At 37.1% G+C, this 72089-nt stretch overlaps 1 protein-coding gene across 2 annotated transcripts; it reads left to right on the top strand.

Annotated features, from left to right (window-relative positions):
• Positions 1–29225: 29225 nt before the first annotated feature.
• On the top strand, positions 29226–61279 carry LOC113918781 (T-cell receptor-associated transmembrane adapter 1). Of its 2 annotated transcripts, XM_027587584.2 has the most exons (6): positions 29226–29440; positions 40546–40656; positions 47977–48013; positions 55203–55264; positions 57311–57399; positions 60442–61279. In XM_027587584.2, exons 1-6 carry the CDS (start codon positions 29434–29436, stop codon positions 60697–60699), a joined length of 564 nt encoding a protein of 187 aa, XP_027443385.1. In that variant the 5' UTR covers positions 29226–29433; the 3' UTR covers positions 60700–61279. The 2 variants fall into 2 exon arrangements, with proteins under 2 accessions (XP_027443385.1, XP_027443386.1); XM_027587585.2 differs by lacking the exon at positions 40546–40656.
• Positions 61280–72089: the final 10810 nt, after the last annotated feature.

Below are 72089 nucleotides of genomic sequence, written 5' to 3'. Positions count from 1 at the left end.
ATGGAAATGTTCTGTAATATCAGTACTGTTCAATACACAATACATAAATTCAAACAAAAGTGAGCCACCTTGAATGTCTTTCTCATTCATTCATTCATTCACTCATTCATTCACTGAGAGCCTAGTTTGGCTCAGGTAATGTGGATAGGCACTGGACACACAATGTCAGGGGAGACACTGCCCCTACCCATAAGGAACATGTGAGTTGATAACTCATCAGACAGATAGAATACTATCCAATGAATTGGTTACAGGGTGCTGAAAAAGGGCGCAGAGAGACACCTAACCGCGATGGGTGAAAGAGGCTGGAGATTTACAACTTGGAGCATGTTATATACTTTGATAATTTTTCACAGTAGATAAGGCCTCTTTCTCATTTTTAAAATGAGGGAACTCAGTTCCAAAAAAACTGTGACTTACCCTCATTCACATGAAACTTATCCAACCAGATAGCTTTTGTTGCAAAATTCACATATTTTCTATTGTTGTCCAAAAATGCCAATCAGCAGCTCTTCAAAGAAGCTTTTCAAAATCACCCAGCTTCTACGTTTTTCTATAAAAATAAAGAAGGGAGTTTTGAGTAAGATAAGGGTGAGGCAACTACTAACAGTACTCTATATTAAATTAAATCCACTAATGATTAGTTAATGGCATTAGTAAATAACAGTATTTAGATGACAAAGTGTTAATGGTTTGTCCTGGCCCATAACTCAACTCCACAGGGCCTGACATCTCCTAACTTTAGAAGAGGTAGAGAACTGAGTTTGGATTTCAAAGAAGTATGAAAGGGAAGTGAATGTCAATAACTATGCTAACTAATGTAGCATAGTTACATTTATAGTCGATTAAATTTTATGTTTGTGGTTATTCTATCAAAAAATAGCAAACATCATGAACTTGCTTAGTACTTCAATTTAAATAATTTCTATTCATAGAAAACTTCCTGAGAAGTCAAAGGTACCAAGTTTTTCATATGTCCTTGTGAGAACACTTCAGTAGAGTTTTTCTATATTTTCTCATGAAAGCACTTACTCTGACATTACATCTTAGTCTCTGGTGGCATTCCCTAAATCGTCTGTTCTTTTCTTTTTTCCAACTTTTCCATCTGTTGTTTAAACCTCATCCTACATTTGGAAACCATACATAACTTGTTCATCACATAACTCACTAAATGAGACTGAACACTTTGTCAAGATGATTTTTTTTAAGAAGTGAGGGAAATGTTCAATTTATCAATACATTACAGTTTTGCCAGGAAAGCATCCTTTCTCATCAAGCTAGGCTTGTGTGTTATTCATTACAAAATGCCAGAAATCATGTGAATGGACCGAATCCTTACCAAACAGCCATGATTGACTGTGGGTTGAACAGAAATCTAATACAGAATGGAAAATACCCTCATAAATATTTGCTGAATGAAAACTTTTAATCTCCATTTCACTTTTATCAGTTGTTTTTAGTAAAACCAATGCTGATATCCAATAATTATATACAATATTTATATTTATATATATTTTAAAATTTTTTAATTTTTTTCTTAATTGCAGTGCTTGTCTAAGTTCTTGATATTCAGGACATAAAATATAAGGACAAATTCACTTGGATTTCACATAACTGCTCTCCCTTCACACTTGTACTACTGAGAAGTGAGGTAGTGGGGCTCACTTCTTCAGCCATATAATGGAAGAGTTTTAAAAAACAGATATCTTTCTTCAGTGCATTCTTAGAAACAGGGAAATTAAGCAAGAATCTAAAGGTAAATCGAAACCACAGATAGTGAAAATCTTTGAATGGTAGAAATCACGTTTCTAAGAAAGGAAGGTGGGAGGAAAAGGGATAGAAAAAGAACAAACATGTTTATTTTTGGCACCCATAATGTTCAGAAAAGGAAGAGAAAAAGCAGATTAAGTTTGTGATGTTTCATCGTCTCTGGGGCCACAGAATCAGTACTATGCCAATCTAAGAATACCAGCCATCTTTATTATCTCTCATGGTTCACTATGCTGTGTGGGTTCAGCGAGGTGGTTCTCACTTGGAGTTGCTCATGCAATTGCAGCCAGATGTTGGCATCAAAGGCTGAACTAGGCTAGGTTCTCAAGAGGGCCTGCTTGCATTGCTGGCCATTGGCTGGGAGCTCAGATGGAGCTGTTAATTGTAACACTCATGTTCTTCTTCATGAGCTTGCACTTTTCTCAGCATGGCTGCTGGATTTAGAAATAAAGTTTCACAGGGTGCCTGGATGGCTCAGTCAGTTAAGTGTCTGACTCTTGATTTCAGCTCAGGTCATGATCTCAGGGTGGTGAGGTTGAGCCCTGCGTCGGGTTCTGTGCTTAGTGAGGAATCTGCTTGAGATTCTCTCTCCCTCTCCCACTTCTTAGTCCACATGATTCAACCAAAAATGATAAGGAGACATATTTATTTATGAACAAAGATAAAGTGTAACCAATTACCTTTCCTCCCATTTTCCTATCCCTGGTCCCATGGCAGAACGGTTTCACTGAAGGAACATTGTTTCCTTTGGGAGAACATGTAGCTTATGTGGTGTCCAGGAAGTGTTAATGGTTTGTCCTGGCCCATAACTCAACTCCACAGGGCCTGACATCTCCTAACTTTAGAAGAGGTAGAGAACTGAGTTTGGATTTCAAAGAAGTATGAAAGGGAAGTGAATGTCAATAATTGTGTTGGCTCTGATGTATGTCCAGGATTCAGGACTTTTACAGATTTCCCCTCTTCTACTATCTCCCTAGTTCCTATACACCAAAACTATGTCTTCACTGATCACTACTCTCAAAGCTGAGATCAGAGATTGCGCTCATCTCTCATTGCATTATTCCTTCTCAAGGCCCAGGCCGAAGACTCGGATCCAATTATTAAAGATAGATTCAGCTACTTCATTTAATGAAAGTAATAAGTTAGACAATGTGGAATTGAAACCAAAAATGGTAAACCAGATAAAGATGGCTAATTTAATTTATATTCATAAAATGCAATCCATCAAGAGGATAAAATAGTGATGAAAATTTATATATTGATTAACATAGCATAAAGATACATAATTAAAAAATGACTAGAAATAAAAAATAGGAGAAAACATATATTTCAAGTAGGAGGCACTCCTCCATCAGAGGTTGATATTTTAAATGATAGATAATAGTGATAGTGATAAGGATTTAAAATGATAAGATGATAAAAGATTTAAAAATAGTTAATCTGGTTGATTTAATAGCCACATTAACAGTATTTAGATGACATGCTCTTTGATGCCTCTTTGCTTCAAGTTATATTGTTCCATTAGTTTAGAAAGTCTTTTCCTGCCTTCTCCATCTACTCATTTTTAAGTCCTTCCTCAAATACTAGTTTCTCAGTGATAGCTTCTTGTCATGAGAATTAAGCATAGCATCTTACATATGACTTACAATATGCCTAGGCTTATTTCATTGTGCTTTCTGGTACAACTGATTATTTTCATGTCTGGTTTCTGATAGATTATAAAGGCAGCAGCAATCTCATCTATGCATCCCCAGTATTTAGGTTAATACATGTGGGTACTCAGAGAATAATTGTTGAAGGAAAGGATAGCAGTGAAGGTACAACCCTCTTTATCAGCATAAGGCAGGGACAGCAATAAGAACATTTCCCTCATCTGTGAAGGTTCATCTGTGAAGATGAGGAATACCTGGGGAGAAGCCAGTCCGCTCAGTGGCCCAAAGCAGACCCATTATATGGAGATAATTTAATTCCTCTTAAAATAGTATACGTGGGGTGCCTGGCTGGCTTAGTAGAACATGCAATTCCTGATTTCAGGGTTGTAAGTTTGAGCCCCAAGTTGGGTATAGAGATTACTTAAAAATAAAATCTTTTTTAAAAATAAAATAAAACAGTACACTTACCTTAAGTGCTCTATCATTTCCCATCTAGAAAAGAAATGGCATCAGAGGCCAAAGTTAAAAGCAACTGAGTGGAGAATGTAGGGGGTTCGAGATTGGAGTTGACAAGGAGTGGGTAAATACAGGCCCAGCACAAAACATAGTATTATTCCCCTACTGACTAAATACAGCATCCAGACAAGACCCTCTGGTGCATAGGCACAAACAGCCTCTGCCTCACATGCCAGTGTGGTTTGAGCTCCTCCCACATACACTCACTTTCACTCGCTTTCTGGGAGCTGTCCTGTGAAACTGAGATTCAGTTGGCCCAGTAGCACTGCTGCCCCTGAGAAAATGGAGCAGAGAGTGGTCTGTCTATGCATGTGCTAGGCTCACATTCTGTCCTTTCACCAGGGCACTGTGAAACTGGAATAGGGTTGGGGGAATGTCTCCTGAAGCCTTACTAGCCACAATTAGCACACTGGTTTTAAATTGAGAAATTGAGAAGCAATTTGTCACCGGGGGCAGGAAAGGAGATGCTTGTTTGCTTAAGCTGCTTCATGTCTAACTCAGCTCCCAGGTGTGAGCACCCCACTTACCTACAGACCTCCATATTCTATTATGGTGGTGACAGATGGGCATTCTCCTGAAGAATTCTAAAAGAAACTCCTATAAAACAAAAGGTAAATGAACAGGGGAGCATGAGAGCAAAAGGCAGATGCATATCAGTTTAAATTAATTGATTCGGGGCACCTCGGTGGCTCCGTGGGTTAAGTGTCTGCCTTCAGCTCAGGTCATAATCCCAGGGTCCTGGAATTAAGTCCCACATCGGGCTCGTTGCTCAGCGGGGAGCCTGCTTCTCCCTGTCCCTCTGCCTGCCACTTCCCCTGGTTGTCCTCTCTCTGTGTCAAATAAATAAATAAAATCTTTTTAAAAATTAAAAAAATAAATTAATTGATTCATCTAAGAAGTATTTGGATGGGGATGCCTGGGTGGCTCTGTCAGTTAAACGTCTGGGATCCTGGGATTGAGCCCCAAGTCAGGCTCCCTGCTCAGCGGGGAGCCTGCTTCTCCCTCTCCTCCCTGCTCCTGAGCTCCCTGTCACTATCTCTGTCTCTCTCTCAAATGAATAAATAAAAATCTTAAAAAAAGAGAGAGAGAAGTATTTGGAGGGCCTACTTGTGATGAATTTTTCCTAAGTTTCTCTGGGAAGGTTTTTCAGAAAAAAATCCTAATAGAACCACCCAATGCAATGGTAAGGAGTTGGTAGTTTGATGTAGTCAAAGGGAAGCAAGCTGGTGAAGAATCCGCCATAGCCAAATCATGTCCTTAGGAAGAGTTTATCCTTTGTCATTTTCCATTCTTGTGATTCTTATGTGGAAAAAGCTCTGAGAAATAATAGCATGAAGTAGTATTTTCAGAGGTGACATTTAAAAATCAATCCAGTATAAATTGATCCAATCCTGAAGCCCACATTATCTGGTTTTGACAGCTAAAAGGTAATTTAAAAAAATTGATAATTTAATCAGTCTCTCAGTGGATCATGTAAGAGGAAAATCTATTTTAAAGCAAAGCAAGTGTCTCTAAAAATGTTTCATCATCATCCTCTCCTCTGGGTGAAGAACATCTTCCACCCAAAAAGTATCTTCTCCCTCCAATTCTCTCTCTTTTCCACCTTCAACTCTCCCAAACTCCTCCCTTCCCCAACTCTTGATGCTTCCCCCAATAAACACAACCTTAGTTCTACTTAATATCCCTATATTAATACAATTAATATCATCAATTTCTTTAGAACCAATGAGTGCTCAGGAGGTAACTCAAAACACAAAATCCTTGGAATCCTTGAGAAAGAACTAAAATTGTGAATGCTCAGGAATTAATCATTTGCTCATTACTAAAATGTCTAGATTTTGAAACAAAAAAAGAAAGAAAGAAAGAAAGAGAAAGAAGAAAAGGAAAAGAAAAGAAACCTTGATGAGGAGTCATACCACGAAATGCACAACCAAACAAGAGAATAAAATTGCGTGATATATTCCCTTAAACTCAGTTTGGGGATTACTTTGGAAGGTGGGCCTCCTGTAAGAGAAAAAATATGATAAAGCATTGTGCTGTAGATAAGGCTGGGTTCAAATAAGTAGCTGAGAGATAAAGGTTAACTTGAGCCTTCATCATGGGGCTGGATGAAAATACAGACATTCATGATATGGTCACTTTATTGTTTTTATTCACTATATTTATACCAATAACATCTGAAGTCAGGTTAATTTATAATGTACTTGATGGTAAAATGATGGGTGAAATTTTCAGCAAGAGTTTTATTGAGCTTGTTATTGAATGGAACATATGTACATATGTGAGGAAAGTTGGAGTCAAATCTATAAGAAACAAAACTCTCTGAGTGGATGCTCACATGACCACCAAGCATCCTGAATGTAGAAGCGAGATACTTTGCCTCAAAGTCTGCCTTTCTACATCCTACAGAGAGATAAAAATTATAAATTTAGAAGACTTGCACATGACTTTTTTTTAGTATTTTTTCACAAAGATATACATTTTCTTAGCCAGGAAAAGTTGCTGGTCAGAGTTTTTAAACTGAGGGATGAATTGCTACTTTTTCTTCATTAATAAAATAAAAGGTCACCATGGCAAAGGGTAAAACTGGGAAAGGTACATGAATTTATTTCTCACTTTTAGGATAAACAATCACTCACAAATTTAGCTTATTCAGCAGATAATTTTTCAAAGCTGAACCTTCAATATATAACTTCAGTGCACTGTGACTATGTAGCAGCATAAGACAAAATGAATTTAAACCAGAAAACATTTAACAGTTGAGTAAGAGGGGCACCTGGGAGGCTCAGTCGTTAAGGGTCTGCCTTCGGCTCAGGTCATGATCCCAGGGTCCTGGGATCGAGCCCTGCATCGGGCTCCCTGCTTGGCAGGAAGCCTGCTTCTCTCCCTCTCCCACTCCCCCTGCTTGTATTCCCTCTCTCGCTGTCTCTCTCTGTCAAATAAATAAATAAAATCTTTTAAAAAAATGGTTGGGTAAGAGTTTTGATAATCGAGAAGATGGATTATTTAGGACTCTTACTTAATTTACAGGGTTGGAATAAAAAATGGTACTCTCATTAGTCACTTCTTTCTTGGCCAAAAAAAATCTTGACGGATTAAAAGAGAATGATCGATGGACCAAAAATGAGCAATTCTGTTAGCCCACCATATGACACTGGAAATTGACTCCTTAGGAAAAATGTACACATCCAAATTTCTGTTAACAGTTGCCTGAAATCCTTGGGTTTTAGAATCCCGGTCATTACACCATAGAGATTTTCCTGACTGTGTGGATAAGCACTGAGGTGAATACTGTCATGTATCAGTGCTAGGGCTCCCATGACAAAGTATCACAGGCTGGGTGGCTTAAACAACAGAAATTTATTTCATCACAGTTTGGAGCTAGAAGTCAAGGTGTTGACACAGTTGATTTCTTCTGAGGCCTCTCTCTCCTTAGTTTGCAGATAGTTGTCTTCTTCCTGCGTCTTTACATAGTGTCCCTTCTGTGTATGTCTGTGTCCTAATCTCTTCTCATAAGAACACAAGTCATATTGGATTAGGGCCCACTAGTATGACCTCATTATCCCTTACAATTAACTGAATTTATCAGCATATTAAAAAAAAAAGACAAGATGACCAAGTATGATTTATCTCCAGAATACAAAGATCATTCAGTATTAGGGAATTTGTTAGTTTAATTCACCATATTAATAAACCAAAGGGGAAAAATCATTTCAGTATCTCCATATATGTTGAGAGATCTTTGAAAAAAAAAGATGGACATGCCTTCTTTTAATAAAAACACTCAATAAAATAGTAAAAATGATTAAAAAGCATATACTTTGGTACTTAAAGTAATCATTTTATTTAATGGAGAAACTCTAGAGGCTTTCTCAATAAAGTTAGGAACAAGGCAAGGATGCTCGTTATTTCTATTACTATTTGGCATTATATTGGAGATTTTTAACTAGCAATACTATATTTCCTAATGTGGGTGGCTACAGGGGTAATGATTTTATAATCATTCTCTAAATTGTATATGTGTACTTTGTACACTTTATGAATATGCATTTTACAATAAAAAGGTAAAAAAAGTAACATAAGAAAACCATATATACATACATTTAAAAAGACTATTTGATGTAATTTATGTCCATTTGTACATTTAAGATTTGTGGCCAAAGAACATGAAGCCAGGCATTTTAAGCAAAATGAAAGGAAGCACTGTAGATGCAAGACATGCAGCATGATATGTAAAATGGCTCTGTGGCCTTTTTATTGCTGGTGATAAACATCTAAATCAATGGCCATTGATGTTTTGTCAAGAAGAAAAGCACAAATATTTTAAGATTTAAGTATGAAACTTTCATCAGCAAAGGACAGCCAATGAAAGTTAAATGCAGGTTTCAGCTCCAACATTTAAAGAGCTTGGAGGCCATCACTCCAAGCTACCAAGAAATCAACACCTTTTCTTGGAGCCATCAGAGAATGAGTTTGCAGCACAAAAGCCTTTCCTGACATTTGGAGAGACAATGAAATCCAGCGTCACAGTAAGATTTGCTTACCTAGACAGCACTGACGGCATAAACTGATAGAAATACCTAAATGGCAATTTTAATGGATTGCTGAAGGTTGAATATGGACTAATGTAAGAGTAACTCCTGGGGGTCAAAGTTTTAGGGGGCACTCCACACTTTTATGGACTTTATGTTCAGGAAACCCAATGAGTTCTCATGGTAAAGGTTTAAGAAAGATAGCCATTTTGGCTTTGGCAAGGAAAGTGGAAGAATAATTGTTGTGAAATTCACCTGCCTGGAGCACTCCTCCTAGCAAAGGCCTATTCTCATGGGGAAAAAAACAAAAAACACTGTTCAGCCTGTTTCAGAACTGTGGCAGAAGGACACTCTTCTCACTCCAGTCTCATCTAGCCCTCCTGCCTCACCTAAGGAAGGTGGTGGGGTTGGGGAGAGCAACACAAGAAGAATCACTCGTGAAAGTCATAAGCCAGAGATGCAGCTCACTGAAAGGCTGAGACTAAATTAGAAGATTACAGAATGCCCCCTCCACCAACACCTTACCACCACACTAATGGGGTTCCAGTGTAACTGCAGTAGATTACGGCTGAAAGACCTATGAGACACCAATTCTGTTTGAAGTGGAGTACTTACGCAAGCCCAGAATCAATGCGGGAGACAAAACATGAGGATACTAGAAAAACTTGATGCCTCCATCAGCTACAGAAAATATTAAAGAAAACCCAACTCCTAGCCAAATTAACATAAATCCTCACACTGGAGGCCTATTTAGCTGAGTTCCCTATTTCCCAATACAACATATCTGGCTTTCAAAAAGGCATGACAAAAGGTAAGGAAAAAACAGTCTAAAAAGACAAATCATCAGAACTAGACTTAAATATGACACAGATGTTGGAATGATCAGAACATCATAAAATAAATACGGTTATGTTAAAGGCTCTAATGGAAAATGTAGGCAACATCAAGAACACATGGATAATATAAGTAGAGAAATGGAAATTCTAAGAGTCACCAGGAAATGCTAGAAAGACTTGAGATGGCTGAATAAAGAACTGGTGTGTCTAAAGAGAGGTTACTAGAAAATCCCCAGGCTGAAATTTAAAGCAAATGAAAAATGAAGAAAATGGAACAGAACGTCAAAGAACCATAAGACAAAAAGAAAGAGAAAAGGGAATCAAATATGTGGAAAAAATGTCATGGAGAACTTTCCAAAATTCATGACAGACACCAAGCCACAAATTCAGAAAGCCCAGAGAACACAAAGCAGGATAAACATCAAAAAATACACCTAGCTATATCAGAGTCAGACTGCAGAAAACCAAAGACAACTTGAAAATCTTGAAAGGACCCCGGAGGAAAAAAGCAAACAAACACCTTACCCATGGAAGAACAAGTACTCTCCTTACCCAAGGAGAACAGGGATGACAGCAGACTTGTGAGTAAAGAGGAAAGTATAATGAAATATTGAAGGTGTTGAAAGAAAAAAAAATCCATCAACTTAGAATTCTATATGTGGTGAAATTACACTTGACAAGTGAAGGAGAAATGAAGACTTTCTCACACCAATAAAAATGGGATTAAATTCATCACCAGCACACTTACTGTGCAAGAACTGTTTACAGACTTTTTCCAGGAAGAAGGAACACCACATAGGTCAGAAACTTGGATTTATATCAAGAAAGGAAGAGTTGTAGAGAAGGAATAAATGTAGGTAAATAAAATATTTTTTATTCTTAATTGACCTAAAACATAAATATTTAGAGCAGTAATATAACAGCATATTGGGTAATTATAACATCATGGATAAATAAATGGATGGCAGCAATGTCATAAGAAGTGAGGGGGGAGATTTGGGAACTCTGTCAGAAGGTTCCTACATTACACATGAAGTAGAATAGTTTTATTGAAGGTAAATTTAGTTAAAAATGTATATTACAAACTCTAGGACAAATGATACGTTATGTTTTTAAAAGGTATAACTGACATTCTAAGAGAGGAGTGAAATAGAAAATACTTATAAAATACACGTTTTGAAGTATAGAAGGCAGAAAAAGAAATCTCTGGCAATCAATAGAAAACAGTTCCAAAATTTGCTGATTTTAAGTCATATATCTCAATAATCATTTTAAATGTGATGTGAATGATTTTTTTTTTTTTAGAGAAAGAGAGAGAGAGAGAGCATGCACACAAGCAGAAGGTGGGAAGGAGCAGAGGGAGAGGGACAGAGAAGAGTCCTAAGTAGGCTCCATGCTCAGCCTGAAGCTGGCTGTAGGGCTCAGACTCAAGACCCTGAGATCATGACCTGAGCAGAAATCAAGGGTCTGATGCTTAACCGACTAAGCCACGCAGGTGTCCCCAAGTGTGAATGGTTTAAATGCACTAATTAAAAGACAGAGACAGTCAGGGTGGATTAAAAAAGAATACTCAACTATATGTGATCTTGGAGAAATCATTTAGACAATGATTGGTCAAAAGTAAAGAGATGGAGAAAGATACACCCTGCTAGCCCTTATAATTGTAACAAATGTACCAATGTAAGGTAGAATTATAGGGGAAACTCAGTGTGAGGCATGTGAAAACTCTGTTTTATCTTTGTCATAGTTCTGTAAATCTAAAAGTACTCAAAAATTAAAACTTTGCAAAAAATAGGTGTATAATAAATTATTTGAGCAAGAAACAAGGTAAGACAGTTAAATGTAAAATTAAAGTTAAAAATAAAATACCTTTGAATTAGAAAAAAAAAACAAGAAGCTGCTCTGAAATGTGCATCTTAAAGATCACAGCATCTCTTAGCTTGCCATGCTACTCTAACATGATGAATGGTAACCATATATCAGGCTGATAGAATGTATAATTCAAAAACCAGTCTTCTATAAAATCTGCCTATTGTTCACCAAGAACTGAGAATAATTTACCCATTTAAATACATTTGAATTTCAGGAGAGATAAAAATACAAAAGTATATAACAAAATGAAGTCCTTTACAATTTTTAAGTCTAAAATATGGATAAGTCACTGTACAATTTAGGATTGTCTAGGTTTACTAGTTTGATTTAGCACTAAGTCCATTCTGTTAGGAAACAAACACTGGACAGCTCCTACATTCATGGAACTGTTTCAGGCATTATGGAGAATCACAAAAATGTATAGGAAATGGTCTCCACCCTAAGAAGGTTACATAATACAATTTAAAGGCGTTTATATACAACTTCTATAACATTTACCCTTTCCTACAAATCCAGATTCTTTATACTAGTAGAGCCACTAAATAAGTTGGACCTTGGCCTGATAGGGTTTTGCTGGACAGTGTTTGGGTGTTTCACCTGTAAGAGAGCAACAGTATGGATTTCTTCTCAACTACATGGTAATTGAGTTGACACTGAGCTATTAATAGTACTATTTGATTTTTAAAAATTTATCTGCATTTCCTTACCTGACTAAAACTATTTGCTCATTTTTCTTGTGGACATAATTAATTCAATGTTGTTCAAATACATGGAAGTTTCTAAAACAGCTGTGAAATTCCAATATTTACCCTTAGCCATGATTCTCAAAATGATTTATTAGCCTTTTATTTTGTCTGGATGGTTTTAAGTGCTTCAACCTAGCAGCTTTTTGGTATCAAATGAGGACATGGATTCTGAGCAAAATGATATCCTTATGCTGTGCTCCTTTCCAACCAAATAGTTTTGCTTTTATTGATGACAGGGCAATTTTGAGCTTTTCATATATTCATCGATTCCTAGCAATTTGTTTTGCTATTTCTAATCCAACGTCTTCACCGATAGAAGAATGATGGCAAATAGGAACAATGTGTATGAATATTTACTAGAATAATTAGCAAGAAGTGGCTCTCAAGAATGAAAGTGAAAATAGACAAAAGAGCCTTTTTTAAAAATTGTAATCCTCTTTGTAGCGAGGACAGTCTAAAGTTGAAAGGGTTTGTACCAATGTATGCAAAGCACTTCAACAAGACTAAACAAATAGCAACTGTACCCGTGACACTTACATGCTCTTTCCTTCTTTCCTTTTTTGTCGAGGAATGTAGATACTTAAAAATCATCATCATCGTTGTTTGCTAACTCTACTGAGCTTTCTTGGAAATGATGCCAGTTAAGAGTAGTGGGAGGAGGAGGGTTAGGGGCAGAGTGGTGGTTTCCCACAGGAAATGCATCTTGCAGCTTGTTGTAAAACTGATTTCAAGGGCAGGTTAATGAGATTATAGCTTGCTAATCATCCTAGCACTCATCCTTTGCCATTTCCAAACAAGATGGCCGCTTTATCTTTTGACACCAAAATCCCTTAGGTCTATCTTTCAATACTGCCATTGCAGATTCACCTCTATGCACAGTTTACAAAGAGTTTCAGAAACTGAATGGGTTTAGTAGCATGGAACACCTGCCTTACTCTAGTGAAAAACCACGCAAGTGCTTTCGGTGCGTTCATTGTAGATGTAATCATAGGGAAAATCCCTCCTTCAAAATGTACTTGCTATTCAATTTAGCAAATATGTAAGAGAAATCTTTGAGTTGGGCACTTTGAGAGATACAAAGACAAATAAGGGAAGACCTGCAAACTGTGGCCAAGGCTGAAGAGAAGAGATTGGCAGTGGGACATGGGGCAATTGTCATAATGCAGAAAAATTATGCTTTTGCTTTTTCCTCCACCCCTATCCTTAGTTATCAGATGACATTTTGTCTAGTTCCACAAATACCTAGTGCTCACAGCTCTCTACTACAGAGCCACATCCAAGCCCAATATCACCGAGCTCCAGAAAAGTCCATCTCAAACTGCTCCTCTCTCTCCATCGCTAACCAGACTCCTAACCACTGCAAGAAACACCAGTTACTTCAACCCAGTTTATAGAATGCTTCAGCCACATCTATCTATCCAGGCTGAGTTCTACAGAACAGTTTCCACTGGGTCTTGTAAGACCTTATGCTGACTACTCTCACCCTGGGGTTAACAGCAAAATTCTTGCTGAGTCTTTGAGGTGGCAGTCCTCAATGAGTAGGGTAGCAGATTGGGGAAATCTCAGAATGGTGTCTCTTTAACTTTCAAAATCTCTTAGTCAGATTAAGACAGTGATAATCACACTTCTGCCTAATGGCCAAGCCTATCAAATCCTATCTCGCCCCACACTTCCCACTGATGACAATCAATAACTATTTGTTGAATGAATAAATGCATGAAAGAATTAATACAAAATGCAACCAGACTACCTCTAGGAGCAGCAATCATAATATCTGTTGTTATCCTCTCACGAAGGGAAAGGAAAAGCACTGTATTTCCTGTGGGAAATTTATACTGGATGTCAAACTAAATGAGGACTGTCATTCAGGAAAGTTGGTTAATAGTAGTTACTTTTTAAAATCGACAAATATTTGCTGAGCATTTACTACGTGCAGTCACTTTCTAGACATTGGGGAAGCAGTGCTGAAGAAGATGGACATGGGCCCTGACTTCCTGGAGCTTAGAGTCTTGTGGAGGAAAGTAGACCACAAACAAAAACATAAGCAAAGTAATTTCCATTCTAATGTGTTGCACAGGAAATAGGATATAATAGAGTAGAGTGTACCTGGGGAGATGAGTGCCCTACTTCAGTTAGAGTTCTAAAGGAAGGCTCTTTTGAATATTCAAATTTGAGCTGAGCCACTGAGGAGGAGATAAAAGGTTTATAATGAAACATTTTATCCTCTCCAAGCAGGGCAAAGGCTGAAGGTAATAAAGAGCTTATCTTGATCAAGGGGGGTAAAAAAAGGCTAGTGAGGCTCTAGAGAAGGGGTTGGCACAGTTTTTCTCTAACAGGTCTGACGGTGACTCTTTTAGGCTTTTTGGGTCATGTGTTCTCTGTGGAAACTGCTCAACTCCGCTTTGCCGCACAAAAGCAGCCACAGATGTCCATAAAATGATTGAGTGTGGCTGTGTTCTAACGAAACTTAGTTTGCAAAAACAGGTGATGGGGGGATTTGCCCCATGAGTTGTAATTTACTCTGCTCTACACAAGAGAGCAAAAGGGAAAATGTCGCATGTTGAAGTTGGAAAACCGTGCACAGGCCGATGCAGGGCCTGAGGGCATAGTAAGGAGTTGGAATTTTATTCTTAGTGCAATAGAATGTCATTGAGAGCTCCCATGAAGTAAGGGAGGGACTTGGTCTAATTCAGTTTTTAAAATATTATTCTGGATGATGGGTGGGCAATAGATCAAGAATGTCATCAGGGTAGAAGTAGGGAGGCAGTGGTCAAGGCAAGAGATCATGATGCTTGGCCCACAGGGGGCAGCAGAAAGATGGTATGAATGAATGACTACATCTTCTCAAGTCAGGACATGAAAATGGATTGGATATGAGGCGGGTGGGGCATGCCAAGGCAGCAAGGAGGAATCTAGGTTTCTGGGTGATGATAGTGCTATTATCAAAATGTGGCAGATGGAGAAGGAATCAAAAGTTCAGTTTCAGACAATTTTATTTTGAGGGGCGCCTGGGTGGCTCAGTCATTAAGCGTCTGCCTTCGGCCCAGATCATGATCCCAGGGTCCTGGGATCGAGCCCTGCATCGGGCTCCCTGCTCGGCGGGAAGCCTGCTTCTCCCTCTCCGGCTCCCCCTGCTTGTGTTCCTGCTCTCACTATCTCTCTCTCTGTCAAATAATAAAATAAAAATAAAATAAAATAAAATAAAATAAAATAAAATAAAATAAAGAGTACAGAAAATTTTAGTTTGACATGTCTGTGAGACATTAGGTCATCCTTCAGAAGAAGATTGACTGAATAGTAAAGATGGACCATTTTGAAGCAGGTCAGAGAGAAGCAAGGCCAGTTCCCAGTCATTCACGTGAGAATGACTTTGCAGGGCAGTGTCCCACAGCCCTTTCTATAGGGGCTGGGGTGAGAAACTATACCCAGCAAGTGCAACTCAGGACATTTGTTGAAGGGGTCACAACCCTTACTTCCTGTGTCAAAACAAAGGACGCCCTCCTTCTTCAGCATAGGAAACAGGGTGTCTCCACATTAGGTCTGTTTCCGCATTAAGCAAGTCTACCCAGGAGTGAAAGGGGGCCGATTGCAGGCGAGATAAAAATAATTAGCATAGAGACACAGGATGTTAGTTGTGACCAGCAAACAAAGTTTGCAGGTTGATTGTGACCTGCAAATGTGCTGCTACACGTGTTTCTCTGCTAAGCGTTGACCACATCCTAAAACACAGACATATCAACATTTCACAGCTAGTTTGTTTTGAGTAATCCAGTCATAGGCATAAGGAAAAAAAAAAGTCACCATGTTTGACTGCTTTTGCTTAATTCAACTTGAACTGGATGCTCCTAGGAATACTGCTGCAGAAAATAATCACAGAAATAGGGAACAGGGTAGTGAACCATGGGTCAGAACACATACAACCTGTTTCCTAATCCATCCCACAGAAGTAGGTGAAGGGATTTTAATAGGTATTTTTGGGTCAAATATGGGTAAGAAGGATAAACTTTGAAATAGATTTATGGATTATATGTTAAAAAAAAAAGAAGATAGGAAGGGAGAAATGAAGGGGGGGAAATCGGAGGAGGAGACCAACCATGAGAGACGATGGACTCTGAAAAACAAACTGAGGGTTCTAGAGGGGAGGGGGTGGGGGGATGGGTTAGCCTGGTGACGGGTATTAAGGAGGGCACGTTCGGCGTGGAGCACTGGGTGTTATGCGCAAACAATGAATCACGGAACACTGCATCCAAAACTAATGATGTAATGTATGATGATTAACATAACATAATAAAATAAAAAAAAGAAATACATTTATGGCAGAACAGTTTAACACTAATAATATCATTCACGCTAATATGCAGTATGCAAACCCAGAAGGAAATTACCGTCCTTGGTGTTTTCAAACTTACTGAAAATATACCACAGTTTGGTAAACACACGCATACATTAGATATATCAATTCTATATTGTCAATAGAGTCATGGTCCCATCTTATAGCTCAACTCATTTTAGATTATGCTTCATTACCAGTGACAGACTATCCAATTTTAGCTACTTAAACAATTAGGGGTTATTTCATTAAAGAGCAAGAAACCCAGAGGTAGGTTTGTGGTTTTATTCAGTGGTTCATAAATGTCAGAGCAAATTCATAAAAATTCTCTTGACCTTTTGCTCTCAGTTGCAGGATAACTTCAACAGCTACAAGTACCACAGCGGTGTTTGAGCAAAGGAAGTGAGAATTGGGAGGTGATAAGGGGACATGAGCTTCGTTCTTTCCTTTTAACAAGGAAAACAAATATTTTTCAGAATTCCTGTAGCCGACATTTCCTTGAGTCTCATCATCTTATTACCGTCAGGCTCTTCGACCCCGTCTAACTGCGGCAGAGGGTGGGCAAGCAGGTGGAGGCTCTAGGAAAGCAGAGAACGGGATTCTTAGAATTGGTTTAGACACTCGTGTCACTTCCCCCGGCCTGAGCACACCGTCGCTTCAAAGTGGACCACAAGGAGAAGCTGAATCTCGTCTGGGCAACTCAGTGTGTCTGCTCTACAGACCGGGTTACAAGACCCACTTCAGGTTAAGTCTCAAATTGTAACGCACACTGTAATATAGGGCCCAGATCACGCCTCAGGAATAAAGCGCTGATCGCCCCGCTGCTAGGAGGGTTGTCCAAGGAAGATAGGCCTCAAGCTATCAGCTCCCTTCAGGTATCGCCCCAACGGAAGAGAGTCACCTCCCCCAGGACTCACCTCCTTCCCGGGGCCAGCTTCATCAGCAAGAGCCTGCAGAGGCTCTACCCGCTCCTCCTGCCCTTCACGCCCCACCCCCCCTTCCCTCTCTCTCCCACTGTTCTTCCCACCCTCAGAACAGCACCGGAAGGCCATCTCCTCTTCGGAGCCAGTGACGGGCTGAAGCTTGGGCGGAGACTGCATTGCAGCTTAACTCTCCCCTCCACCCGATCCTGCTTTCCTGGCCCATTTTCCACGGGTGCGCCCAATGCCAAGTGCACTGCTAGTAAACCTCCTGCCTGTCTCCATGACTGTCTCCGAGTCTCCTAACTGCAGAGCCCAACCTGCTGCAAAAATAAAAGAGGAAATTAAATGTATTCAAAATGTTCTCTATTTTAGTTTTAATGCTTATATGAAAATTTTTAAAGAAGTCGTTTTTAAAATCAGATTTATTTTAAAGTGAAAATGTAATTTATAAGACGACCACGTGCCAATGAAATTCTGTGTCGTTTTGGCGATGAATGGCAAATATGAAAATATTTGCCATCTGCACTGACTGTTCATTTCCCCAATTGAACAGTCATGTGATTTTGTTTATAAAAAATGCATTTTTGGAAATAGCTTTACTTTTCAGAATATAAAATGAATTACTGCTCATTGTAAAATTACAAAAACAAGTAAAAATATAAGTAAAAAAGAAATCACCTGTAATCTTATCACATATCTGTTAATCTTTGAGTGATATCTGTCCAGACTTTTAAAAAGAGTTAACCTAATTGTGTGATGGACATTAAGGAGGGCACGTGATGTAATGAGCACTGGGTATTATATAAGACTGATGAATCACTGACCTCTACCTCTGAAACTAATAATACATTATATGTTAATTAATTGAATTTAAATTTTAAAACAATTCATTAAAAAAAGTAGTTAACAGCTGTTTTTGACATTTCCTTCAGTCTCAAGGAAAATCCGATGATCTGACCCATGTTCAAGCCTCCTTGAAATATTAACTGAAATAATTTTTAGGAATTTAACTAGAGCAGGTCCGTATTAAAAAAGAATCTGGCCAAGGACTAGGTACAGGACCAAATCACACGTCCTTGTTGGGACTAAGTAATGAATCATTGGTATTTATGAGGCAGAGCTGTCCCAGAGAACAGGGGCTAGTTGCACACACCTGAGAGAGCAGGGTGACTTAGCAGGAATAAGAGCTTATAAAGGATCCCAGAGCTAACGATTCCCTGAGCTGTGGTAGCGCGCACATTTTCAGCTTCGTTTCTTATGACCATGCGTGTTCTCTAAGCAGCGTGGCAGGAGCATTGCAAGCCGTGCCTGGGAGGTACAAGACCATGGCTATGCTGTTCTGTGTGCTGCGTTGTACCCTGTTTGCTTTTTTAAAAACGAAATAAATTTGGTGCTGGGTCAAGCCTACTGTGTGCTAAGCTGAAATGTAAAACAACTATAGCCAGCAGAAACAGACATTTTCATTACCACACAAACAATTTGAAGATTGTAAATCTTCAAATAACATATAGAATTTTACAAAGTAAACTCTCCACTGCAATTTCCTTCCTCTCTTGTTTTTAATCACTAATTTGCCTTCTTTACTTCTCAGAGGTCTCTTCAGATTTTCCATTACTTCTCAAGTCAGTTTTGGTAATTTGTATCATTCTAGGAATTTATCCATTTCTTCTAAGTGTTAAATTTGTAGGCATATAAAGTTGTTTATATTTCCTTATAGTTCTGGTAATTCCTGTAAGGTGTGTATATATCATTTTCATGGATCTTTACAAAGAAACAGCTTGGGGTTCCACTGACATTTTCTCATGTTTCCCTGTTCCTATTCTATTGGTTTCTGCTCTGGTCAATATTATTCCTTCTTTCTACTTTGAGTTTGATTTCCTTCTTGCTTGTCAAGGTAGAAGATAAGTTTTGATTTAGATTTTTCATCTTTAACCGTATAAGCATTTTATGACCTATATTTCCTCCTAAGCATTGCTTCAGCCACATTTCATACATTTTGATATATTGTATTTTTATTTTTATTCTGTTTAAAGTATTGTACCATTTCCCTTGTGAGTTCTTCTTTTAACCATCAGTTTTTTTGGAAGTCTGTGGTTTATTTTCCAAATATTTGGGGATTTTCAAATACCTTTCTACTTTATATTTCCAATTTAATTCTGTTATGATAAAAAGTACTTTGTATTATTTCAGTCCTTTTAATTTTTTTTTAAAGATTTATTTATTTATTTTAAGAGAGTGAGAATGAGAGAGAGAGAGAGTACATAAGAGCGGGGAGGGTCAGAGGGAGAAGCAGGGCCCTCGCCGAGCAGGGAGCCCGATGCGGGACTCGATCCCGGGACTCCAGGATCATGACCTGAGCCAAAGGCAGTCGCTTAACCAACTGAGCCACCCAGGCGCCCCTCCTTTTAATTTTTTTAAGACTTGCTTTATGGAATAGCATATAGTCTATCCTGAAGATTGTTCTGTGTGTGCTTGAAAAATACGTATTTTGCTGTTGCCACGTGGAGAGTGTTCTTTAAATGTCAATTAGATCCTTTTGGTGAATAGTGTTGTTCAAAACTTCTATATCCTTATTCATTTTCTCTCTGCTTTTATTAATTACTGAGGTAAGAGTAGCTAAATCTCCAACTGTGGCTGTTGTATTTTCTATTTCTCCTTAATTCTGTCAGGTTTTGCTTCATTTGTTTTCGGACTTTGTTGTTATTAATGTATATACTTAGTATATATTTCTGATGTATTGAACCCCTTTATCACCAGGAAATGTTATGAACAAAACCATCTCTAGTAATAGTCTTTGTATTGAGGTCTATTTCATCTCATGTACGTATAGGCACTCTGTTATGATGACTGTAGGCAGGCATTTTTTCACTTATTAGTATCTTTGAATGTTAAGTATTTCTCTTGTAGACAGAAAGTAAGATCTTGCTTCTAGTTTTTGTTTTTGTTTTTTTAATCCATTCCACCTCTGCCTTTTTAGTAGAGTGCTCAGTTCATTCACATTTAATGTAATTATTGGCATAGTTTATTTGTATCTGCCATTTTGCTATTTGTTTTCTATATATCTCATTTATTTTCTGTTCCCCTATTCTTCCACAGTCTTTTGTATTAAACAAAACTTTTTGGATATAATTTTAATTCCCTAATACTTTAGATGAATTGTTTCAGATTTTTTTTTGCTGTTAGTTGCTTCTAGTGGTTAAAATATTCATCTCTAACTCTCACAATTCACTTAACGCTAACACAGACTTGATTTCAGTAAAATATGGCATACCAGCACAGCTCTGTCTCATGTCTCCCCATTCCTTTGTGTTACTGTCATACACATAAAGCCTTCATGCCTATTATAAACCTAATAATACTGTGTTAGAATTATGGCTTTAAACAATCTTCTGACGTTAAAGAAATTAAGGAAGGAAAAGAAAAAAATCATACATGCACACACATAGTCCTCATTTGCCCATGTATTTCTGGTGACCTCCATTCCTTCCTGCAGATCTGAGTTACTGTCTGGTGTCATTTCCTTTGGCTTTAAAGACTGCCCTAGTTTTTCCCTGTGAAGTCAGGTCTGCCGGCAGTTAATTGTATCCACTTGTGTTTATCTGGGAATGTCTTTATTTTGCTTTTTTTTTTTAAGAATAATTTCACTAGGCTAGAGAATTCTTGGTTGCCTTTTTTTCTTTCAGCACTTTAAATATGTCATCCCTCTTTCTTGTGGCCTCCACTGTTTCTTATGAGAAGCTATTAACAGCATTGTTGTTCCCTTCTATACAATGAGTTGTTTTTCTCTTGCTGCTTTCAGGATCTTCTCTTTTCTTTGGCTTTCAGGGATTTGAATATAATATGTCTAGTTGCATTTTCTTTACTGTGTGTATCTACTTGGTGTTCATTGAGTTTCTTGAGTCTGGAAATAAATGTTTTTCATCAAAAGGGGGAAGTTTTCAGTCATTACATATATATATGTACGTATTTAAAGATTTATTTATTTATTTTAGAGGAGGAGGGGCAGAGGGAGAAAGAGAGAATCTTAAGCAAGCTTCATGCCCAGCATGGAGCCAGACCCGGGGCTCAATCCCATGACCCTGAGATCATGACTTGAGCCAAAATCAAGAGCCGGTTGCTCAACCAACTGAGCCACCCAGGTGCCCCTTAGCCATTATATTTTAAAATAATTTTCTGCCCCTTTCTTCCCTTTCCTTTTATGAGTCCCAATGAATAGATGCTGAAATTCTTGAAATTTTCCTCCAGATCTCTGAGACTATTCTTTTTTTTTTCAATCTCTTTTATTTTTATTCTTTGGATTAGATAATTTCTATTGATCTATCTTTTAATCCACTAAGGTTTCTGCTATTTTAAATCTGCCATTGAGTCCCCCTGGTGAATTTTTTATTTCAGTTGTTATACTTTTCAACTTTAGAATTTCCATTTGGTTCTTCCATCTGGGTTTCCAAAGCCAGTTTCTATTGATTGCTTTTGTTTTTGCTTTGTTTTGTTTTTCTTGAATATGGGTTGCACTCTTCTGTTTCTTGGCAATCTTGTAATGGTTATGTGAAAATAAAACTTTTAGATAACATCTTATAGCACCTGTGCATTCTGTGTCATTTTTCTAAGGCTCACTGTATTGTGGGGTTTTGTTGTTGTTGTTTCTTTCTTTGTTATAGTAACTTGCCTGGACTTAACTTGCAGACTCTCTCTTCTTCTGAAGCCGACAATGCGTCTGCTCAGTTTTGCTGTTTTTTTTTGTTTTTTTTTTTAATTCTTAGCATTCTTTCCTTGTACCCTGCCCCCCCAAAGCCTGTCTGCATAGTTTAGTGGTCAACCAATGATCTGGGCAGACATCTGAATTCTCTAAGGCTACTTTGCTTGAGGTATGTGTGTGTTGAAGAATGCCCTCAAAGTTGCAACCCATCTCTCAGAGCTACCTTGGTGTTCATTTGTCTCTGGTCCTTAGGTTTCCCCAACACCATGCATTGTTAAGCCGCAGGCAGGGATGAGTGGAGAGTTTCAGCCCTGGTATGGCTCTCACTATTAATTTTTTTTATTATGTTATGTTAATCACCATACATTACATCATTAGTTTTTTTTTTTAAGCTCTGAGCTTTTTTTTTTTGATGTGGTGATCCATGATCCATTGTTTTCGTATAACACCGAGTGTTCCATGCAGAACGTGCCCTCTTTAATACCCATCACCAGGCTAACCCATCCCCCTACCCCCCTCCCCTCTAGAACCCTCAGTTTGTTTCTCAGAGTCCATAGTCTCTCATGGTTCGTCTCCCCCTCCGATTCCCCCCCCTTCATTTTTCCCTTCCTCCTATCTTCTTCTTCTTCTTCTTCTTCTTTTTTTTTTTAACATATAATGTATTATTTGTTTCAGAGGTACAGGTCTGTGATTCAACAGTCTTACACAATTCACACCACACACAAAAATAAACTCCAAATGGTTGAAAGACCTAAATGTGAGACAGGAGTCCATCAAAATCCTAAAGGAGAACACAGGCAGCAACCTCTTCGACCTCAGCCGCAGCAATTTCTTCCTAGAAATATCGCCAAAGGCAAGGGAAGCAAGGGCAAAAATGAACTACTGGGACTTCATCAAGATAAAAAGCTTTTGCACAGCAAAAGAAACAGTCAACAAAACCAAAAACAACCGACAGAATGGGAGAAGATATTTGCAAATGACATATCAGATAAAGGGCTAGTATCCAAAATCTATAAAGAACTTATTAAACTCAACACCCAAAGAACAAATGATCCATTCAAGAAATGGGCAGAAGACGGGCACCTGGGTGGCTCATTTGATTGAGCGACTGCCTTCGGCTCAGGTCATGATCCTGGGGTCTCCGGGTTGTGTCCTGCATTGGGCTCCCTGCTGAGCAGGGAGCCCGCTTCTCCCTCTGACCCTCCCCTGTCTCATGCTCTCTCTATTTCGTTCTCTCTCTCAAATAAATACATAAAATCTTAAAAAAAAAAAAAAGAAATGGGCAGAAGACATCAACAGACATTTTTCCAAAGAAGACATCCAGATGGCCAACAGACACATGAAAAAGTGCTCAACATCGCTCAGCATCAGGGAAATCCAAATCAAAACCTCAATGAGATACCACCTCACACCAGTCAGAATGGCTAAAATTAACGAGTCTCACTACTAAATTTTGTCTAGAAGCTCATCGTCCTAAACCAGGCCTGCAACCTTGGACTAGCAACGTTGTTGTCTTTCCCCCTTTACTCTGAAACGACGTTCCACTTTTAGCCAGCAATGTTGGGGTTTTCACCCTTATCCTTCCCCCTTGCTCTTCTCCTTCCCACCCCAATCAAGTCTGCCACCTCTGGTTTTAAAGCTGTTGGTTTTTCTGCCATTTTTAGGTTAGTAAGTTACCACTCAACAAAGGGTGAAGGAGAAGAAAGAGAATGAGAGCAGTCGAGGCCAGAAGACCACAGACTGCTGCCATTCTTATCGCAAACTGCAGCCATTTTCTAGGAATAGGCATTTCTTAATTCTCAGATGGTGGTTTTAGGCATTTTCCCCCTTTATACTTGCTTTTATCCTTGAATCTTATCCTTAGTTTTACTACGGCAAAACCAACTTGATATTATTTAGGATATCTCAAGTGTTCTTTTAAGGTCAACAAAATTGCCCTGATGAGTATAGTTAAAAATCTAAAAATTAACTGCTCTTATTTACTCTTCTGTGCTCTGGGGAATAAGTCGACTTATAAAATTATAAACTCCATGTCTGGCAGGACGGAGAGTACCTATCTAAAATTACGGTCATTCTCAGCACCACTTATTTGCATATTTGTCACTCAGATCCATTCTCCGTTCTCCACCCCTCTTTGACCCATGGGAGGCTGACTTCCATGGACAGCATCATGACTTCCCTCTGACTTCCTTGGGTGTGACTAATGAGGAAAATGGGTAAGAGGTTGGAGGGCAGAGAAGAACAAAACTGGCATGTTTTTCCATAACTCCCTTCTTGCCTGGTCACAACTGGCGATGGCTGTGTTTTTTGTTTTGTTTTGTTTTTAACTGAAAGCCAAAGTTCTTGTCAGGCAACCCTTTCTCACAGCTATTTATCTCACCAGGTTCCAGTGGCGGACATTCCTCTAATACTTTCAAGCCTAGGAGTTGTCATGGCTCCCTCTGTGGTTAACCTGGAAGGGCTTCACCAACCCTTGTTCTTCCCATTAGCCCAGGTTGCACCTCTGCAAACAGTCCCTTCTTTAAACTCATTCAAATAACCCTTTGACTGTTGCATCTCTTTCCAGTCAGGACCCCAACTGGTGCATCCCCTCTTGGTGTCCCTGCTCCCATTCTGTTTCTAGTCCCTAGGGACCTCCAACTAGAGCTTACCTTCTAGAAATATCATAGTCCCAAATCTCTTCTTCTGATCAAAATTTAGTGTACTATATGTCTTGTTTGATGGAAAATCCACTAGAACTAGTTTCACTGGGAAAGCCATTCTGAGGACGCTGGTTGTGTTACCTGTTCTGAGACATCTGAATTTTAAGGGCTCATCCCTTTATAATCTCAGGCAAAACATTTCTAGAGATGGAAATCCATATATAGGCGGTAAAGTTGACAGTATCTGTGGTGTCCCTCAGGTAAGCCAGGCCCCGAATGTGGGAGGAGGTCAGAAGAGCCAGTTCCACAGGAAGAAAAGTAGCTTGATCCAGTGTTTCGTCATCAGAGTGGTAGTCCTGCAAAAGGCTTTGAAAAAATAATAAAATAATAAAATAAGAGAAGGTTTCCCTTGTGAAATAATTTTTGGGGATACTGAATATATCTTCCTCTTGAAAAGAGAAATTGTATATTAACTTACTAAAGCTACGAGAAGTTCTATGGTAAATAAACTGGATTTACTCTGAGCCAGTTGTGTTTCAAATAACAAAATTTTTCAGAATGCTTTGACTTTACCAATAGCACTCTCTCTGGGACGTTATGTAGAAATTAGGAGGCAAGTTGTTTTCTCCTAGAAAATTTGACTACTTAAGCCTTTCACATGGAGGAAGGTGGACTATATCTACTATTAGCCATTACTCTCCCTTGTTTCTGAATTTTATCTACTCTTTTATTATAGTATTTGATTTTCCAAGGATTCTGGTCCTATAAAGTTACAATAAGTAAAATAAAAAGGGCTGAGAATCTGATGCCAAATCCATGCATTGTTCTATCACTTTTAACTTGTTTTTTTCTTTTCTACCTGAATAATTATGTCTTCTGGGGGAACTTATAGAGCAAATTCAATGAAAATATGAATCATCAATATAGTCTAATCAGATGTAACACCATAATTACTTTTTAATAATTTCATATTTTAAAACCACATAATTGGAAGCACAGTGTCCCTCCCCTCCTGTCTTTCATAAAGTTGTTTGCATACCAGCTTCAGTCTTACTAAAGAATGATTTACCGGAATAAAGAAAAATCACACAGAGAGAGAAGTTCTGTTTCTATAAAACAAAGGTACTCCAAAGATCTTTTAAAATAAGGAGGCATCTTGGGCCCCTGGGTGGCTCAGTCAGTTTAGTGTCTGACTCTTGGTTTCGGCTCAGGTCATGATCTCAGGGTCATGAGATCAAGCCCTGAATCAGCCTCCACACTCAGTGTGGAGTCTACTCATCCCCCCACTCTCTCTCTCTCTCTGGAATAAATAAATACAATCTTTAAAAAAAAATAAGGAGGCATCTTTTATTCCAACTATTTTATTTAGTGCATATTATAGGAAATAATTTAAACAATGGGCAAATTTATAAAGTGTAAAGCCAAAGTTCCAGGTAGTCCCCTGTTAGTAACTACTGTTAACTGTGTGAAACCCCTTGAACTTTAAAATACATATTCATATGTGTGTGTGTGTGTAGTATATATATTTGTGTGATATATACAGATATAAATAAATATACTATGGTGATAAGGATTAAAATAAAAATAATAGATGACCATCAAAAAAGAGACCTGAAAATTGGTCTTCTTTCTATAAACTATGACCCATTTTTCTGAGTGTGGAAGCTCTGAATGTCAGCTGCCATTTTGATATATTTTTCATTTTCTTTTGGAAACAAAACTGCAATTTTGATGGCTTAAAATTCTCATTTCTTGACAGGTGCCCATCAGAACCACATACGTTCCCCCAAAATTTCTTATATTTTTAACTGCTTCAAGCTTGTCAGGACAGATCTGCTTAGTCCAGCTATCTGCTAAACTTCATTTCGATAACTCAACTCATTAAAAAGTACTACAGAAGCCTCATGTTTATTTATTATTTGAACATGACTCATGAAGCCATCATTCAAATCTCTGATTGCACTCACTAGTGTATTTCATAACAAACATAAATCTATAGGCTCTTTTATATTCTGATAATGTCTCCATGGGCTCCACCTATATTTAATGAAAAGCTATCTTTTTTCTCCCCTGGCAAATTTCAAACATTTGTGGAGCTATTTAATACAAAGTCACAGACTTTCTGTGGGACATTGGACAATCTTACTCTATCTCCTGATTTAATAAATCTACAGAATGGGCCACACTGTCATGCAGATCACTTTTAGAAAGTATTCTAATAATTAGAAATTGTGAAGTGGTTCAGATCTATCAGCCGAAGTTTTACTTTAGAAATGCCAATCATGCATCGTGTTCATTAACTGGGTGAGGCTATTAAGTAATCACTCAGCATGTACCACAGACTGCCTTACTGACCTGAAGGACTGGGATATACCCTTTCTCGGTCCCTGCCTGTCTCCTCTGCTCTTGCCTTCCCCAGATTTCTGCAGACTGTGGTACGTGTCACACAGACTTGAGCCAGCAAAGCCCTCGGGTAGCTTTGGGTGCTGGCCCAACTGGTTCATTTGGTTTGAGACTATGTCCCTGTTGGGTTGTCCTGAGACATACACCTCCAGGATAAGCACAAGATTCCTGCCTTTTCACTTGAATTATTCTCACTAAAGCTGACCTTCTCCATAACCAAAGCCAAACACTGAACACCCTTGTTTCTGGATTTGTGTTCTATGGATCAACCAGGGTATCCCTGTTCTTTCCCCCATCCACTGCATTAGTCTTGCTTGAACAGGAGATGCCTGCACATAAATCTCCAGTCCTGAGACCCCTTCTCTCTCCCATGTCCTCTGTAGGCCCTTGCTGATATAAACGGGTGTCTACTCTGCCATGTTTCAAGGTTCCATGCTCCTGCTTAGGCAATCTATGTGCTTTCCTTTGGACCCTGGGGCTTCTATTTTCCTTGCCAGGACCTCTTTTAGGTCCAAAGCCCAACCCCTCACAACTGTCCCACAGCTGGGCCCTCTCCCCCTGAATAGATCTCCATTCCTGTGTCCTACCTAATTGTTGGATGGATCCTTCTAATTCTTTGTTGTTCTCTGGTCCCTGCATGAACCTGAGACTTCTATTCCCTTGAGCTCTTGGTCTGTGGGCATCCAGGCCTGTTTCATCCAACCTGTTACCCTGCTAATGGATGGTGCTGAACAAAAAGTTCTCTGGCCAAATAGGTTTAGAAAAAACCTCTGTTAAAGTGGCTATTCAGGTGTACTTTTTGTAGGACTTACCTAAGCTTTTATATACTCATATGCATCCATGAAGGTGAAAATAATAGTTTTTCCAAGTATATCTGTCGAAGGAGCATTTATCCCCAAATTTTCCTCTAAGGCCTGGTGTTTTATGAAATGTATTTTGAAAATGCTTTTTTAGAGGATTAGGGAAGCCATGGTCTCTTTCCGTTTTAGAGATTCTGATTCAATGATTCATAAGAAATATTTGGGAGGAAAGCAATTGAAGTGGAAAAATCTGTTTAGTCAACTAAAAAAACACTGTTTAGTCAACTTCATTCAAAGAATAAAGGAGCACTGTATTTTGAGTACTAGGAAGTTGTTTTATATAACGGAGCAAGGAGAAAGCAGAAAATTAACATTCTTTTATTTATTCAATCACTGTGAGAATATTTATTGAGACCTACAGCATGCCAGACATTATTGTAGATGCTGGGGTTTTCATGATGGATAAGATCAATACTCTCCCTGCCCCAATAATCTTAGAGAAATCAGCAAAAGTAAGATATCCTGCCTCCATTTAATATTTTTATTCTGAGTCTGTGCATCAAAAGTCTCATTTTTAAGTTTTCCTTAGAGTTTAAATTCTTAAAGTTTATGTGCATCCTCTTTTGTAGTAGACTGGATTTAGGTTTGTCATTTTTCTATAACTAAAGAAAACTGGTAGAATCCATAATCAAATATCCACACACAATATGCAGCAGATATATGTACATACAAACACATACAAACCATATACACAGATACTGCCCAGATCATCTTTATCTGACTAATGCTAAAAATAAACTCTACTATTGACATACACATGAGTTTTTCAGAGCGTTATTGAGAACACATATATTTTAAAATAACCAGGGGGCACTTGTGAAAAAGGCAGATTCCTGGACTCTGCTCCAAATGTTCAGATTCAGTAGGACTCAGGAATATGCGTGTTAAACCAGTGCCACAGAGCATATTTATACACACTCACATTTAGGAGTCTCTGATTCCTGAGACAGTGGAGTGTGCACTGAGAGCTGGAGCTCATTGCCAAGTGGCCCTAGATTGGGCAGACGGACTCTTATTGGCTGGAGTGAGAGTGGCCGGGAAAGAAGGCAGGCACCCAGTCTCCCAGTGGGACCAGGTAAAGAAGGCAGACTGATAACATAGCAATGTTCAAAAAGCATCAGTCTCCTTTCCTTCATTGTGCCTCAAAGAAAACACAACCAACAGCTGAGCAGATCTGGGGGCTTCTCACTGTTTCCTCCTCAGGTTGATATATTTTAGTTTGTTTCCATGTGAACTCACTTGTGAGGCGATCCCTGGATTCTCTCCAGAGGGATGGGAGATCCCTCCCGGCCTAATTCATACTTTGCTTTTGTTGTCATTTTTAACTTAAAATAAGGTATCGATAAAAATCCAAATACCAGAATACAGAGGCTCATGGGATTTTTCTTCTCACGTAACACAAAAATTTAAGAGCGTACTAGTTTCAGATCAAACCTCTAGAAGCCTCCATCACCACATTTCCTGTTTGTAACTGAACAAAGTACACACAAAAGATTTTGAGACACAGAAGAGAGAAAACTGAGGTACAAAGACACACTTTACTAGCACACTGCTTCTAAAATACCAGAACAACTTGGAAAAAAAAGTTTGTGGGGGCATTTTTAATCCACACATTTGCCTCATGGCTACATAAGGATTTCTCTGACAAGGGAAGCATGTCAGGTAAGTGGCATTTTTAATTCTTTTCTTCTATTCCTATGCCTAAAAATTCACTAAATAATTTCCACGTCTCCAACCAAAAAAACACTTAAGATTTGGGAAGTAAATTAGTTTACACATTATTTTTAAAATGTGAGATAACCTTTAGTATAATTTAGAACATACTCGGAAATATTTTGATGAATATAAGTTGATTATTTTCTCTTAAAAGAAAAAAAAGGGAAATTTCATAAGATAAAGCTAGTTGTAGCCATTCAATAAGTGTTTGCTGATAATTATGTCATTTACAGTATCTGTTATTTTTAAAGAAACTTTTGGTGATCCTGCGTATTCCTCTTTAGTCTAGTGATACAGTTATAAAGCAGGTTAGTAGTAACCACATTCTAATTCCTTTGAGTTTAGGAAATGTATTATCTTCCCAGAAATTAATACAATTGTTGATATCAGAGAGATGACATTCTGCAAAGGCCAGTAAAAATCTGATCTCCGTGGCATGGATCGCAAGGCTTGAATCCCCATCAGTTAGCCGAGTGTCTGTTCCACGTTGATGGTTCATACCGTTTTAATGTTTTATGTACTTTTTATGTCTTTAATAAACATCTTTTGTTGTAAAAGACACATGTTCTACAAAGTAGGAGGACTGAAATATATATGAAAAAGAAAAAAATTAAAAACGCAAGATATTGTGTTGTATTTCCTTCCTACTTTTATTTCAATGCATTCTATATGGTTTGTTTTGCATACCTGAAAAAATAATGAACATAAAATCAGATATCCAGATTTTTTGCTAACATTAGAAAACAAGTACTTCCCTTTTTATGATAATTTCTGCCTAATCATTTTAGATGAATGTAGACAATGACATCCATTGGGTTAATTATAGTTTCCTTAGCTATTTCTTTATTGTTGGACATTTACGTTGTATCCAGTTATATTACATGTCAAATGACAGAAAGATGAACATCTCTATACTTTTCCTAAGGGGTTATTTTCTTAGGAAAAATTTCTAGAATTGGCATTACTGAGTAAGAAGTAATGAACACTGTAAGTCTCATTATTATCAAGTTGCTTTTCCAAGAGTGATGCCAAATCCACTCTCATCCTAGCGTGTTTCTCCTGACCAGGCCAGTATCACCTAAAAAAATCTTTACTAATAAAAGTACAATATGTTAACCCATTGTTGATAATGCATTACTTTGATTATAATGAAGCTGAACATTTTTACATGTCTTTTTAAGCTGTTTATCATCATACAGTTTGCCTGAATATATCTTTTGCTTAATTATTGTGCTTGTAGTACTTTTAATATCAAATTGTAGGGGAGCCATTGATAGGGTAAAGATATTATATATGATTTCTGTGTGTTTGCTTCCCAGTATTTTGTTTGCTGAATTTTAAAATCAATTGATTGGATTAATCACACAGGGAGCATAAGCCTGACATACGATTTGCACACCTATCTTTATTTTTTCCAGGTTCATGGATTAGCAAAAACAACTGTTCCAGTTTCGCTAGTGCCCTGCAAAAAATAGACATGGCAGTATGATGAATAGTTGCCATGAGATGATGGTGTTGGGGAATTCAGGAAGGTTGGGAAGGCCAAAGGCAGTGAATATGACGTTCAACTATTTCCAGGATTCATTAATTCTAATTTTATGAGGGATATGATAAAATTTCTTCCATACCATTTTGTAGTTTAGATGTTCCCTTTAGAGGTAACACAGGAGTTCCTCCATTGACAGTTGAGACCTTCGACAATGTCACAGAAGAGATAAAAATATCAAGTATTTGCTGTTAAAGACTCATAGATCTTAAAAGGAGGGGAAAAAAACTTAATGTGAGAGAAGAGTCAGACAATAGTATTTTTTACATTTAGATAAAGTGAAGTTAAAAAGAAAATTAGTGTGAAAAAGTGAAATTATTCCTAGTTACGTAAAGGAACATAAGAAACCAAATCTCCTTGGGTTTCTCCTGCCTAAATGCCTTGCACTCACTGCATCAATAAATGGGCCAATATCATAATTCCTACCATGTTTCTACATGCACATAAAATCAATATTAGCAGAATGAACTGGTGAGAACAACTCCTGTGGGCTACCGTTCATTTAGTTCACAGAGTGATCCACAACTTCATTACAATTACACGTTGCTGTTTTTCAAAAAAAGGATTTTCATTGTCTTTACTCAGTTTTCTCTTCCCTTGAGCCTCAATCGCCTTTCCGAGAACAATGAGTCTTTCCTTTAGAGATGAGGTAGGACTAATTTATGAATCATCTTTTAAACTTACGTGTTTTAAATTAGAGATGGGTCAAAGACAATGTGTTTCATCATTTAATTTAGGTAACGTATGCAGTGATTTTAAGGAAAGTCAATCCGGGAAAGATTGTCAACATCATTATTGGTTACATTTCCAGGCGTTTTGAATTTCATTTAATTCTCTCAGTATTACAGAACTAGAAAGAAGACAGAAAAAGATTGACAGGCCTTCTTAAAACAATAAAGAAATAGAGTAGTTAAAATTTTGTTGGATGAAGATTTCCCACACACCCATGACATCTTCAGAGGATCTCGCCAAGGTGCTTCTCCAATGGAAAACAATAAGTACATATATAAAATGGAGTAGTAAATACAGATAAAGAAAGACTCATCAATGGCAGGGATTTGGGCAGCCCTCCAATCCCAAAAGGATTTCTCAAGTTGACCAATCCCAATTAAAGTTTAATTATAAAAGTGACAAGTAGTCCAGTACTGGGGGAATTATAAAATGCTGTCTTAAAATCTCCCCCCACCTCCCTCCACATGTATGTTCCCTTTAACAAATTCAGTTAAATGTTGGTTAAGAGCAACTATGATGTACTATGTCACACAGATGGGGATCTGAACTCCAGCTTTACAACCGACTTAGTGAGGTTCGGTGAGATGCAAAAAGACATACAACTAGGAAGTGCCTACACTCAATCTTCCTCTGCACTTTGAAGCAGATATTCCAATGCCCCGTGTTGCTATTGTCCCTCTCCCCATCTCCATCCTTCCCCAACATACACCATCCATTTCTCAAATAACCCTCCGTTCATAGCATACCCTTACTTAAGGTTGACAGATATAAAATTTTGCATTAAAAACAATATCTTATTTACTCGAGAGCCTGGGAGTAGATTTGAGAATCCCTTCCAGTGTTTCTATCAATGACTCTAATGTCTTTTGCTGATGGGTTGATAGGGATGGACAGTGGTGGGCTGGGGGGCTGTGTGGATACTGACAACATGCTGCAAAGAGTCATCAAGACTGTGCCTAGTTCCACACCAAACTGTCATCACAGTAAGAAAAACTCTTTTTATGCATAAGATCCATGGGGATTGTTATATCAGAACTTTTTCTTTGAACTTTCTGGGGTGCCTAAAGTAGATATACATATTCATGGAATGCAACAGGGAGATAGTCACTGCTCCGACAGAATTTGCAAGCCAACGAAGAGAAACCACCATGAAAATCCATAGCCTATATACTATAAACTCATACAATTGTCTCAGTTACAGACTCCCTGAAGGAAACACAATTAAGGCATTATACGTATTGTTTTTCTATTGTTACTTAAGTGAAGGCTTCTGTACGAATCAAACCTGCCAGCAGAAAAATGATACATTTGCTTAGCTGGGTTTCCCTCCAGAGCACGTGCAAATGTGAATTCCAGATACAGTGCCTGCCAAGTACTTTTGGCATTAAAGGAGTTAGAGGTCTCATAGTTAAAGCTACCATGATTAGCCCCTGGCAGTAGAAAGCTAGATAGAAACTTAAATCATGGTTTTTCTAGCTGTCATTGCCTCATTAACAACTTCTTGAGGCCTTTGGCTTTTTAACAGTGTGAAGAGCTAAATTCAAATTGGGTGGGAGTTCCTTTTAACTTGATAAAAGCTTTTTAAATGAAAGTAATTACAATTATGAAATAATGATACTAAAGATTGCATTTGTTGGGCAAGAACTTTTGAGCACTTTGTGCATCTAATAGTATAAGAAGCATTATCTATGCTGAATAGATATCCACATGGGTCTGGAGCGATTCATACTGGATATGGGAAATAACTGGGTGAAGAGAGGTGTGAAAGTATGTGTGTGCGCATGTGAACACTTACATAGATCTGTCATTCAAATTGAAAATCTCAAACATTTAGCTACTCAATAGCTAAATCTGTATTTTTTTGTTTTTCTCATCTGTGTAAGTTTTTTTGTTTTTCAAAATTGGGGCATTTATTGTTGGCAATCAAAAAATTATGAACGCCGGGACGCCTGGGTGGCTCAGTTGGTGTAGCATGTGACTCGATCTCAGGGTTGTGACTTTGAACCCCATGTTGGGTGTAGAGATTATTAAAAATAAAATCTTTAAAAACTTATGGAAGCTATCAAGTATGTCATGAAATACAAAGTTTCTAAAAGAAAATCTTCCTGTTTAAAACTCATATCACATTACACAAGGAAAAAATCTTGGAAAACAGAAGAAGGTTAGATAGGAATTGAAGACTCTCGAAATCAGAGGAAACAAGAGACCATGCTAAACCAACCCCACACTTTAGAATTTGGCCTGTGTTTTCGAAGGCCTCCAGTTGATTATGTGAAACAAATTTATTGTTACAGTAAATAACAAAACCGAGTCCTAGAAGAATGTACAGTGTGGTCTAAGTTCTTGCCTTACTATTGCTAACATATTTCATGAAAATTACTAGGACTTTCCTTAAGGCCTTTATGTAAAATGTAGGCTCATAACATTGATTTGGTTGTTTCTTTGTAGTTGAGAGCAAATTATCTTCTTGTCCCAATTAATGGACTGATACAAGTTTTTCAGTGTTCCTTTTAATTAAAAAGGAGAAAGGGAAACTTCTAATTGAAATAGAATTTTGTGCAAATGATAGAATATTTTATAGCTAGAATCAGTGTAATTATAAAAATAAGATGAGGGGTTTTGCCTTGAAGTATGCCTTTTTATACAGTGCTCTATTTTATTTACCCAAACCACAACTATGTATTGAATATATACTAAATACTAGATGCTATGAGAGCTGGGAAGGAAAAAAAAAAAAAACACTAAGTATGAAGTAAATCATTAGTTCTCTCTAGGATAAGTTCTAGAGATCTATTATTCTTTTTTATTTATTTATTTGCTTTCTTACCCTTCCCCCAGAAAGAGAGGTATTTGAAGTACATAGAAGCATATGTCAGTATAAAGGATAACCGAATAGATCAAGACAAAGGAAAATAAGGAGCAAGGGATATGATTAGGTCACAAAAATGAGTATCATATAATCCCAGAGATTTGCTTAAGGTAGATTGTGTATCAGATAATATATAAATGCAGACAGATGGCATCATGAACCATAAGAGTGAAAATGTGCCTGTTCTTGAGAAGATTCCCAGCTTCTTCTACCAGAGATGCCAAGTGATATATTAAACAATATCTTCTAGTCCATAGACTCCTTTTAATTAATGAATTCAAATAGCAAGTTTCATCCATCTGGTTCTTTTCCTTAAAACAAGATAACACAGGCAGAAAGTGTACAAAATGGAAAACAAAAAGAGCGACAAAGTGTTTTAATTTTTATTTCCTGACTGTAACCTGAAGTTCAGTATTCTGTTGTCATTTTAAGGCAGATTGTCAGCTGAAATGGAAACAGCTTTATATTCTCTTAAACAACTTTAGGAACATAACTGGGATATGTCTCAGAATAGAAAGCCATCGAAGCCCATTCTACATCCATTCAGAGGTAGATCCAGGGAGAACCTATAGGCAGGGTGAAAATTTCCTTCCCAAATCAGTTTTGCATCCTTTCAGCATGTGCATGAGTGAATGATCAAGGTCCCAGGGTATATGCCATAGGATTTGATGCAATAATTCTGACCTATTATTTTTTTCCAATGACAAATTTTCTAAAGTAAAACGTTCTTTTTTCTTTTTTTTTCCAAGTTTTTATTTAAATTCCAGTTAGTTAATGTACAGTGTAATGTTAGTTTCAGGAGTAGAATTTAGTGATTCCTCACTTATATACAACACCCAGTGCTCAGCACAAGTGCCCTCCTTAATGCCCATCACCCATTTAGCCCATCCCCTGCCCACCTCCCTGCCAGCAACCCTCAGTTTATTCTCTATAGCTTGCCTCTCTCTTTTATCCCCCTATGTTCTTAAATTCCACATATGGGTGAAAACATATGGTATTTGTCTTTCTCTGACTGACTTAGTTCACTTAGCAAAATACTCTCTAGCTCCAATCATGTGGTTGCAAATGGCAAGATTTCATTCTTTTTGATGGCTGAGAAATATTCCAGTGTGTGTGTGTGTGTGTGTGTGTGTGTGTGTGTGTGTGCGCGCGTGTGTATCACCTCTTCTTTATCCATTCATCAGTTGATGGACATTTGGGCTCTTTCCATAATTTGGCTATTGTTGATGCTGCTGCTATAAACATTGGAGTACATATACCCTTCGAATTAGTATTTTTGTATCCTCTGGGTAAATACCTAGTAGTACAATTGCTGGATCATAGGGTAGCTCTATTTTTAAATTTTTGAGGAACCTCCATATTACTTTCCAGAGTGACTAAACCAATTTCCATTCCCACCAAGAGTGTACAATGGTTCCCTTTTTTCCACATCCTTGCCAACATCTCTTGTTTCCTGTGTTGTTAATTTTAGCTGTTCTGACAGGTGTGAGGTGGTATCTCATTGTGGTTTTGATTTGTATTTTCTGATGATGAGTGATGTTGAAAATCTCTTCATGTTTCTGTTAGCCATCTGGATGTCTTCTTTGGAAAAATTAGATTCAACTACTTCTAACGTAAGATTACAAGTCACCCAATTTGGCCAAAGGTAAATCATTTATACATCTATCAAATGCTTCATTGAAAACAAAGCAACTTTCTGGCCAACTCTATAAAAAATTAGCTTTGATATGTGTTCTTAGGTAAGGTATACTATATTATACTATATTATGGTATATATAATTACTAGGCTGAAAAAAATAATGGATATTTGCCTAAAACAATAATTTGAATTTTAAGTAGTTATACTTTGTTCATTCTTTCTCTAACAATAACCAGACAGAACAACTATTTCATAAGGCCACTCAGTTTATGATAACCATGTTATCAACCTATAGGAAAACCCTTATTTTTCTCTTCTCATAGTAGAAGAGGGTGTATTTAATGAGTAAAAATAAAGACATTGGTCTTTAAAGTAAAAGTTGAAGAGAGTGACAGCACATCCCACTTCATCCCTTTGAAAGTTATTGTGCATTCTGTAAGGAGATTATTTCTCCTCACCCTGACTCTTCTGTCATTAACATCCTAGTTTTACTCAGGCATAGATTTCCTAGGGTTGCATCTGGCTCATACAGCTTACCTCAGCTAGTGGTATTTTCTAAATTCCTCTTCCCAGAGATTTCACTGACCTTAACCAAACTCCCCAAAGACTGATTTTTAAACAAGAAAATAAAATTTTATATTTATAGTGGTGGACACCCCATAAATTTAATCAGATGACTGGCTGTTAGCACCAACTTCCTGTATCAAGTTTCCTGGGGGGGGGGGAAATACAATAATCTGTAGGTTGTTGGGTAAATATAGACTCAGGACAGAGAGAATTAGGAATTGTCGATGAGCACTTACACCAAGACTACAGTGGCCTAATGTGCTACTCTCCTTCTCACAAGGATCTCTTCCCTAGCTGCTGGAAGGTAGGTCCTTTCTCAATAATACTAGAGACAAATGTAATAGAATCTTCAACTTGTCTTTCCAAGGTTGTGGGTGTGTTTAGACCTCAGACTTGGTCAGAACTTTTCTATTGGCCCTAGTCATTACATTACCCATCTTTACTCCACTTGTCTTCTATTTAGTCACTTGACACATATTTAGTGAAAACCTTCTTTGTGCTGAATAGGTTGAAGAAATAAAAACAGGAGTCTTACTAGTTGTAAGATGAGAATAATAATAATAATAATTTCCAGTTATATATTGAGTAAGTCATGGGAATAAAAGGTACAGTATAGAAAATACAGTCAATTGTATTGTAATAGTGTATGGGGACAGAAGGTAGCTATACTTGTGGTGACCATAGCATAATATATAGAAATGTACATCTGAAACTAATGTAACATTGTGTGTCAACCGTGCTCAAATAAAAAATTTTTTAAAAAGAATAATAGCTAATATTTATTGAGCATCTTATTAGTGAGGAACACTCTTCTATGAATCTCAATCCCCACAAAAATAGGTACAATGAGGAAATTGAGGAATGAAGACCAAGATGAATATGACCTTCTTTTTGTCCTTCGAGAAGTTCATAGTCAAGTGGTGAGAGAAGTTATGCATAAATGATTACCTCAACAAATATTACCTCAATATTTGTTGAAATGTAGAGAGATATAAAAGATATCACTTGGTGGGGGACAAGCAGCAAAGAGTGAATTCTTCAAAGAAAATGTAGTCTTGAAGGATGACTAGGAATTCGTCAAATGGCTAAGGGGGAAGGCATTTCAGGCAAAGGGGCAAATATACAGAGACATAATACATACATACAGAGAATGATTGGAGCATGGTATAATGAATTTCACTGCATTATTTTTTGTAAGAGAAAACATTTTAAAAAATCAGAATGTCCATCTTAGAGAAATGGGTAGATGAATTATACCTATTCACCACATATACACATTTACCACATATCCATATACCACAATACTATGTAATTCTATGCAGCCACTAAAAATAACATAATAACATGGTAAAAATCCCCTAGACACACTGGTAAGTTTTTTTTAAAAAGGCTTATTAATATAATATTAGTGGTAAGTTTTTTTTAAAAAGGCTTATTAGTATAATATTAGTGACCCATTTATGCTCTAATAGAGAATCTTAAATGTTGTTCTAGGATTTGCTAGGATTTTTGATATTGCTAGGATTTTTAAAATGTATACTCAGCAGTATAAAAAAACTTCTGTTTTTTTTCATAAACAATAAAAATCAAAGAAATAATTCAAAGAATATAGGCAGTACCATGCAATACCTAGAATTTCTGGTATATTTTAAGTAGTTAATGATTACTATGTTGTAGAATTCTCATAAATATTTATGGGATTATGTGATTATGTTCATGATGAATAAATAAGGCCCTTCTAAAACTTAGTGTTTTTAACCAAAGACTATTCAAGTCTTCTCAATTTTCTTATACTTTATGAAACATAAAAATTCCCTTAAAGAAAATAAAACCACACATTTCACTATGATTATCAGTTAATTTTTCCTATTTATTAACTAATTCTTTAAAAATCTTTATAAATCATATGCATTATGTCTGGCACTGCAGCGCAGAAGGCAGAAATAGTCTTATTCTCTGTGGAGTTTATGGTAACATCTAAATAACATCTAAATAACATGGTATGAAATTAAAGAGGAGGTAGCAGACATTAGTAGACAGATTTATTGGTGTTTAAAGAGCCACAGACTAGTTCAAACAAAAGCAAAGTATATATAAATAAGCAATATGTAATATATGTAGATGTACATCTATATCACAAATGCATATAGATTTTATATATTTAATTATCTATATGCCTATGTTCACTTGAAAATAAATGATGCCAGGAAAGGAAGGAAGGAAGAAAGGAAGGAAGGAAGGAAGGAAGGAAGGAAGGAAGGAAGGAAGGAAGGAAGGAAGGAAGGAAGGAAGGAAGGAAAACAGACCTCCTCTAATACACAGGACCACTGAGGGCAATTCAACAACCACACCGTGATGTCAATAAGTACTCAAAAACAAACAAACAATGAACAATTCAAACATCAAATTTGAGATATAGAAAATAAGTAAAAGATTGCAGCACAAAAGACATTTTGGGCTAAGTATTCTTATTTGCTGGTTTAAAGACAGGATAGGGAAGTAAGACTAATTTCCCTCCTGTTAAGAATTTGCCTGTTCTGTTTATTGTACCTAACATCATGCTATTTAGATTTCTTTGAAAGGACCGAGCATGGTGTCTGATTCAGGGCAGTCATACGGGGAGCTGAGACTGGGAAGGAACATCAGCTCTGCTGCAGCTACTGACACATGGCATTTCTGCTTGTCTATATTATAAAATTAATATTATTATATTAAAAACTATATTATATGCTATATAATATAAATGTTAATATATAATATAATATATAAATATAATTTATATATGTTATATACAAATATATATTATAATATGTAATATTTATGATATATGGTATAGACTATATGTATACATATATGCATATCATATATATATTATATATATTATATATAAAATCAATGTATTTATATATAAATATAATGTACTTTATATATGCATTATATATAAATATGCATATAATATATTTAAATGCATAAAATCAGGGTAATTATCTTAGAAATCACTCATATACATGTAAAGATTGCCATATATAATCAAGGGCAACTGATAGGCAATATCCCACAAAACCCCCTATGGCTCAGGAATGAAAAAAAGAATCTCTTCACAAGGCTAAGGAAAACATAATTGGCTCTCCAATATCCACTCATGGTTCTCTAAGCAGTATGAAAAAAATACCTTATGGCCAGTCTTGGCAAAACGAGGTTATTATAATGCCAGAATTACTGTTTTATCACAACATACAGTATCCTATACTACTGGGATTTATAGAAAGGGATAGGTGGTTTTCCATAAATGAAAGTATATATGACTATATCTGAAGATTAAAGAAAGGGGAAAAGTATGGCAAATTATCATTCTGGATAATTTGGATGTTTTTGACTTTGAACCAAAGTTTTTATGACAAAGTCACTAGTTGTCGAATTTTAGCAGCTAGACTAAAAATGTCTTTCATTTCATCAACATGGAGAACATGGGAAATTGCTTCCTTTTGTCCATGCTGAATACAGGGACTTATCAGCAATACACATTTGAAATCTGTAAGAAATCTTTGTCTGTCAATGGTAATTGATTTCTTGGCAAAGGATTTGTTTTTCATTATGAATAAATATTATGGTTTTAATTGTGGGAATACCCAATTCAAAACAAATTGGTAAGCAGCTATTATATTATATTACAGGTATGTCTGGTTTTTTTTCCCCAGGAAACTCTGAATGTCAGTTTTATGCCTGGATAATTGTAGCCTTTTTGGGGTTAGCTCTGGTTGTATCACTGATCTTCAATATTTCCCACTATGTGGAAAAGCAGCGACAAGGTAAGACATTTTGAGAAATAGCCAGATAGTACCAGCTTGAATGGAGACAAGTCACTGGAAAACCTATAGAAGAAGACAGTTTTATGAAATGTCATGCAATAGGGTATTTTTATCTGTAGGAAACCTATTTGATACTTTTTTTTCCACCCTTAGGTTTCTCTTAATTTAAAAATGCAGTCATACTAGAATATAAACAGACTCCCAATCTTGGCTTTATCTCTGCCTTAGGATATAGAGTAGGAAGGAATTGTCTTGGTAGAATGTAGTGGGTTTTTTTTTTTAATGCTATAGTATCATTTTTTAATTTTTAGAAATTTATTTTTTATTGTTATGTTAATCACCATACATTACATCATTAGTTTTTGATGTAGTGTTCCATGATTCATTGTTTGTGCATAACACCCAGCGCTCCACGCAGAACATGCCCTCTTTAATACCCATCACCAGGCTAACCCATCCCCCCACCCTCCTCCCCTCTAGAACCCTCAGTTTGTTTTTCAGAGTCCATCATCTCTCATGGTTCGTCTCCCCCTCCGACTTACTCCCCTTCATTCTTCCCCTCCTGCTATCTTCTTCTTTTTCTTTTTTCTTAACATATGTTGCATTATTTGTTTCAGAAGTATAGATCTGTGATTCAACAGTCTTGCACAATTCACAGTGCTCACCGTAGCACATACACTCCCCAATGTCTATCACCCAGCCACCCCATCCCTCCCACCCCCCACCACTCCAGCAACACTCAGTTTGTTTCCTGAGATTAAGAATTCCTCATATCAGTGAGGTCATATGATACATGTCTTTCTCGGATTGACTTATTTCACTCAGCATAACACCCTCCAGTTCCATCCATGTCGTTGCAAATGGCAAGATCTCATTCCTTTTTATGGCTGCATAATATCCCATTGTGTATATATACCACATCTTCTTTATCCATTCATCTGTTGATGGACATCTTGGCTCTTTCCACAGTTTGGCTATTGTGGACGGTAGAATGTAGTTTTCCTCCTCCAACTCAACAGCTCATGATATTGTAGCCTATTCTGCAGCAGCCATAAAGGTTCTCACTGATAACCCGATGGGGAGAGTGGAGACCTAGCTCCTCAAGCTTCCACTCGAGCCTGCTCAAATCCCTCAGCATCAGTCAGAGCCTCTAAAGTACAGTTAGCTGGATTGGATCAGAAGAGAAATGAAAAAGCAACAGGCTGACCCACAGGCTTATTTTCTAACACTCCTGGCGTTAGCTTTTCCTTTCAACAAGCCGGTCAGCAGTTTTAACCATGTGGCTTTCACCCTCATGGACATGATTGAAATAGTGCAATGCCTGGCAGTTGGCACAATCTTTGCACACTACTGGCATTCAACACAAGTGTTTTGGGTAGATGGATGGATGGATAGACGGATATGAAAGTCCAGCTATCTCTGGGAGCAGGACATTTCAGTGGTAATAATGAAGAGAAGAGAAAATGTCAATGCATTTTAACAGATGAAAAGAAATAAAGCAAAGTTAATAAAATTGCATTAGACACATGACCAAGAAAAACTGCATGAAGCTAATTTAGAACAATTGTCAGATTCTGGGGAGAGTCCTTGATCTTCTTAGGATAACACAAATATAAAATATGAAGATGGTGTTACTGTCCCACCTCTCAAAAAAGATGAGAGGCACTAGAAAGTGAAGTGGCATAGCTGAGGTCACATGTCTGCTCAATAGCAAAGTAAAGGACAAGGGCCCTGTCTAATTCTCTGTCCAAAATGGTTTCCACTAGCACATGTTGCTTTTACGTTGTTGACCAAATGTCCTCAGCCAGAAACCCAACATTCTTTTAGGATCTTTATTATATCATTTCTAAGCCTGAAATGCCAGGCAGGCAAGGCTTTTCCATTAGCAATGATTTCAGTAATTCTTTTTTATTTTATTTTATTTTATTTATTTTATTATGTTATGTTAATCACCATATATTATCAGTAATTCTTTTTTAAATCAAATGTTTTTTGAAACAAATTTCATAAGTCAGATGCATGAATGACCCATCATCTAACATCTTTGTAAAAGGCTTCCGTCAGAAAAAAATGAACGAAGAGTAGCACTTTTCTTTATATAATAGCTTAAAATGACTGTATTTTAATTTTCCCATTAAGATATTTTATGAATGCAGATAATATTGTCACTTGTATTAGAAAAAGGTGAATTGAGAGGCATCTGGGTCTGCATTCGGCTCAGGTCATGATCCCAGGTTCCTGGGATTGAGTCCCGCATCCAGTTCCCTGCTCACTGGGGAGTCGGCTTCTCCCCCAGCCCCTTCCTCCTGCTCATGCTCCCTCTCCCTCTCTCTCTCTCTCTCTCTCGAATAAATAAATAAAATCTTTTAAAAAAGAAAAGGTGAATTGAGGGCTATAGAGTTGAAATAATTTAAGATGGAAGCCAGGACCAGATGTGAACCAGTACTTCACTCTCTATTGATTCCAGTGGCAGTTCTCTGGGGATCTGTGTGGGGCCAGGGAACGAGTAGCCTTTTCAGTTCTCATTTTTGGTAGTTTGTACATTGGAATTTATTTATCCATATTCATATCATTTGCCACCATATGGACTCCTTTTGGGAGTTGTTTTCTCATAATGGTTAGTTGACCACTACTAAAATATAGTAGACTAACTTTTTAAGCAAGAAAGAAAGGAAGAAAGGAAGGAGGAAGGGAGGAAGGGAAAGAGAAAAGCTTTTTCTTAAAAAAAAAAACACAAATTTTTTTTCATTTCAATTGTACAAATCCTAACTGCCTCAAGCGTGCCACAAATTACTTTGTCTAAAAACAGTATGGTGGGAAATAACATTTAAAAAAAAAAAAAACCAGGAAAGAGTAAATTACATTCATTGTTGTATTTTTAAAAATCAATTTCAGTTCTCCCAATTTGTTTTTAACATCATGACTTTTGAAGTCAACCTGTCATGAATTAGAACCCTGCTTTTAATATTTACCTGGGAGATCTCTTGTACAAGAAACATAACTTAGAGTTTCAGTTTCCCTGTCTACAAAATGTGGAAAATATCATCCAGACCAAGGGTTTTTGTGTGAATTCTATGGATCCCTCAGCACAGTGCTGGGGACTGAGGAGGTCAGTCTTGCACAGGGCACAGCCCACATTACCACTCTCTGTGGCCCTGGTGCTTCCTTCTCTCCTTCCACAAGTATTAGTGAAGGGCTTGCTATGACTACATCTTATTCCATTTAATTTTAGTGTCAGGTATTTCAGGGAGTTTCTCTGGCTCCTCACCGCTCCCACCATCTCTGTATTCTCTAGATACTCTCCAGCTCCCCTGTCACTTCCTGCCCCATCTCTATATCATTTAACATGTCTACGCAATAACCTAAGCTTTAGCAGTAACCACTGTGTCCATTTAAGTCATAACAGGTGCATTTTAGAGAGTTTTCTGTAGGCTTTCATAGGATTGGTTCTAACCATTAGGCACTGCAAACTATTTTATTTGAGCAATAACACGCCCTCCTTACGTGGAGCACACAACCCTGGGTCTTGCATTTTATTAGCGTGCAAACCTCAGATTAGCCTTGCAGCAGTGCTCATTGATGCCAAAATGCCCTTCCTTCTCATCCCATCTCCCTATTTTCTCTCTGCAACCCTCTCCCAACCGCCCCAGCTTCTCCCGACATCTTTCCCCAAGCATCCGTAATAATTGCCACCCTTGCTAGTCCACATGACCAAATATAGCACTGTCTGTCTTTCTCACGTAGAGACTACAGGTGGCTCTGGGATTAGCTCTGCAAGCTGACTTCTTTCCAGTCCTGCTAAAGGCTCCTCCTGGCTTCATTTCTCCTAGACAGACAAACCAGAGGAGATTCAATTATATTAGCCAGCTTTTCTGCCACTTGGTCTGCGAACACAATGCTCCCATATCTGGCCTCAAGGAACTTTTTATTTTTGCATCTTTGTGCTATTCTTTGTGGCTAAGAAACTTGCAAGATATGACTCCACCTATGACGAACAGTCGGTGAATAAGTTGTGCTGGTATATTAAATATCTTACAAAAGAAAATCTCCATCCCAGCAACAATGCAATATCTCCACATTCAATCAGATAGATCTGATAAGCCTCTCCTTGATGTTTTCTGTAGCAGTGTTAGGTAAAAGCTTTGTAATGGAGTTCTCCCTTCCCCCCAAAATAAACCTTACATTTTTAGGTGATTTTTTGTTTGTTCTTTAGGAGGATTATATTTATTTCTTTTTCTGCTAGGAAGGTATTAGCTTTGTCCTCCTTTAAATCCCCCAAATTTTCTTTATCCAGCCTTTCTTCTCTGTTTTGAGAAGAAGGATAAATAAGTGTATGGTTTGCTCATACATCAAAGTCTTATCAGTATATCTCCTTCCTACTCACTAGAAAATTATGGCACATTTTTCACATTTTCGCATTAAGAATGTATCAAAAATGTTATTATGGAGTTTGAGCCAGGTGCTGTTGTTTCTTATTGTTATATATTGCACATGGAAGAGTAAACACTATAAAGGAGAAAACATAAAAGCAAATGTTTGCTTACAGGCTCTCAACCATGAAGCTGACCGCAAGTTGTCTGTATCTGAATCACAGAGAGCATGGTGAAAACTCACCCAGCTCTTCTCACACAGACTCTTGCAAATGTAACTGCTTCATAGCAACATAAAAACTGCTTTTTGTTTTACTAAATATCATTGAGATGATTAGGCAGCTCCTAAATCATGCCATTTATTTTTAAAACCTAGAAGTCTTCATGAACGAGCCAACTCTCTTCAGGAGCATGAGCTTGCTGACATTTTTCCTCAGCCCCAACCTCTAAACTTTTGATTACCACTCCTTTATTTAAAGAAATCGTATGCTATCACACTTCTTACTATAAGAAGGGACTTACTAAAACCATACGAGTACAGATTGTCCAGCTTCAGATTATACATTTAAATTCTAAGAGGAGTGTGGAAGGTGGCGACCTTGAACGTTTTAAGGACACTTTCAGGGTGTTTCTTCAATATGATTGGTCTTGATGTATAATATCTTTTCCCAATACTTATTTTCTTCCTCACACTGTTTTAGTTTCTTTTCCTTCCATTTAAGCATCACATCATTATATTGTATCCTTCATAGAGTTGCTTCTGCTTCCTTTTTCCCCACAAAGCTTTTTGGTCCAAACCTTGTTTTGCTTCTCTGTACTGATAATACATCCAACAACATTTTCTTTCCATAAAGCTATCCTTTTACACATCACATTCTTGTACCTTCCAGACACCAACATTCACACTCCAAGCACTTCCAACTGGAAAATCCACATTATCTTTTATCAGTGTGCAGAAACATTTGACCCCATGCCTATTTTTTCTTATTTTCTGTAATAATGTTGTTATTTTTGTTTTCAGATTCTTTGTTTATTTTTTAATTAAAAGATTAAAAACACTCACTCGGTGACAATCCTCTTGCCAGAAGTGAGATTTGGTCATTTCATGACAAATCAAGCTTTACTTAAAAATCTTGTAAATAGCATTTTAATTATATCAGCTTGTTTTCATCTAATCCATTTAATGAAGAGACTCTATTCCAATCAGCACAATTAAATTGTGATTGGATTTAGAATGTATATTATTGAAAATCAACTTTGTCATTTTCTAAAATGTTTTTAACAAAAATTATTTCATTTATCTTCCATAGCTACTCACATGCTATAGGCATTATTATCTCTATGTATAAAGTGAGAATCAGAGTTTTAAAGTGATTTGCATGTTGTTACATGGCAAATGCATCGAAGAGCTGCTACCCAGATCCAAAGTCTTCTGATTTCTCACCCTGAATCTTTTCCATAATACATCAGGCTATGGTTTGACTAAATTCTTGTATATGTATTTTAATTCTTCCAAAGACACCCACATGTGACATGTCCATATGATCCTCCAACATGATGATTTTAATAATTTGTTCCAATATGTTTCTCTAACAGTTCGTGAACTTTCTGGAGAATACTTCAACTTTGTCACATATAAATCTAACTAAAAATAATCTTTCTAGTTGATTGGTGACTTACTCAGTCATTTGAAATATTTTTGCTAGTTCCTTACCTACACGGTATTTTTTATATATGAAAACTGAAAGATCACCCTTTGGTTACTATTTTCTCTGTGTTATTGCCAGAGACTTAGATAATATGGGCTTCATTTTTATAGAAATAGCTTTTGCAAGATTTTGCTATTCAATGCCACACTGAATAATACAGTCAAAATATAATAAATATCATAATATACACATCCATTCAATTCAATATCTAAGAAAATTTGATGAACAGATAATACAGACTTCTTCATAATATTGATCTTATTAAAACTGTGCTCTAAATTTCACCTATTTTCTCTCAATAATTCATTATGAATCTATTGATATTCACTAAAAAATTCTTAAAACTATTTTTTTCAAGTTTGAATACATGTATTTAATTTGAAGCAAGAATACTTTCTTTTATTTGCCTTTGAACCACCACCTTCAATGTTCAACAGTGGGTTACTTTCTGAGACTTGGTACAGAATTTTTTCATGGTTTTATGATCCTACATCAGATCTCTGGTCAGTATTGATACTGCATACCAGTATACTGTTTCTTTTAAAAACCACTCTGTGTTTTGATTATTTTTAGACTGTGTTCCCAACTTTTTCCAGATCTCGTCTCCCTAGAATCCTCATCTCTCCTTACTTCTGTTTACACCATGTAGATGAGATAGAATCACAACCAGAGAAACTTCCTGAACATAATTTTTATGTTGTTCACATGACAAGAAGTGTTAACAGACACTTCAAAAATAAATAAGTCTAGGATTTGTTTTGTTTTGTGTTTTTGTTTTCATTTGTTTGTTTTGGGTAAGGAAGAAAAGCTTATTCAAATCAGCAAGAGCAGAGAGGGAAATTTGACAGGAGGCAGAGGTGTTTCATGAAACGTGAAGGCTGAAAGGACAGTGTGCCCCACCCATGTTGGACTGCCCCCCAGCAAAGGCATTAATAGAGGTCCCCACGTTCATAGGTTGGTGTTTCCCATCCATGAAATGGCCACAAATCCAGGCCCTACATCACTTGCAAGCTGTGCTTGTGTTTCCATCTCAAATTACCAAGAGAGAATATATATGACTGGTCCAAATCAGAGAAGTTTTTTATGTCTGGTGGTGGTGGCTGAGTGTCTTGATTTAAGATGTTAACTGACACTGAAGCTAAGCTCCCCTCACAACATTCTCTAGAACATTTAAGTGTATGTCAAAATTTCTTTTAATTTGTCATTACTCTTTTAATTTGTCTATTTTTAATATCTTTCAGATAACATGTACAGGTACTCTGAAGACTACATTCCCAGGTATGTAGAAAATAAGTTATGTATTATGACTCCCAACTAATAAGGGGGCATACCGAATGCTACATTGCTTATAGGTTTGGCTCAGGGATGTCACATTTGGGTAAAAATAAAATGAAAAGTGAGTTTTAATTACTTTCACTCCTCTCTGAAGATCGAAAGCTATAATGTTATTATCTTCCTTAGTTATTTACTTATCCTGAGTCAATAAGAGAGCTGGTTAAGGGACAAAATGAGACTCTAACCTGGTATCTACAGAATTCTTGTCAATTTCAGATGGATCTATCCTAGATTATGATTCAGATCAGATTGTAAGAATGCAGTCTAATTATATATGGAATTGTGGGGCCCCTAAGAAACTGGGGTGGAAAAGAAATCTGGCAATACCTAAATAAAATTTAAGATATATATACATGCATACTTAGATAAGGATGCTTTGTGGTGTGTTGCTTTTGAGAGTAATGTCAATCAGTGGGGAAATGTGATAAATCAACCTTAAATAATATATGGTTACAGATATAATGTATTCTCTTTAATATCTGTCGACTTAATTGTAGAGAAATTTGTATGTTTTTTGTTTTTTGTTTTTTTACACAAAAGAAGGTTTATGGCATAAATCGTAGCAAAGAATTTTCATTTTCTTGCACAGTATATTTTGGCCCAAATGTGTTATTAGATTGGAGATTTCTCCTTTAGGCTAAAAAACATCTAAATATAGAGAATTTCCTAGAGGACTCTTCAAGACCTTTCTGAAATGGTAGACTGAAAGGCAGAAAGGTCTTTCACAAACACAGAGCTTTCTCACTGGGTAGGATAAGATTACAAGCTTTCTGTTAGCCTCTAAAAGGTCTTTTTAAAATTTTTCTCCATGTGGAAATATCTCTGACATTCAGGATGTAGGCTGCAGGCAGATTCACACAAAGAAGAAAATCTTTATTTTTATGATTTACCATTGGATTCTATAACAGGAGATAAATTTCAATGCATTATCTCATATACAGAGAGATTTGTTGATTTGGTTACAACAAACAACATGACAAAGAAAATCCTATATGGATTTTCCATGTGGAAGTTAATTTCTTGGACAATTGATTTGATACTTGTCATTTGAAAGGCAATTAAGATGCAATGTGATAGAAAGTCTAGTGATTTGATCATTCTGCTAAAGACTGTGTTGGTACTCTTGGATTGGGATGGTAAGAGTCAGAAGGGAAAATTGGTAAAATATCCATCTCATAGTAAGTGAGCTCTTACCTATAGGGCAAATGTGAAAAAGAAGTTGGTTCTTTTATAACATTCATTCATTCATTCATTCATTCATTCAATAAGTATTTGTTCAACAAATAGGAGTTGTGTTACACAAGAGATGCAAAGATGGGAAGATGCAGATTGTCCCTCCTGGATTTAGTAATCTATTATCTATTGTAATAAATCTCAATTTAGGCATAATTTGAATATACAATGCAGAATTTAGCTATAACAAGTGGCTGGCATGTTAATTATGTATGTACTTCACAGCTTGTCTATTTCTGTTTATGTAGTTTGGGAGCCAAAATCACCTTTGTAGCAAGGGCATGGAGGCTCCAGGAAAAAAACAAGCAAACGTGAAACTATTTCCGGTCATTAAAACTTCAACATTAAAACAGCAAGTGGAAATAAAGGCTATCTTTCTTAGGTAGAAGTAAAATTAATGATGTCCCTCACTAATAGTTCTTAGATGGTTTGAGGCTACGGCTCCCCATTGAACCCTCTCTCTGCCCTTACTCAACATTGGCTTAGGTGGGAAGCCATGCTTCTCTGATCTTATCTTCATGCTTCCCCAAATTCCTGCCCTTCCTGCACTGTAGGTCAAAAATGTGATCACTTTAAGGACAATGTAGCATCTATATGTAACAGAAAGTCAGGTTCACACTTCCTGGTAGTTACCCGTGGGCCACTTTATTTTTCCTTTAAAACATAATTCTAGGGTGCCTGGGTGGCTCAGTTGGTTAAGCGACTGCCTTCAGCTCAGGTTATGATCCCGGAGTCCCAGGATCGAGTCTCGTATCGGGCTCCCTGCTCAGCAGGGAGTCTGCTTCTCCCTTTGACCCTACCCCCTCTCATGCTCTCTCTCTCTCTCTCTCTCATTCTCGCTCTCAAATAAAATAAATAAATAAAATCTTAAAAAAATAAAACATAATTCTAGGGGCACCTGGGTGGCTCAGTCAGTTAAGTGTCTGCCTCAAGGTCATAATCCCAGGGTCCTGGGATCAAACCCTGCATAGAGCTACGTGCTCAGCAGGGAGCCTGCTACTCCCGCTCCCTCTGCCCCTGCTTGTGCTCTCTCTCTGTCAAATAAATAAATAAAATCTTTAAAAAAAATCCTTAAAACATAATTCTACACAATTCTGGTCTTTTACTCTGTGTCAGGAAGATAAGACAGTGGGAATATCCTGGATTTGAGATCTGGACAATTCTGGATTTTAATCAAACTCTTGTAATTACCAGGCTTGGAGTCTTAGCAAAATGAGCATTGGTGAACTTCAGTTGTATCATCTGAAAAATACAGATTATAATGTAATGCTTCCCTTACAAAGCATAGTCAATTAAAAAAAAAGATAATGCTTTATCAGATGAAAATTAAGGTTTAAGAAAATTCCTGCCCATTTGCTGTGTATTTATCCTCTAATTTAGGAAATCAGTTCAGGTTTACAACTACTTTAAATTTATCCTGACTCCTCAGTTTCAGAGTCTCTCTCAAAAACCTTAGGACAGATTCCAAACAGCTTTTGCATACTCTGCTCCTGGATGGCACTGAAAGGTGCTTTTATGACAAAACATAACTCATCTCAGCCATTTTTCTACCTTAAGATGATTTCTTGGATTTCCGGAGCTCTGCAAGCTCCTTTCACCTCCCTTCTTTACTAAATACACTAACCCTGGACCTCACTTTTTGTCTCAGCTGTCCTCCTCACCTGAGGATGTTTATGACAAGAGAACTTTAAAAAAAAAAAAAAAAGATTGTATTTATTTATTTGAGAGAGAGAGAGAGAACTAGCACAAGCAGGGGGAGGAGCAGAGAGAGAGGGAGAAGCGGGCTTCCTGCTCCCTGCAGAGCTCAATGTGGAGCTTTCCGTCCCAGGACGTGGGATCATGACGTGAGCCAAAGGCAGACGCTTAACCGCTTAACCGACTGAGCCACCCAGGCACCCTGACAAGAGAACTTCTGGGTAGCCTTCCCAGACATCTGAGACTTCCAAGTGGATGTGCAGATGAAGCCCTCACTGTGATCACTGCCATGCTTGTAACCAAAATAGCTCCAAGTTTTCCATCCTTCTGTTTATTTGTTTTAATGTACAAATAACCGTTAGCCAAGCTCCATCCCTGTGTGACTGCAAGATGTCCAGTACCTTATTAAGTATCGTTTCTTAAGAATCCTTGAGAAGTATGGATAGGTTCCAAAAACCTTATTCTCAATTGTCTTTTTGTCACCCCTAGCTCTGTGTCACTGCTCTCAGTGTCTTTGCCCATGTCTTTAGAATTCTTCATGCGGGCAGATATTTCTAGTCTCCTTTCCCCAAAAACTTTGGCAAAAGACCCTCCATTATAAGTACTCCAAAGCACTGGCAATAAGCGCCTTGTGTTTAAGAGACTTTACAAAGAAGTGGATATACTAGAAGAAAATTGGAACACTGATCAAGAGAATAAAAATTTACTATTAAGTAGTATTAGATATCATTGCTCTGAAGATCCATTAAGCAACCCCCTCACAGAAAATATCAGTGGATTCACTTCTTAGTCTCCAACCATATAAAGCCAGTACTGGGGTTTGTACTCTTCCCCAGGACCAGGGGTCTATATTTGGTCCTCTTACCCCAAATTCAAGACACCTACACCCATGGCATGCTCCCTGCCAAAGAAAGCAAAAATTCAGTGAGCATGTACTCAGAAACACATCCCCCCAGCAACCTTCTCTTTCCTCCTACATCGTTGCTTTTTCTGTCCCTTTTGTATTATTCTCATCAATATATAACAGTTTTGTTTCAAACTGGAAAGAAAGAAGAAAGAAAGAAAGAAAGAAAGAAAGAAAGAAAGAAAGAAAGAAAGAAAGAAAGAAAGAAAGAAAGAAGACAAAAGAAAGAAAGAAGACAAAAGAAAGAAAGAAGACAAAAGAAAGAAAGAAAGAAAGAAAGAAAGAAAGAAAGAAAGAAAGAAAGAAAGAAAGAAAGAAAGAAAGAGAGAGAGAGAGAAAGAAAGAAGAAAGAGAGAGAGAAGAAAGCTTTCTTGATACTAGATTGCCTACAGCTACCTCTCCTGGCCTCTGTACCCTTTATAGCAAAACATGAAGGTTCCATCTACATTCTGCCCATATTTGCTGGCTTCTCCTCCTTTCTTTTTTCTTGAACCTATTCTATTCAATTTTCTGCCTTCAATAATCTGCCAGCTCAGCTCTTGTCAAGGTCACCAGTGAAATCTACATGGTCAAATCTTAGTGTCTTCACATGCATCCATCTGTAGCATTTGACACATTGACACTCTCTCCTTCTTGAAACAGTTACTTCTCCAGGCTCTGGGTCCTCTCATCTATAGACTTGCTCCTCACCAGTGGCTCCTTGTCCTTTGCTGACTCCTGACCCTTTGACATCAGAGTGCCCAGGGCTCATCTAATGAAACTCTTCTCTATCTATATTCATTCCAGAAAGTAGTTTTATCTTTTCTGATGGCTTCAAATAACATTTATACTCCAATGGAGCCCAAGCATATATATCTACCAATTTAAAGAAAAACCTATTAAGCAAATCAAGGTAACACCAAAACCAATTTCTAACAGACCCCTAAGCTTGCTCTTTCCTCAATCTGACAACTTTCCAGACACTTAAAATAGCTTTATTTAGTTTTGTAGAAATAGCTTTCATTTTTCTTTGGACATTGGAGCCCTACATTTATATCATAGAATTTCAGAGTTGAAAAGAACAATAGGGATTAAATAGTTTAATAAACTTGTTTTATAAATAAGGAAATTGAAACCCAGGGAGTTTATGTCCAAAGCCACTCAGATAGAAGTAATGATTTTTTAAAAATTGAATTTACTTAATCTACTTAGATAATGAAGTATTTAAGCGTTTTTCTAAAAGGACTTCACAATAGAATAACGATGAAATTAAAACTTTAAAAATAAGGACTAAGGAAAATATATGTGAAAGTAGAAAATAGTAAAAGATACAATTAATATTATTTTAAATTTTAGAGTGTCAGTAAATGTGCTTATTGGTCAGAGGGCCATTTCAGACATGTTCAGAGCAATGCACTCGCCTCTGGGATATGGGGTTATTTATTAATCTATTTTTAATGGTAATTGATCTTCCACATAAAACACTACCAGACATTTGTGCTTAAAGTTTATTAGATATTTGCAATAGGCTGGAGCTATTTGGCATTGCAAAGTAAAAATATTTTTTTTTAATTTGTAAGTTAGGCAACTGTTCCTTTATAATAGTTTATTTGGGATGATTAATCATTTGAGACCTGCCTGTAGACACAAGGCACTGCATTATAAATCACATCTTATTTTCATTCATAGGGAATGAAATGATATTCATTTTTTGGACATGATTTATCATTTGCAGGTTGTATCTGTTATCTGTGTGAGCTAGGAAAATGGATGGATTGTCTTATTAAAAATTCTTCACCTTTTGCTATTATATTCTCTGCATAGCCAGAGAAAAACCATGAACAAGGACTACTCCACATTCCAATATTAAGCTGTACTGAATTACTGATGGAAGGAAAGGTTACAGATGAGTTGCTTTGTTATCAGATAAAAGAAATACATGCCAGCATCTGGACTTTTCAAGCCATTTCATACAAGTATCATTTGATCTGTTTTTTTTTTTTTTAAGGACACCTACTTACTATTTACATATACTGTGTCTTCTTTCAGAAGCATAGGGAGTAGTATAGGTGCTATGCCTTGAGCTAAGTGTTTTTTCTTTTCATGCAATTCCTCCAGCTCTCGGTGATCTGTAATCTCAAAGTTAAAGCAGTTGCTACTATTTTATGAAATGCCAGTCTCACTGCTGATATGTTCCTCTGTTCCCAGCCTGCCATTGTGAAAGCTGGTCACCAGGGCCGTTGTCGTTGTCTGGTGACAATGATAGGATGTCTACTCTGATCCTAAAAGGATTTCTCAGATGAAGCTGTAAGGAAATTTAATCAAACATCAAGAGCAAATAGTATTCAGGGTTTTTGGACCAGAGTTGCATTACAATCCTAGCACTGCTAGTTACTGTCTTTGTCTTTGGACAATTTAACTCTAGGAGTTACAAATTCCTTATATGCACAGTGGGGATTAAAAAAAAAAAAGTATCTCAGGGTTGTTGTGAGGGCTGAGTGAGCACCGGCATAAAGAGAAGCTTTCAGAATTGGTACTTATTGCGAGCATTACACATAAAGCTAGGGAAAATATGTTAATCTATCTATCTGACTCTCAGACTTCCCATCTATAAGGTGGGAAATAATATTTTTGCAGAATTCCCTAGGACTTTGGTATAATGTATATAAAACATTTAACATGGCATCTGGATGTAATAATAGGTGATCAATCATTTTACGACATCTGGGTATCTGCCAAGCTGGATCTATAGTATCTCTTTGGCCTTGTATTTTTTAAGCATCATTGTCAGTTAGTATTTACTTAGTAGTTTTAGAGGGTTATTCAGAGTGATATTCTGGGCAAGTAAACTGGCAGTACAATGTACAGTTAAGAGTACAAATAACCTCAGTTCTCGTCCCAACTCTGCCACTTACTAGTCTTCTGACCTTCAAATTATATGACTTCTCTGTGCCTCAAATTCCTTACCTATAAAATGGGGATGTGATAGTGCCTGTCTGGTCAGATTGTTCTTAGAATGGAATAAAGGAATATAGAAAATGCAGTTGAAGTAGCATCTGACAAACATAAGTGCTAAGTTATTATTTGCTATTGTTATTTCCTGAAAGATCCCAAAACACCTGTTCAAATATATATACACACACAATGCATGTAGGCATTCATGCACTTTTGCATCCATTCACTTGTACATAAACATATCTACCTTGGTTGGCTGAGAATAAACAAGAACATGCAATCATATATTGAATTTAGCTGAGAAATTAGTTAAGAACTGTGTGTAAAGTAGATTCTAATAAGATAAATTATTTTTCATTATTATAGGGAGGATGAGTATTACATTGAAGACACACCAATTTATGGTAACTTAGATGCCATAGTCCCAGGTAAGTTTTATTTTTCCAAAACTTATATTTACCTATAAATTAATATCCCTCCCCTTAATTCCACAACATTTGAGGTGGTTTATTTTTGGTTGCAATCACATTTAAATATCCCAATGGTAACCATAGGTTCAATAATGTTTAGCATATTACTTAGTATACATTTCCAAAGCTGCACATTATAAATTGTATTGCAACATCTTGTTTTTCTATATTGTCTTCATTTTACTGTAGTAGAAATGTGAATACAGGAGACTCTGTTACTATGAATTTTGACACACACAATTCTATGAAATAAAGCTATTTCTAGAACAGAAAATGGCTCAGGGACACAGAGCTTTGCACTCTGTCTACAAAAGCAAATCTACAGTGAATAATCTGGAACAAGGAGCATGTTCTCTGGTTTCCCTTGTTTTAACAGCTCATGTTAAGCAGAGAACCTAGGGCCACATTGATGGCAAGTGGAGAAAGAGAAGAACTAAATTACCACTGACTAGGTTATATACTTTTTGTCCTTAGGTAACAAGTACTTTTCAATTCCCAGCATCCCTTATTACTTGAAACATCCCAAACACCCCAAAACAAAATGCCACTAAATTCCTTAAAGCAGACAATCATGATCTGATGCCAGAGCTCTGATGAGAGAAGCCAGGAGGCTAAATGCTAGCATTTAACCCCATCCTTGCACCCACAAGCATTTCACCTCGTTCATGAATTGGGGGTTAACAGAGATTTCCAGAAATGGACTAAACTATCTGAATCTCTGTATATCAAATCTAAGCTATCTAAATCTCTGTATATGCAATTCTCCTAAAGTTAGGAATGTGAGAATATTAAAGGATTCAAAATTTTATTTCATTAAAAAATGTATTTAATCTTTGTCTTTCCCCTCCTTTTAAAGATCTTCTAATCTCTATACTCTGAGAAATCAGAACTATTCTTTAGGACTATCCTGTTAAAAATAATTTGCCCTCCTGTTTCACCTTGCAGAATCATCGTGCCTACCCGTAATGTTTGAATTTCAATTCTTCCATACTCTGGTGGTACAAAGCCCACCATACCTGCAATTTCTGTATCTAAGGGAGCATAGGTGCCACGCACACATTCTGATTAATAATGTTTAAGAAGAGGGTTTAGGAATTTGCTAGTTAACAATTTCCGGAGAAATCTAATGTATGTTTTCCATGGACCATGCTTCGAGAAACATTATTCCTCTGTGTTGCTTTTCAGAAAGGGTTGAATGATCGATTATAAGATAACTTGCATTGTAGTAAATATATCTTTTTTTCTATGGGATCAAATCAATGCAATCCACATTTCTGCCAGGCAACTGGCCATCCTACAAGTCACTTTCTCTCTTTCTTCTCCCTTTCAAACAGGCATATCTGGGGGAAGAAAGGGATGAATGGTTTAATAAGAATGTCCCACAGGATGAAATGACTACAGGTCTCCTGGCTATTGGACACTGCACAAACCCTAAATACTTAGGACCAGCATTACAGAGCTCCAGACCACCCAAACATCCTGGATGTGCTGTCACTGATTTATGGGACAAAAAAACATGACCTAAACATTCTTTTTCAAAAATGGAGGTGTTTAAATGCCTCTGAGTAAAACTTCTTACTCGTGGGAAAAATGACCAAATTGCAATCATCGGCGCATGTGCACTGCACTGTGCCACTGTGCACCATTTGCAATCGCACCCAAATAGAAGCAAACACATGGGATCTCTGTAACGTCCAAATGGAAGCTTAAGTTGAGCCCATCATATCCTGCAATGGCATAAATTAATATGATCTAGTCTTTATCCCAAGTGACCTTCTTTTGTCTTATTATTAACTCTATGGGGTAAAAGACTTCTTCACATTCTGATCTGCAGAAAATGGTTTGTGCTTCCTTACTTTTTTGCATCTCCACAAAAAAAGAAAAGCCGAATGATTCTTGGGGGTTTCACATATACAGCTAAGTGTGCTTTGGGTCATGTATTTTTATTTGTGCCAGCATTTTTTCATTTTTCCATTGTAAATCATGATCTTTTCAACTCTCAAGAACCAGTGGATGAAAATTGCTATGAACAAATGAAAGCTCGACCAGAGAGATATACAAATGAACTGCAAGAAGCCACCCCACCTGCACAGGTGAGTTTTGTTGTCTGTATTAAGGGTCAAGCTCAGCCTAGATCACAGCATGGCTGCATGTTTTAAGAACATAAGAGCAGCACATTCTGATTCACATCTGAAGCAGTCTGATATTTTACAGGCCAAATCAGTGTCAAGTTCTGGGACCTGAGCTCTAAAGGGAAACTCAAAGGCAAATAAATGGCACTCAGAACCACACTCGAAAAGTCAAAATTGCGTACCATTACAAAGTTAATAGGTTGAAGGAAAAAGTGGATTCTCTTCTTAATCAATTAAGCTTTTTCTTTCAGACTGAAAAAAATCATGTACATCACAAAGATAAACATAAAAGTTGACACATATATAATGCTCATAAGACCTAGATGTCAGGAATTTATGGGGGTAGCGGGAGAAGGGGAGAGGGAAGGAGAGAGAGAGAGAGAGAGAGAGACAGTGCTTTAGTTAAAAGATAAATTAGCTGGATATAAAAGACCGTACTTCTATTTTATAAGGCAAATGAGTGTAAATTTTAACACAAGTTCAATGGCTGTGGGCTAATGGCAAGAGATTTTCACACGGCTTGTGCAGGGTTAGGTAGGACAAAAATGTAAGCAGAAACATATGAAAACCCAAGAAGAAATAGATAATTTTTCCTTTTCCTACCATAATCAGTTCCACCTCCTCAGACATAGCACTGACTTCATCAGAAACCATTCACAGTTCTTCGTCTACATGCTGTTGAAATGTTACAAATTTCAGTTAAAAGAGTTCTTCCTTTCCATCCTAGATCTTGTCCCTTCAGTTATGTGTTCTCTTGCTACTCCCTAGAAATAGTGAGAGGGCCAGCCAGCATTTTCTGTGTGGTCCTTTTGTGTCAGGCCTTGTCATATGTTCTTTATATGTATTATCGTTTTAGAGTTTTATGAGGGAAACAGCATTATTTCTCCCATTTGACAGAAGCTTGAGAAAGTTGAAAAACTTGCCCTAAAGCACTCAGGTACTAGGTAGAAAGAGAATCTAAACTTAGTCCTGCCTAACAGAAAATATTCTCCTCCCTAAGATGGGTCACATCTTGAAAACTTCTCATTAAGATAGAATTTTTCTCTTTTCCTCTATATGAATCCACCAAGAAATCAGAATTCTTGAAGTTTTTAAGAAACCAAGATGTGGTAAGGTTTAAACAGATTAGGAAGTCACTTTCTGTTGCACAAATCTGTCATCTGATGTGTGAATAATGGTAAAAAAATTTTTAGATAAAAGGTATGAAAACCTGCATGTTCTATACCTGCTAAATCCAGTATAATAAAAACCTCTTAGAGAAGGCTCAAATATAACCACACCATCTGAAATGGAGAGTCACAGCACCTTAATTGTAAAAGAGCTGAAATTTCATAATAAAAGTTGCTATTTAGTACATATGAATTGTGGTGCATCTGGTTTTTACTCAAGTGGAAATTGTGCAAAGCTTAAAATGTCTTTAAAAGCCTGCTATTTTATAAATTACGTATTTAAAGATACTTATAAGGAGATTAGTATTTATTCTATTATACCTTTCTCACAAATTTAGTTTCACAAATTAAACATGATTTCTTTATATTTGCTCAATTCTGTTTTATTAGAATGATCATGATCATCAAAACCACTACCCAGTTTGCTACTACAATACTTACTTTGGTCAATTACAAGAGCACTCTGCAAAATTATGCAGAAAGCTTTATGGATAAAGTGACTGTTGGGAAAAGAAATAAGGTCCTTGCCCTTTAAAAATGATGTGCACAGTTCAGAAGTTGTAATTTCAATATCTATGTCTACCATTAACTAAGAAGAAACCTAATAATAAAATGAGTCCACAGAGTTCCTATATCATAAGACAAAGTGAGGGATACAAGTGTGAGCTTGTTCCTCTCCTCTTCATGTCCCAGTCTCCCACTGATCTTGCCTTTCCCTCCTATGTCAGAAGTATCCACTCTCCTTTCCTAAGCCAATACCAATTTATGCTCTTGATCATTTCCTCCATTGCTTTCAAGATCTTGCATCTTCAATTATTTGATTTTTGATTTTTTCTTTAAAGAATCATTACGATTTACCTACCAACATGCAAAAATCACCCCAATTTTTAAAAACAAAAAAATAAACAAAACAAAATTTGCCTTCTGCCTGTGTTTCTCTTTAATTCTTAAACTGATTCTTACTTTCCTCTACTGTTTCCGTTGATACACAATCTTTTACTCCTAGCTATATTTTTTCCACCCATACACTCAACTGAAACCACTCTCTGGAAGTCACAAGTGACTCATCATGTACAATCTGTGATCCTTTCTCAGGACTCACATTCTTTGAATTCTGCAGCGCTTGATAAAGTTGACCAACTGTTGACCAAACATACATTATTTGAAATGCTTTTAGTTATAAGTACAGAAATAAAGATCTCCAAGCCCAGTCTGAAATGAGCCCAAAGGGAACCTCGGGACAGGCAGGCAAGAAGGAAATAAAGGGGGAAGATGGAAAACTATAATTCTTGCCAGATGCCTGTCACAAAAATGGATAATGTCATCTTTATACTTCTGAATCTTTTTACTTTATACTTCTGGACTTCAAAAATGTAGAAAAAGTGGGGATTTTTGTGGGTACCATCAAATGACCAGTTATTAAACATATGCAAAATAGATTTTGAGATTCATTACATTCCTTCCTATCATGCTTGTTCCCACTTTAACAAACTGGAGTGTTGTCACTTGGTGAAAGCAACACAGGGCAAGAGCTACCTAAGGTGGAGGCAGGGGGAGAGGCACGTGAGAGGCCATCTAAAATGTTCATGTATATTTTGTGTACAAAAAGAAATAAAAATACACACACACAAATTTCATCTAAGCATTTTTCTACTCAAAAGTCTTGAGTTGACTATTGTTTTTTGTTGTCATCCTACCTGGCCAGTTTGGCAAAACAGGTAGCCAAAGCCCAGAAAACAAGCTGCTTGTTTTTCATAGATCTTAGAAATTCCCAGATGTCATCAAAGTTAAAGAATGAGATAACAACAAAAAGTTAATATGCCTTTCTTTTTAGGCAACTGAGGAACCACAGATGTTCTATGCCTCACTGCATCACAACTGTGAGGGGAAGCGCAGGAAGCCCAGGGAAGAGAATAGTTATTTGTTAGACAAGGATGAAGATAAGCAGTTACATGCTGTGGATGCCAGCCTTTCTAAGACCACTTCGGTAAACAGTTTCCCGCTTGAGAGCCAGGAAATAGAGGAAAATGTTCATGATGATCCCATCAGACTGTTTGGATTGATTCATGCAAAGAGAGAATCTATAAATTAGCTGGGCTATGATCTAGCTCAATAATCCCACTCTTATTGGAGATGTTAAGAAAAAAAATCCCTAGATGACACAAGATCTGGGAGAGTGACGATCTAAATTATTTGTTAGTGGGATGGTGGCTTACCTCTTATCCAGAGCTTATGTTCTTGCAAACCAAATGTAATGCCATGAAAATTAGTTATTTGAATTTGCTTACCAAATGCCTAAGTAGTAAAATGTAAAATAAAATCAAATTTGCAAATTGAACCTAATTACAAGGTCACAACTTCACCAACCATACTTAATACTCTGTAAAATAAAACGAAAAAAAATGTTTTAAGCATAAGTATACTCTAGAACATGTTGAAAGAAAAATAAAAGCCACCTTTTAAAAAAAATTTTTCCTTTTCATCCGTGGAACACCCCTTAATTGAAAGAAATTTCTGACTGAAAGACATGGGACATTAAATATATTTCTACAAGAAGTGGAAGAGTCTTCTTAAGAAGTATTGTTCCCAAACGGAAGTATCTTTATTGCTTTTTAGAATTGTTATAAAGTTAATGCATGCTCCTTATAACAATAAACAAATATAAAAAAGAATTTGGATATTCCACTGGTCATAGATAATTACTATGAGCAACTTTCCATATGTACATACATCAGTTGTCTCTTTCTTTTTTTCTCTTTTACCAAAAAAAGGGAGTGATTATTTTACACATATTATTTAAACTTTTTCCACTTAATATATTGGTGATTTATTTTCCTTATTTTTTTAACTATAACTAAATACAGTTACATATTATAATTTTAATGCCTGCATAGCATCTCACTGATGACTACATTAGAATTTATTCAAATAATTTGAAAGTACATTTAGCTCATTTCCAAGTTCTGTTTTTCACTTTTACAAAAATATTGCAATGAGAATGCATCTCCACACGGGTGTAAGTACTTACCTGACTTCTCGAGGCTAAATGCCTAGGAAAAGAATTGCTACTTTAAAAAGTGTACATGGTGAGTCTCCGTAGAATATATTTCTAAAAAGTCAAGAGTTTGATCAAGGTACGTGTCCAACTTAAATTCCTAAACTGCCCTCCAAAAATTATTTTTTAAAAAATCTTTCTGTTATCTTTCTCCATTTGGAATAGAAGTTTAACTGGGTCTCAAGTCATCACTGACCAAGGTAAGTGTACATGTGAGCTGTCAGTCCTGCCCTCTAACCAGAGCTTAGTGGATTTTATTCATTCTTTCTTCAGTTCTTTGTTGAGCTCCTAGTGTAGTGTAGGCACTAATTTAGACACTCGTGTACGCTGAGGGAAACAGAGGTAAAACAAGGTAGGTCCTCTCCCCATGGAACTATAAATGTGTAGAAAAGATGAGTATCAGGTTAATAAAGTATCAGCACTAGTAAAAAAAAAAAATACAATCAAGAAAATAGAGTGAGAAATAATAATGGCAAGAAGGGCATCTCTGAAGAGAAAATTTTAATTCTGAGAACTGAACAATGAGGAGTGACCGTGTAAAAAGAGAGAAAGGAAGAGCATGTGTGGAAGAACTCTGTCCATATTTGGAAGTACCAATTTCTGTCAATAATTGTTTTCCATTATGAACTGGCATAGAATTAAATGCCAATGCTAGAGTAAAATATTTGAAGTTGTCCACAATGTCATAAAAAATCCAAAAATATATTAATGTCTAAGGGCAGAAGAATAAGAATCAGGTTTCTGATTTTAGAGAAAACCCATAAAAACATAAATAATAATTAATAAGTATATATTTACTTTAAATTTTCAAAATATTTGCTATCATACATTTGTGTTACATTTCTATGCATACCATGGTTCAGTAAAAATAAAGTTTGATTGTATTTTTGGCAGTTACTTTTTCCCATAACTAATCTACATCATTCACTTATATTATTGACCTAGCTACTAAAGATATTTGCATTTTTTGCCTCTGGTTTATATCATTTGAATTCCACTCAATATTTTGAGTTTTATGTATCAAATGTACTTGATGACTGATAATTTGGAAGGTTTTAACTACAAATTTAACTTCCTTAATAAATAAAAGACTATTTAAGTTATCTATTTCCTGTTGAGTGAATGTGGTAGTTTATGTCTTTTGAGGAATGTGTCCCTCTCATCTAAGTTGTTTAATTTATTAGCACGAAGTTGTTCAAAATACTCCAATATTTTCCTTTTAATATCTGAAGAATCTAGTAAATTTAACTTCTCTTTGATGCTTCTTCCCCCCCTCCATCTGTCTAGCTAGAGATTTATCAACTTTTTTATTTCCTCAAAGAACCAGTTACCATTCACATAATTTTTCTGTTGTTTTTATATTTTCTGTTTCATCAATTTGCCCTCTGATCTATATTATATATTTCTTCTGTTTATTGTGTTTTCATCTGTTCTTTTTTTAGCTTCTCAAGGTGGAAGCTGAGGTCAGTAATGAGACTTTTCTTCTTGTCTAAAATGGGCATTTGGTTTCATAAATCTCCCACAAATTTTGATATATTGTGTTGTTATTTTTATTTCAAATATTTCTAATTTCCCTTTGATTCCTTCTTTGGCCTATTGGTTATTTAGAAGTGTATTATTTATGCAAACAATGAATCATGGAACACTACATCAAAAACTAATGATGTAGAGAGAAGGAAAGATGGCAGAGGAGTAGGGGACCCTATTTCAACTGGTCCCAGGAATTGAGCTGGATATCTATCAGACCACTCTGAGCACCCATGAAATCAGCCTGAGATATAAGAAGATCTGGATCTCTACAAACAGATATCGCAAGCGGTTGGTTTTGAGGTACGAAGCAGGGAGCCATGATTCCACGGGCAGATATCAGAGGATAAATGGCAGCAGGAGGGTGCCTGGCCATGGGTATCCTACACCGTTGGTGAGCGACAGCCTCACAGGCTAGGGACCGGGCACAGACTCACAGACTGGGAGCAGAGGGGAAAGGACTTTAGGGCAGCCCCCGGGGCAGAAACCCAGAGCAGTAGGGTCATGTGTGCGAACTGGGAGCAGCTGGTGGTTTTAGAAGCACAAAGGGCAGAGACGTGCTCCGACCTGGAGGCAGGACTTGGAGCACTGCGGAGGGGCGCACAACCCAGCCGCTGCAGTTTAAAGCAGTGCGGACAGAAATGGAGATGGTGTGGCCTGGAGAGCTCACTGAAGAACAGACTGCGGTCTCTCTGCTCTGAGGTCTCTTCTGCGCTGACTCGCAGAAGAGATGCAGAAAACTGCCAGGGAAAGCTGCTAGAGAACAAAAGCCCCCAAAACTGATTCCCGCGGAGCCCATTCCCCGCCACAGGGGGGCAGGGCAACTCCACCCAAACAGGGTTGCCTGAGTAACAAACAGCATGGCAGGCCCCTCCGCCAAAAGACAGGCTGGGAAAACAAGAGGCCAGCAACCCTAAGGTCCCAAGAAAACTGTGCATCTTGCTTGGGTTCTGGTCAATAATTTGGACTATGCATTCCCTCAAACACCCATCAACACAGTGACTAGAAGGAAGAACCCCCAAAATAGAAAAGACTCAGAGATCATGACTTATGCTGCAGATTTACAAATGGAGGCAGATATAACCAAGATGTTGGAGACGGAATTCAGGCTAGCTATTGTGAAGAAAATGGCTAGAATGGAGAAATCAATTAATGGCAACATAGAGTCTCTGAGGGCAGAAATGAAAGCTGAATTGGCAGAACTTAAAAATACTATCAGTGAGATCCAATCCAATCTAGATAATCTAACAGCTAGGGTAACTGAGGCAGAAGAACGAATTAGTGACCTGGAGGACAATATAATAGATAAAAAGGGAAAAGAGGAGGCCAGGGTAAAACAACTCAGAATCCATGAAAATAGAATCAGAGAAATAAGTGACACCATGAAGCGTTCCAATATCAGAATAATTGGAATCCCAGAGGGTGTGGAGAGAGAGAGAGGACTAGAAGATGTATTTGAGCAAATCGTAGCTGAGAACTTCCCTAATCTGGGGAATGAAACAAACATTCGCGTCCTAGAGGCAGAAAGGACCCCTCCCGAGATCAAGGAAAACAGGCCAATGCCCCGGCATGTAATAGTAAAACTTGCAAATCTTAGAACCAAGGAAACCATCTTAAGGGCAGTTAGGGGGAAGAGATTCCTTACGTACAGAGGGAGGAACATCAGAATAACGTCAGACCTATCCACAGAGACCTGGCAAGCCAAAAAGGCCTGGCAAGACATATTCAGGGTACTAAATGAGAAGAACATGCAGCCAAGAATACTTTATCTGGCAAGGCTGTCATTTAGAATGGATGGAGAGATTCAGAGCTTCCACAACCGGCAGAAACTGAAAGAATATGTGACCACTAAGCTGGTCCTGCAAGAAATATTAAGGGGGGTTCTATAAAAGGAGAAAGACCCCAAGAGTCATATACAACAGAAATTTACAGGGACAATCTATAAAAACAATGTCTTCACAGGCAACATGACGACAATTAATTCATATCTTTCAATAATCACTCTCAACGTGAATGGCCTAAATGCTCCCATAAAATGGCACAGGGTTGCAGATTGGATAAAAAGACAGGACCCATCCATATGCTGCCTACAAGAGACTCATTTTGAACCTAAAGATACATCCAGACTGAAAGTGAAGGGATGGAGATCTATCTTCCATGCCAGCGGACCTCAAAAGAAAGCTGGGGTAACAATTCTTATATCAGACAAATTAGATTTTAAACTAAAGTCTGTAATTAGAGACACAGAAGGACACTATATCATTCTTAAAGGGTCTATCCAACAAGAAGATCTAACAATTGTAAACATCTATGCCCCCAACATGGGAGCAGCCATCTACATAAGCCAACTGTTAACCAAAATAGTCATATTGATAACAATACATTAATTGTAGGAGACCTCAATATTCCACTCTCAGCAATGGACAGATCATCTAAGCAGAAAATCAACAAGGAAACAAGAACTTTGAATGATACACTGGACCATATAGACCTCATAGATATTTACAGAACATTCCACCCTAAAACAGCAGAATACTCATTCTTCTCACGCGCACATGGAACATTCTCCAGAATAGACCACATACTGGGTCACAAATCAGGTCTCAACCAATACCAAAAGATTGAGATTATTCCCTGCATATTCTCAGACCACAGTGCTTTAAAACTGGAACTCAATCACAAGAAAAAACTTGGCAGAAATTCAAACACTTGGAAGCTAAAGACCACTCTGCTCAAGAATGTTTGGGTCAACCAGGAAATCAAAGAAGAACTTAAACAATTCATGGAAATCAATGAGAACACATCAGTCCAAAACCTATGGGATACTGCAAAGGTGGTCCTAAGGGGGAAATACATAGCCATCCAAGCCTCACTCAAAAAAATAGAAAAATCCTGAATTCACCAACTAACTCTACACCTTAAAGAACTAGAGAAAAAGCAACAAACAATGCCTAAGCCATGCATTAGAAGAGAAATAATTAAAATTAGAGCAGAAATCCATGAATTAGAAACCAGAAACATGGTAGATCAGATCAATGAAACTAAAAGTTGGTTCTTTGAAAGAATTAATAAGATCGATAAACCACTGGCCAGACTTATCCAAAAGAAAAGAGAAAGGACCCAAATTAATAAAATTATGAATGAAAGGGGAGAGATCACGACTAACACCAAGGAAATAGAAATAATTATTAGAAATTATTATCAACAACTATATGCCAATAAACTGAGCAATCTGGATGAAATGGAGGCCTCCCTGGAAACCTATAAGCGGCCAAGACTGAAACAGGAAGAAATTGACAACTTGAATAGGCCAATAACCAGTGACGAGATTGAAGCCGTGATCAAAAACCTCCCAAAAAACAAGAGTCCAGGGCCTGATGGATTCCCTGGGGAATTCTACCAAACATTCAAAGAAGAAATAATACCTATTCTACTGAAGCTGTTTCAAAAAACAGAAACAGAAGGAAAACTTCCAAACTCATTCTATGAGGCCAGCATTATCTTAATCCCCAAACCAGGCAAAGACCCCATCAAAAAGGAGAATCTCAGACCGATATCCCTGATGAATATGGATTCCAAAATCCTCAACAAAATCCTAGCTAATAGGATCCAACAATACATTAAAAGGATCATACACCACGACCAAGTGGGATTTATCCCCAGGATGCAAGGGTGGTTCAACATTCGCAAATCAATCAATGTGATAGAACACATTAATAAGAGGGGGGAGAAGAACCATATGGTCCTCTCAATTGATGCAGAAAAAGCATTTGACAAAATACAACATCCCTTCCTGATTAAAACTCTTCAGAGTATAGGGATAGAGGGAACATTCCTCAAGTTCATAAAATCCATTTATGAAAAACCCACAGTGAATATCATCCTCAATGGGGAAAAGCTGAGAGCCTTTCCCTTAAGATCAGGAACACGTCAAGGATGTCCACTCTCGCCACTATTGTTCAACATAGTACTAGAAGTCCTAGCAACAGCAACCAGACAACAAAAAGAAATAAAAGGTATTCAAATTGGCAAAGAAGTCAAACTCTCTCTTTTCGCAGATGACATGATACTTTATGTGGAAAACCCAAAAGACTCCACCCCCAAGTTACTAGAACTCAGACAGCAATTCAGTAATGTGGCAGGATACAAAATCAATGCACAGAAATCAGTTGCTTTCTTATACACTAACAACGCAACTGTAGAAAGAGAAATTAGAGAAACGATTCCATTTACAATAGCACCAAAAACCATAAGATACCTCAGAATAAACCTAACCAAAGAGGTAAAGGATCTATACTCTAGGAACTACAGAACACTCATGAAAGAAATTGAAGGCACAAAAAGATGGAAAAATATTCCATGCTCATGGATCAGAAGAATAAACATTGTTAAAATGACTATGCTACCCAGAGCAATCTATACCTTCAATGCCATCCCGATCAAAATTCCAATGACATTTTTCAAAGTGCTTTAACAAACAATCCTAAAATTTGTATGGAATCAGAAAAGACCCCGAATCGCCAAGGAAATGTTGAAAAAGAAAAACAAAGCTGGGGGCATCACGTTGCCCGATTTCAAGCTATATTACAAAGCTGTGATCGCCAAGACAGCATGGTACTGGCACAAAAACAGACATATAGACCAATAGAACAGAATAGGGAACCCAGATATGGACCCTCAACTCTATGGTCAAATAATCTTTGACAAAGCAGGAAAAAACATGCAATGGAAAAAAGACAGTCTCTTCAATAAATGGTGCTGGGAAAATTGGACAGCCACATGCAGAAGAATGAAACTCGACCATTCTCTAACACCATTCACAAAGATAAACTCAAAATGGATGAAAGACCTCAATGTGAGACAGGAATCCATCAAAATCCTAGAGGAGAACATAGGCAGTAACCTCTTTGACATTGGCCACAGCAACTTCTTTCAAGATACATCTCCAAAAGCTGGTGAAACAAAAGCAAAAATGAACTTTTGGGACTTCATCAAGATAAAAGGCTTCTGCACAGCAAAGGAAACAGTCAACAAAACAAAGAGGCAACCCACAGAGTGGGAGAAGATATTTGCAAATGACACTACAGATAAAGGGCTGGTATCCAAGATCTATAAAGAACTTCTCAAACTCAACACCCAAAAAACAAATAATCAAGTCAAAAAGTGGGCAGAAAACATGAACAGACACTTCTCCAAGGAAGACATACAAATGGCTAACAGACACATGAAAAAATGTTCATCCTCATTAGCCATCAGGGAAATTCAAATCAAAACCACACTGAGATACCACCTTACACCAGTTAGAATGGCAAAAACGGACAGGGAAAGAAGCAACAAATGTTGGAGAGGTTGTGGAGTAAAGGGAACCCTCTTAAATTGTTGGTGAGAATGCAAGTTGGTACAGCCACTTTGGAAAACAGTGTGGAGGTTCCTCAAAAATTTAAAAATAGAGCTACCCTATGACCCAGCAATTGCACTTCTGGGTATTTACCCCAAAGACACAGATGTAGTGAAAAGAAGGGCCATATGCACCCCAATGTTCATAGCAGCAATATCCGCAATAGCCAAACTGTGGAAAGAGCTGAGATGCCCTTCAACAGACGAATGGATAAAGAAGATGTGGTCCATATATACAATGGAATATTACTCAGCTATCAGAAAGGATGAATACCCAACTTTTACATCAACATGGATGGGACAGGGGGAGATTATGCTAAGTGAAATAAGTGAAGCAGAGAAAGTCAATTATCGTATGGTTTCACTTATTTGTGGAACATAGGAATAGCATGGAGGACATTAGGAGAAGGAAGGGAAAAATGAGGTGGGGGGGAATTGGAGGGAGAGATGAACCATGAGAGAATATGGACTCTGAGAGACAAACAGCGTTTTAGAGGGGAGGGGGGAATTGGTTAGCCCAGTGATGGGTATTAAGGAGGGCACGTACTGCATGGAGCACTGGGTGTTATACGAAAACAATGGATGGTGGATCACCACATCAAAAACTAATGATGTATTGTATGGTGACTAACATAACATAATAAATTTTTTTTTAAAAAGTGGGAAAAAAAACCTAATGATGTAATGTATGGTGATTAACATAACATAATAAAAAAAGTCCAGTTCATTTATCCCATTAAAAAAAAAAAGAAGTGTATTATTTAGTTTCCAAGTATTTGAAGAGTTTCCGGATCTCTTTTTGTTATTGATTTCTAATTTAACCCCATTGTGGTAAGAAAACATATGACTTGAATCCTTCTAAGTTTATTGAGCCTTCCTTTAATGCCCAGAATATGGTCTAATCTCAGTGAATGATGATATGCACTTGAAAAGAATGCATAGTCTATTTTTGTGAGATAGAATATTCTCTAAATACCAATTAGGTTAACTCAGTTGATAGAGCTTTTCAAGTCTTCTATATCCTCTCTATTTAAAATGCATTTTTATAGGCAGCATATAGTTTATTTTGCTTTTTTAATCCAATCTGATAATCTCTGCCATTTAATTGAAGTGTTTAGACCATTCTCATTTAATGCAGTTATTGATATGGTTGGGTTCAAAGCAATACTCTTGATCTCTGTTTTCCCTTAGTCTCCTCTATTCTTCATTCATTTTTTTTCCCTCTTTTTATGACTTCTATATTATAATTCACACTTGAACAAGACAGGGGTTAGAGGAACAACCCCCCACACAGTCAAAAACCCACATAAAACTTTTGACTCCCCCAAAACTTAACCACTAATAGCCTCCTGTGGACTGAAAGCCTTATCAATAAACATAAACAGTCGATTAACACATATTTTTTATGTTTTATGTATTATATACTGTATTCTTACAATAAAATAAGCTAGAGAAAATATTATTAAGAAAATCACAAGGAAGACAAAATACATTTACAATACTGTACTTTATGTATCAAATAAAAAACTCTGCATATAAGCAAACCTATGCAGTTCAACCCCATGTTGTTCAAGGGCCAACTGTACCTTGGTATTATTTTATGACTCTTTTTTTATCTTCATGGATGGATTATTAGTTAGAAATCTGTTGTGTCATTTTAGTGATTGCTTAGGGTTTATAATAAACATCTTTCTTTAAGATTTTATTTATTTATGGAGAGAGAAAGAGAGAGCAGGGAGGAGAAAGAGAAGCAGGCTCCCCACTGAGGAGGGAACCCCAAGCGGGGCTCCATCCCAGGACTCTGGGATCATGACCTGAACTGAAGGCAGATGCTTATCTGACTGAGCCACCCAGGCACCCCTATAATAAACATCTTTAACTTATCACAGTCTACATTCAAATGATATACTACTACTTTGGTATAGTATAAGAACCTTAAAACAGTGTACTCCTCTCTCTTCTGACTTTTGTGCTCCAGGTTTTATTTATTTTACACATTGTTACTATTTTTCCCTTAATAAGGCATTATCCTTGTTATTTCCTTTAATAAGGCCAATTCTCTTTTTAAAAGATTTAAATAATAATAAATATTGTCACGTTTATCCCTGTAGTTAACAGTTCCAGAACTCTTCAATCCTTTGTGTAGATCCAGGCTTCTATCTAGTATCATTATTCTTCAGCTTAAAGGACTTTCTTAAACACTTTTTTAGAACAGGTCTGCTGGTGATGAATTTCTCCAGCTCTTACATAGCTGAAAAATTCTCTACTTGCTTTCATTTTGAAAGCTATTTTCTCTGGGTAAAAAAATTTATGGTTGAGTTGACTATATATTTCTTTCAGTAATTTAAAGATACTGCTTTACCGCTTTCTCAGTTACATTTTTCTGAAGAAAAAATGTAGTGTCGTATTTGTCTTTGTCCCTCTGTTATTTCTTATTTTCTCTGATTGTTTTAAGATTTTCCTTCTCACTGGTTTTAAACAACATGCCTTGGAATAGTTTTTGTTTGTTTTTATGTGTCTTGTGTTAGGAGATTGTTGAGGATCTTGAATCTGTGTATTTAGAGTTTTCATCAAATATGGAGGAAAAAATGACCAATATTTCTTTAAATATTTTTCCTGTCCCCCCCCCCACCCATTTTCAAGTTCTTCAATCACTTGCAAATTCTCCCACTTTTCACTAATATGTTTATTTCAGTCTTTTCTGTGTGTTCCATTTTGTATAGTTTCTTTTGCTATGTCTTCAAGGTCACTAATCTTTGCTTCTAAAATGTTTATCTGCCAGTAATCCAAGATAGATACTTTTTAATCTCAGACAACTTGTTTTTATCTCTATAAATTCAGCTTGAGTAATTTTTTTTTCATTTTTCACATCTCTGTCATACATAACCTTTCTTCTCACTTCTTGAACATATCGCATGTAGCTCTAACAACTGTTAGAATGTTTTTATCTACTAATTCTATCATCTCTGTCATTCTGAGTTTCAACTGACTTATTTTCCCCATTATGGGTTATATTTTCCTACATTTTAAAATTCCTAGTATTTTTTTAAGATGAGGTACGCTAGTATGTAACTTAAAAAGTCTGTGTAAAAGCTACAAATAATGCACCAATTAATATATACATCTATAGTATGTACAATACAGAATATATATACAATATTAAAGTAAAAATTCCTAGGCCTACAGGGTCACCTGGGTGACTCAGTTTGGCTCAGGTCATGATCCTGGAGTCCCAGGATCAATTTCCGCATCAGGCTCCCCGCTCAGGAGGGAGTTTGTTTCTCCCTCTGAACTTCTCCCCTCTCATGCTCTCTCTCACTCTTTCAAATACATAAAATCTTAAAAAAAATTCCTAGGCCTACAGACAAATTTAATAAAAAGTTATAGTTGGACATTTTAATATACTGTTTAAAAAACTCGATGGGTCAAGTAAGCAAATAATAATCTCATAATACAGAGGATTAAGTAATACAATCAACATCCTCAGTTTAATAGGTATGTTT

Source organism: Zalophus californianus, chromosome 1 (genome assembly GCF_009762305.2).
Source record: "Zalophus californianus isolate mZalCal1 chromosome 1, mZalCal1.pri.v2, whole genome shotgun sequence".
Lineage (NCBI taxonomy): Eukaryota > Metazoa > Chordata > Mammalia > Carnivora > Otariidae > Zalophus > Zalophus californianus.
This window is presented reverse-complemented; position numbering and strand designations above follow the sequence as displayed.

Bases quoted from the DNA above. Each gene is read 5' to 3' on its own strand.
- LOC113918781 (XM_027587584.2), top strand. The intron at 55,265-57,310 runs GTAAGTTTTATT...TCAACTCTCAAG, and splicing joins CTTAGATGCCATAGTCCCAG to AACCAGTGGATGAAAATTGC. The intron at 57,400-60,441 runs GTGAGTTTTGTT...CTTTCTTTTTAG, and splicing joins AAGCCACCCCACCTGCACAG to GCAACTGAGGAACCACAGAT.